This window comes from Gadus chalcogrammus, chromosome 16 (genome assembly GCF_026213295.1).
Source record: "Gadus chalcogrammus isolate NIFS_2021 chromosome 16, NIFS_Gcha_1.0, whole genome shotgun sequence".
Taxonomy (NCBI): domain Eukaryota; kingdom Metazoa; phylum Chordata; class Actinopteri; order Gadiformes; family Gadidae; genus Gadus; species Gadus chalcogrammus.
The window spans coordinates 32966690-33038778 of record NC_079427.1 but is presented as its reverse complement, the minus strand read 5'-3'; positions in this window follow the sequence as shown (position 1 = coordinate 33038778).

Below are 72089 nucleotides of genomic sequence, written 5' to 3'. Positions count from 1 at the left end.
AAATAAAAGGACCTGCAGGAAAATATAAATACAGTACTCAAAAATTGAGTTAACACGTTTCTGATTGCTCTTCAGCTTCAGACGCCGTAAGAGGGGTCTCCGGTCCCTGACCAATCAGCATTCATTAGCAGAATGCTAGCGTGTATGGCCAACAACGGCCCAAACTGTAAGAAATCGAAAGGACATAAGTACTCACTCATTTGACTTTTGAACCATAATCTATATTGAACTTGCGGAATCTACAATAAAATTTGCGATATTTCAACGACAAGCAGGTGAAAGAGGCATAATTAGCCGTTTAGCCCCATAGACTCCCATTCAATCTGGACTCGCCCGCGATCACCCCCAGTGGATGTCTCATGGAACTACAACCAAAATCGGTACAATGGGGCGTATAGGGAGTGCCCAGGCTCTTCGTAGACGGGCTCTGGTAACAGTTTAATAGCACAAACGCAGGAAGCACGTGAGCTGCTAGTTTAGCGAAAGCAACCTGACGTCGTTGAAACATGCGAGCGAGCCGATCAAATCCTAATAACTATAAAACTAAATGTTATTAGAAACACGTTTAACGGTGAATCGGTCCTAAAATATTGCATTTCCCATTCAGATAATAAAGATTAATAAAGATCATACACATTCACTGACTGAAGATTATGTAAGGAAATGTACATTTCTCGCTAGAAAAGTCATTAGAAACGCGTTTAATGGTGTATCTGTCCTAAAATATTGCATTTCCCATTCAGATAATAAAGATTAATAAAGATCATACACATTCACTGACTGAAGATTATGTAAGGAAAATGTACATTTCTCGCTAGAAATGTCATTAGAAACGCGTTTAATGGTGTATCTGTCCTAAATTATTGCATTTCCCATTCAGATAATAAAGATTAATATAAGCTACGCCGTGTTCCGGAGCCGCGGGGGATTCTGGGAATTGGGGTTCTCAGTTGACAAATGGGGCTTTTGTTAACTTGTTTTGTTGTTAGGATTAAGTGGGGTTAATGGGTTCGGGATGTTATGTGGTTGTGTGTTGTTCTATTAACATTGTTCGTGTGTTCATTATTGTCGACACCGTCACCGAGAGTGACGTGACCATCGTTTCGTGCAGCTGTTCCGTGTTGAAGTCTCGTTCAATAAAAACCAACTCTCGTTGTCGAGCGTTCAATAAAAACCAACTCTCGTTGTCGAGCGTGCCCCCCCCCCCTACAAACGTGTCTCCCCCCCCCTCAACAAACGTGTCCCCCCCCCCCCCCCCCCCCCCCCCCCCCCCCCCCCCCCCCCCCTTCAACTAACGTGTCGTCCCCCCCCCCCTTCATGGGTCTGATTCGCCGATTTCCCATGCTGATATCCCCGAAGATTCTCGGGCATCTTCGACAATTTGGCTATAGATTGTCTCATTACACGCTAAATAATATAATTATAGCCTTGTAGTGACCGTAACATAATTCACCTACAGTATTTCGTTATGTGTTGTTCTTTCAATGTGTTGTTGTTTACTGCATGTCATTTACGTTCTTGGTGGTTCAGGGATCGCGGTCCCTAAGGATTACGTGCGTCTCATGACGTCACAGACCATGCTGGATTTGTTTACCTTCAGCACGCTTTGTTTTCCGGTTTTCTTTTTTACAAAATAAACGAGTCACACGGCTGTGTGCTCAACGTGCGAAGTTGTGTTCTTAACTTATTGCAATTTCCACAGCCTAATTATATCTATAGGTTTTGGCATAAACATAACTAGGGTGCACTGTACTATCTGCGCACACCCTTTCTGAAGCCTCTCTCTCGCTCTCTCTCTCTCTCTGTCCCTCCCGCTCTCTCTTTCTCCCTCTCTCGTACCGTTTGTGGAGCACGTTAATTGTCTTAGAACACTCCCATTCAGAATGCATTGGTTTACATTTCGTTTTGTGTAACACGCAAAAAGTCGGACTATCTGCTCGGGAACACGCTTCAATAGATTAACGTTCGTGCGCAGGAGCACGCAATTGCGTGATACCGGGTTGTGGATACATGGAGCAGAACATAGTGGATATGTCCGATGCTTTTTGGACCCGTTTTCTTCATAAAACGTGCCAGACTGATTTTGTATACATTTTATTCCTTAGTAATTAGCTACATGGTTATGCCGTCTTTCAGAACCTTTCATTACCGTCCCGTTAAGAGAGAAAAAATAGTGCATCCTCATTGTACCCAGCACTTCTAAAAATGCACTTCCGAATGCATCTCTGTCCTGTTACGTATTTTAAGAATCTAAGATACCCACACATAGACCCAATGAAGCAGGACCAAACATATAAGCCGTAAATACCATACATAGCCGCAAGGAGGAGCAGGACCTTATGAAAAATCGGCGTGGAGAGGAAAAGGGGCCAGACAGAGCCCGGATGGAATATACTACTCCACCACTGGAAAGCCGGTTGTCTCCTCCAAGGCCCTGCTGTTCCTCCTAAGGAAGGAGCATGGATTGGCAAGGAAAGACCAAGACCCGGGAAAGGATTGAAAGGTACTGGTGGCATCCAGCTCTCAAAGCTGTGTGCGACCAGTATGTCCAGGACTGTCAAACGTGCCAAGCCTTTAACCAAAGGCGGGGATTCAAGATAACCAAAGGACAATTCCCCGTGCCCCAGCTCCCATTTCAAGAAATTTACATTGATTTCACAGATATGGGACAAGAGAACAGAGTTGACGGAAAACGGTTTATGTTAGTAGCCGTCGACAGGTTCATTAGATGGGTAGAAGCAATTCCGGTTAAAAAAGAGGACAGGAAAACAGTCATCAAATGGTTAACACAGGAACTCATTCCCCGCTGGGGATACCCAAAGCTTATCTGCTCAGATAATGGTACCCACTTCGCCAACGCCCACCTTCAGGAGGTGGAAACATACATAGGACTCAAACATAGATTGGCCGGATTAACACTTTCTGAGGCCCGGGGCTAATTACCCGGGTGAAGCCCTTCATATCATGATGTTCTGACGCATGACCTCACACAAACCCACTGACACATCAGCGTACACAGTAGGCCTACCAATCTATGACAGACTATTTAAAGTGAACTGGTAATATGATTTCAATTCAATTAAATTAATTTCAATTCAAGGGTAGCTTTATTATAATTGCAGTAGTGTTGACAAAGCTGACAGAATGATGATGGGGCAAACAAATATGACTGAATTGGGCTACTTGAAAATGTAGGAATAAATTAAGTATGAAATTGGTGATTTGGTGACTTTGGCAACTCATTAAGAAAAAGTATGGCCCTACAAATGGCATTTGCTCTTCAAGTACAGCAAGTTAGGCCCAGACAAATTAAATGAAACTGTTTTTTGGAAAGTTATCTAATTTATAGAAATGCATCCGTTTTTGTATACTCTCAAAAACTTATAAAACAATGGTATGGCCTATTGTAGGCTATTAGAAGGTCCTCATGCACTGAAAATCTCACTTTGTGAGGTTTTTTATACAAAATATGAGTCCCTAGCCTGCCTATGGTCACCCCGGGCTATAAACTTGCGTTTGGTGTAAAACTAGAACTGAGCTGTTCTGCTCGCCTTTGAAAAAACGGAGTGCTCAAGTGCGCTGATTTGGAAATGTCTGTTCTTTCATAACGTCATCAGGAATCCTCAGCTCACTCCCCTTACTCTGCCTGGCCCGCCATGAGACGTTTGGCCCGCCAATGAGACTCGACCGTGCGGGCGCCACATGTGTGTGTGTGAATACACACACTGTAACGCAAGTGTTTCTTGTCGGTTCTTTGACGTGTCTTTGTATTTCCACAACGAGACTGTCGTGGGGGTTATCTGAGCCATGGTTGAGAAGGAATTGGGGGAAAGGAACTTTGGATTGACTCGCTGAAGTACATGAACTGCGACATGCCGCCGGTTGCCGCGAGGCACCATCGCCCGGCAGCGGGCAAGCCGGCAGCAGGCAGCGCGCGGTTCAGTCGACTTCAGGTTGATGTGAAAGTGGAAGAACCAGAGACGTCGCAGAACCCGACAAAGTTGTTTGTGATTCATAATATCGTCTGGAGGCGCACACAATATGTTATATGATATAGATATCTATGTATTATATGATATTATTAGATATAGAGTTCCAGGACTGTAACGCAAGTGGTTTACCTTTCCCTTGTTTATTTGTGTGCTGTACAACCGTTCCTGCGGTGGCTGTAGATGCGCATAACACGTCGGACTCTCGTCTCTGGTTTTTACCAATCAGAGACTCGTATTGGGGGGTTCTCTCAGCCAAGGTTGGCAGAATGAATTGGGGGGAAGGAACTTTGGCTTTGACTCCCTCCAAGAAACATGACCACGACAAGGAGGAGAAAGGGATCTTTGCCGGAGCAGCGCTATGCAACCTCCGCCTCCCGGGTCCGGGGTGGTCCATCAGCGGGGCTCAAGCGGGAGACATTCGCCGCCAACAATCCCTTTCTCCTCCATGTCGTGGTTCATGTTCTTGAGGGAGTCAAAGCCACAGTTATCCAAATAACAAGGAAGTGTACAACACTTGCGTTACAGTCCTGGAGCTCTATATCTAAATATCATATAATACATAGATATCTATATCATATAACATATTGTGTGCGCCTCCAGACGATATTATGAATCACAAACGACTTTGTCGGGTTCTGCGACGTCTCTGGTTCTTCCACTTTCACACCTTTGGCCCTGCATTTTCGCTCGTTTTAAAAAAAATAAAATTATGGATTTTTGTCATTTGACCTTCAGCGACCGGAGGCCCCCCTAGCGGCGAGGCCTGGGGCTACAGCCCGGTCAGCCCATTCGTTAGACACGGCCCGTATATCACCCCCAATCGCAAGGCCTGGTAGAATGAGCAAACCAGACAATCAAAAATCAATTAACAAAAATACTCAGAAGCAACAGACTGGAGAAATCTAGGGACAGCACAGAGGAGGCAGAAACTCGAACCTTAGGACGCATGCAGGTGAATCAGCTGACAGGGAAAGTTAAAGAAAAGACAGCAGGGAAGAAGATGACCTGGGTAACAGCTCTGCCATTGGCATTAATGGCCATAAGATCCTCTCCTTCTAACACCACCCTTCTCAGCCCCCATGAATTAGTCACAGGACGTCCCATGCAAGGACCATACAGCCCACCATCCAAAGGACCCCCATCTGACAGGTTTGATGAAGTAATGCAGGAGTACCTGCAAGCACTAACTCAAGCTTCTTTAAGGTTGTATTCCCAGATCACAGACCAGAAGCCGTCCGATCCAGAGGATCCTTCACCAACGTCGGTGACACCTGGCGAGTGGATCTGGGTGAAAAAACACCATCGAAAGAACCTAGAAGACCGGTGGGAGGGGCCATACAAGGTACTCTTGGCCACACCCTTTTCTGTTTCTGTAGAGGACCGACGCGGGGGCCCAGTGGCCCACCTGAGCCGGTGCCGCAAAGCAGATACTCCTGGCAGATCGTGGACTGAGACCCTGACCGACCTAGCTGCACTCCAAGCCAAGGACAAACACTCCTCATCCCAAGACGATGGACCACAGCGTGCCCTTGGAAAAGTACCTGGTAGGATTCCTTCTGGTAGTCCTGTTCCAAAAAGGAGCGGGAGACAACATCGCCAGGTACCCACCGCTTAAACCAACAACAACAGGTCAGGTCTCGTTAAGGTACTGTCGAGGGATAGAAAGTATCTTTGAGCTGAATTTTTGTGAGATTCTGCCCTGTGGGACCAGGATGGACTGGGTCTACCAGGCAGAAAAGTACATGTGCGTAAGTACCAGACAAGACGGTAGCTACATGAGAAGTTATTCCTGCGAGGCGTGGTCTCAGGCATCGTGGCTTACCCATCCTGGGTACAAGGAGGGCTATTATCCCCTGAGGTCCAGCTACAAGGAAATCCAAAAGGGAATCTCCCTTACCAAGAAGATTATATGGCTATAAGGAAGTCTGGAGCATAATGGTCTAGCAGTCAAGGGAGAGTCAATATTCATAAAGTTAAGGGCAGATTTACTCATTCCCGAAAACAGATCGCATAAGACAGACAAAGGCCTGGTCTTTCTAGTGTTAAGGGCGGATACTTGGGGGGAGGACCTAAATGTAGTTATCCATCTATCAGGAGATGCATGCGGGCCCAATACATTTCCATCTAGAGGGACGTATGATTCCTTAGAAGCGCCACATCTCTCACCCACCCCCGGTAGTGCACCCAAATGAAGGCGACGCACGAAGAATATTGGGAGGTAAAGACGGGTGAGCTTGATCAGAACATGTGGTTAAAATGGATGAACTACACGGCCCGGGCCCAGGGCAAGACCAACTGCATTATCTGTGCTGCCGGTCGCCCCTCCTTGACCACAGCCCCCGCTAGAATCACCCCGCATAATTCACCACAAGGTTTTGTTTGTCTATTGGAATTGTTCGTGGACGGCCACATCCCAGGGTGCTCAATTGCAATAAAATCCAGACTAAATAACATTTATCCTCAGACCCCGATTAGATCTATACCCCCCAGATTTGAAGTTAATTTAACTCCGGACTATCATTGTATCACAGGAAGGGGAACAGGGAGAAAGGTGGGATCATTTCCTCATCACTCTTGTAACACCATTAGAGAGATAAAATTGTTGTCCAATATGACCCGTGCCCGTAGTGATATATGGTGGTTCTGTGGAGGTCAGATCCTCAGGGGAGTTCTCCCCTTTGAATTCTCAGGAACATGCGCAATCATACAATAATAATGCCCATCTACATTTTACCCGATAGCAAGACTGTGATGGATCTTCACATTATCCAGCAGCGGTGGTCTTCCGGATTTGACCCGTCGGAAACGAGAGTATGCACCAGTCCCGGGTCGTTTTGATAAAAACATATACATAGACACAATAGGAGTACCCCGAGGGGTCCCCCAACGAACATAAAGCCCGGAATCAGATAGCGGCAGGATTGAATCAATTCTATTTGGTGGTTATACTATTAATAAAATGTTGACTGGATAAATTACATATACTATAATCAACAACGGTTTGTTAATTTTACAGAAGAGGCAGTCAAAGGACTGTCCGAACAATTGGATGCCACCTCCAGGATGACCTATCAGAATAGGCTAGCTTTAGATATGTTATTAGCAGACGAGGAGGGGTGTGCGGGATGATAGGGACAACCATGTTGTACATTTATCCCCAATAACACAGCACCAGATGGGTCCGTGGCCAGGGCATTGGCTGGACTGCGATCCCTCAAATTGGAGTTGGCCGAGAACTCCGGTATTGGTGACCCAATAGCTGGATGGATGGAGAACCTGTTTGGTAGGTGGAGAAGCATGATCCAGTCAGTACTCATCGCGGGAATAATGGCAGTAGCCGTGTTAGTTGTTGTCGGCTGCTGTTGTATTCCCTGCGCACGAGGGCTACTGAATTGGCTGATCACCACAGCAGTGGGCGCTACAGAAGTGCCAGGTGACATTCATGCTTACGTAGGAATCAGCTATAATCAGTTGAACTTGAATGAGATACCACCTGAGGAACCCGAACCTATCCAGTTACAATATATAGAATAAAATGCCACCATTTGTAGCACCTGTGTCTAAGATAATCAATATCCTGGATTTACTTGATAATAATTATTGACCACCAGACGAGTTGTGTTTGGTTATTATAGTATTGTTTGGTTCGCGAGTGCAACCCGTTATTTCTGAATCGCTGCCATTGCTAATCTGTACTGTTGATCTCTTTGCAGACGGTTGTTTGTACAGGCCACCTGTTGCTGACCGACGACGACGGAGAACCTGTTTTGGAGGCTCCCATAGATGTAGGAGTACCTCTCTGAGATGAGCCCTTGAAAAGGAGGTGACTAGGTCTTGGGTTCATGAATTACAGGCCCGACGGCGACAGAAAAAACAATGACTACGATAATAACATCGCCCAAAACCACCCACATGCACCAGCGCACCAATACACGAAGATCACCTGAACCCTCCAAATCCATGCTAGCCTATCAATCATTTTGAAATTTTTAAATTGTATTATGGCCACCAATTTTTACTTTACTTTTGCACATGTTGAAAATTGTATGGCCTTGTAGCACATGACCAAAAGTATTAGCTCAGGATTTCTATGGATAGTTTTGTTCGTGTGCTGTTTGGCCATGTGATTGTATGATAACAAGATTTATGTTCATTGTTGTATTGTTAAATAATGACCTGTATTTCCAATGAGACCCACAATGTGAATACCGTTTTCATAATACCCCACAATGTGAGTATATGGGAGCGCGTAGTGGTTTTTTCTATTTGAGAGTCGTTCCCGACACGGTTGATGGTGTTGATGATTTTGATCCTACTTTTGACTATGTTTTCGGTGTGGTAAACTGGTGTTTATGATTTAAAATATTATTGTATGGTCATCTGAGATGACCACGGAGGGATGTTACGTATTTAAGAATCTAAGATACCCACACATAGACCCAATGAAGCAGGACCAACATATAAGCCGTAAATACCATACATAGCCACAAGGGGAGCAAGACCTTACTGAAGGCTGTAATAAATACTTTAGCCACAGAAGGCAGCACCACAGACCAGACGAGAAAGCCGAGGGTTATCTCACATCGGCTCCCCCCCACTACTCCGGACCGCGCTGTTCAGACCATAACAGCCCTACAGATCGAGCATTGTCTTCAGAATCTTCGTCGGCAGCTATAGACATAGAGGGGTTTATGTTGTTTGATCAGCTAGGAGACGCTCAGCACGTGCTTAGAATACATCTCTCAATCTCTCTTTGCTTCAGAGTATCAGGTTACCATACCGAAAATACTTTATACAATAAAGTCTCTTTTAAAGCTAATTCCTTTGGATTCAACCTTTTTTCCTTGAAGAACTACGCAACAGTCCCCAGCACATTTCAAACCAAACTGACGCCCATGTATAGAACTTTGATATTTAGACTACATGCTTGTCATACAGTTGTGGTTAATATTCGCCAACTTGATTGTGTGTAGCCTACCTATCTTTTGTATCAACATTAGAAACAATTACGGAAATAATTGTTTGTTTGGAAAAAACGTCACACAAATTTTTAATGTCACTGCCGAATTTAGCAGCATAGGCACTATTTGCAATACAATATAGTTGCTGCAAACGGTTGATACGTTTATGGAATAAAGATAATTCAAACAATATATTTGGTAAGAAATTTGCTTTGTCTGCACCATTCTCTAGGATATGGATAATTCAATAAATTATTTTTCTGGTGGTTAGAGTTTTTTTGCCACCGGTTCGAGCCCTGCCAGATGCGTCTTGTTTCCTCAGTTCTAATGATATATTTTGAATGTTTGAAGTCTGTCGATCTCTTAACAGTACCTAGGCTGTATATCTGTTGTCACTGCAGTGGATGCATGTTTGTTGATACTTTTTATTTTAAATTGTAGGCTATCACTGAATTCTCTTCTCTGAAACTTGCTGCACAATATTATTATCACGTATGTAAAAGTAGCAGGGTTGTTAAAGAAAATATTTGTGAGCGATTAAATGTCCATTGATGTTCCACACCCTAACATTTTGAGGCGGTACTGCACTAAGTCAGAATGCTAATTGCATAAAAAAGACAACGAAGCCTGAAATCGGTCATGTAACCACGAATATCCAGGAAGCATGTGGCATAATATGGACCTACAACAACCCAAGAGCCGTTGTCAATAATTTGCATTTTTACCATGTGGGTAATAAGGACTCAGCCAGACTATGTTGTTGGGAAACAGTCAGGAAACCTTACCTTGCTAGTAATATGGAGTTGAATAACCTACTCCATACTATAAGCTCAGTATGTAAGTGAAATGGTCTTGGGGAACACCTATTAACCGTTGAGTCCCTAAAAGGTAGGTTGCTAATGTTACGTACTTTAAGTACATAAGCTGCTCCCACATAGCCATTAGGAAGCAGGATGGAACACACAAGCTGCATTACCCTCAACATAGCACTAGGAAGCAGGATCAGAACACTTAAGCTGCACATAACTACTCCAGACCAAGATGTGCAGCACCTTTAGACAGGGGCGGAGCCATTACGTCACCCGGCCACGCCCACTTCACATAGGCCACGCCCACTTGACGGGGAAAAGCGCGTGTTTGAGTTGGAGAAGACAGAGACTATAGGTACCCGCCGGATGAGAACAGGGCTTAAGCCCGGGGCTTGAGGTCACGATATTGTCCCCTCACACGCGTTAGATACAATTCCCTCCCTTAAGCTTCATAGTTACCATACCGAAACATGCCTACTTTAACAAATAAAGTGAGTTAAAAGCGACCAAGGATTGGACCACTTTCTTCAAGAAATAACGCAACACTAAGGAAGTTAGCAACTATGATTTTTGAAAAACGAACCCCTGAGCAGCAGCTAACGCACATTACCACCACCGCCACCACGACCCAAAAGAGACAAAAAGAGAGCAATTCTTCTGAGCTCAATGCGCGTTTGGCTTATTAGCTTAGCTTGCGCTCGCCCGGGTGTCGCCTGGGTGTGACCAGTGGTGTAATCTATTTTATTGTAGTGGGTATACTGTGTTGATTCCCTCCCAGCCTTGTACACACACGTCCCGCCGGTATGTGTACATGTGTGGCGCTTATGGGGTGTCGCACCACACACACTAAGGCAGGGGTCTACAACCTGCTGCATGGATTTAAGAGTGCAACGATTATCAACAATAATGGAAAGCTGAATAGGCTTGGCAGTTTTAATAACAGTATGAACAAATAGAAAACAATCAGAACACACAGTATATAGCAGCAATCAACAAGGTCAAAATCTACTCCAAATAATTGTATGTACTGTTTACAACCATGGCTAACCAATGCATGAGAAGGAAATGAAAGGAGACTAATGTTTCACTCTTTCAATTGCTCTAATTTTAGCTCTAGCTGTTGTTATCTCACATACCATACAGTAATTGAATTGTGTAAAAGTCTGAAATTACTCCACCTTAAAAATGACCATGAATTAGCTATACTCTCATTTGCATAGTAATTCAATTTCTTTCCCATAACTCCTAACCAAGGATGCCTGTTTTTCAATTCCCTAGCCTTTCACTCAGTCCACAAGGCTGGTCAGGGGTTCTCATCCTAAAGTAACAAGGAGATATACAGTGAGATTAAAACATTGTCTTATGTTGATTACTCGTTATGTGGTATACACATTAATATGGGAGGACTGGACACACACACACACACACACACACACACACACACACACACACACACACACACACACACACACACACACACACACACACACACACACACACACACACACACTTTTCGTTTGTGTCTTTGCTAGACTCCATAGCTCTGGTAGTGGCATCTGCTGCTGCAGGGTCAACCGAAGCAGCAGCAATAGTTTTTGCGCCAGGCTTAAAACTAACTAAAACACTGAAATAGTGTAGTTTGCTTTTCATTTTGTAATATTGTAATTGTAACTTTCAATCTGTGTGGGTGGCCCACCACAGCGCGAGAGGGAGGGGCTTTCCCAGCCAACTAACAGAGATGTAGGGGCAGCAATGAATGATGAATGCAGGAGATAACTTCCCCAGCTAAAATTATTTTATTGCAGTAATACTCAACTGGTATTCGCGAAGTAAAAACACTGAATTGAAAGTTCTGTCTCAAAACGATTAATACGTATCCGTGCACATTTTTAATCGGGTACACGGAAATCCTGGACTGTTCCTAGTGAGTATACGGTGTATACCTGCGTATCACGTATCACAGAGACCCCAGAGCCCCAGCCAGCCTGTGTAACCAGTTGTGGTAAATCAAGGCTTTTTTGGAAGCTCCAGTAGCAGTCAGTAATGAGGAAACACACAGTGGCCTAAATCACACGCCGTCACGCATGCAGCACGCCCTCCTATCAGGGGGACGCCCGGCACACTGGAGGGAGAAGATGAAGATGACAAGGAGGAAGGACAGAATAAATTGCCGGCAAAAAATAGCAGTCGGAAGAGTTTAAAAATAGCCTCGGAGGAAAACAATATATATGTCTCATGCCAGGAGGGATACCAAACTGCACAATAATATTCACTTGCTTGATTCAGGAATTTATTCTTATACTGTTGAAGCTTTACTGTGATTTGAATGTCTACATTTTGTCTGTATTAGGGGTTGCACAGGCCCTCATACATTAAGCCTGCAGACCCTTCCCTGGCCAGCTCAGTCCTATGAGATCGACAGAGAGGATGAGTGATGTCTGACATTCCTGCAAATTGTTTGCCAAAAATCTTCTGCTGGTTCATGTCAACATTCGAATGATGAATATGTTTGCAAATATTTATGCAAATGAAGAAATACATCCTTAGTGACGCTTCCGTCCATATGTTAACAATGACAGAGGACACAATGGTTGAATGCAGTGGTCTTGCAGTGTTTGAAGATGGAATGCATATTTAATCTTCAAGTTGATAAATATTGATATGCATCACCACACGAAGCAGTATTGCCCCAACACCCCCCACTAACATCTCAGATGCATGTGCTCTGGAATAACGACTTCTGTGCAGTGTCAGCGCAGACTACAAGAATGCATATGTACGTGTATAGATGATGAAATTGAGATTGCATTATAACCTAACATCCTCTGAGCTGAATACCCATTTCTGTAATAATAATGAGATCACATTGCATTAAAGCAGCATTCCTCCCAGATGAAATCTTGTATTGACGATTTACATAATGACGAATCCTCCACGTGTCCGATCGGGACATTTTCTGGTTCCGCCATTTCTCTGTCTTGGAATAACGAGACACCTTTGTTTTTCGGGGCCTGCCCGTAATTCCGACACCTCATTGTTCCGACGTCTCAATGGTCCGAAATATTTCCCATTAGATCGACATGCCACTATGCCGACGGTTCAATGTTCCGAAAACGGAACCCATTGGTCCGAAGGTCCGTTTGTCCGACTTTTCAAAAAGGAGGCGCATTAGGCCGACGGTTCAATATGCCGAATAGGCCTACATATAAAGAGTTTTATACCTCTCTCGCGCTCTCGCGCTCTCTCGCTCTCTCGCTCTCTCACTCTCTCTCCAAAATACAACATAGGCCTACATGTCACGTTCACGATGAATATTGGAGAGCAAAGTGACAACGCTTCACTTAATTTCGACACGGGGTTTCAGGCCCATGGACAGCGAGCGTTGTCTAATTCTCAACACGGCAGGAACACACACACACACACACACACACACACACACACACACACACACACACACACACACACACACACACACACACGACATGAGGTATAAGTTTGACTAAATCAATACCAGCGAAATTATTTAGGCTAAAAACCCACTGTAAACACAGTAAACAACACAGGTGTGCACAAGTATTAGTACTTTTATAACGTGCGCCTCATAAATTCACCTCTTGTGACCGTTCAAGCCCACAGCAACAGTCTGGCTTGGTGAAGTGCACTGCTGGAACTTAGCCTACATCGTCTTTTATTTTTGGTTTCATAATCACACATGTGGAATTGCGCCTTGGCCTATTCGGCATATTGAACCGTCGGCCTAATACGCCTCCTTTTTGAAAAGTCGGACAAACGGACCTTCGGACCAATGGGTTCCGTTTTCGGAACATTGAACCGTCGGCATAGTGGCATGTCGATCTAATGGGAAATTTTTCGGACCATTGAGACGTCGGAACAATGAGGCGTCGGAATTACGGCATGGCACCTGTTTTTCAGAGTGCCAGTTCAGAACTGGCAGCGAATACTCAGCATTTTAACTGCATGTCTTCATGTACTGCCTAAAACGCTTCACTTCAGATTATTATATATTTTTTTTAAGTTTCAACTCAATGTGGGTAAAAGTGGAACATTTGAAGTGAACCCTTGATTATGTTTATGGTAAATGGGGGTCTCGAAGGCTATTAGTTTGTGATCATAGATTTTTAATATTGGTTCAGAGTTACGGTTGTGGGTAATAGAGTCTAGCAAAGATCACTGAATCCTTTGACTCAGCCGTTAAAAACAAGATGAAATATTGCCACAGTCTTGTTCAATATTTGAACTCTCAGTTGTGTGATGAGCTCAGCTGACACTTTGTGATTTTCACAGTTCCAGGAAATGGAACAATCGACATGTTTCCTCCTTAATAAGACACTGACAAAACCTGATGAGAAACACTGAGGGAACGAATCACTGCTCCTCTAGAGGCAACGGCCACGGCAGGGATAAATCTGATGTGTCACGGCACAGAGGGACGGCAGCATAGCCGCACTTGTCTCTCAAAGGATGCACTCACACTAGGACATCTGTAGGGATGGGAATTGATAAGAATTTCACGATTCCGATTCCGATTCCGATTCTGCTTATCGATCCGATTCCTTATCGATTCTCTTATCGATTCTCATTGGGTGAGAAAATAAGTATAAATGTGTTTGTTTGCATTACATCTCTTTAATATCTGATCAGAAGTGCTTCTAGTATTAGGAAATTGTACATTTTCAAATCAATTGGTCTAGACGAAAAGATATATGTTTCGCTTTTTAAGCCCAAATGCCATCATTATGTGCCATACAACTAAAAACAAAGACTGAAAACAGCCAAGTAAGAGCTTGTGCCTTTTGGAATTCTAACAGTGCTCATTTGCATTCAACTTGTAACAAAATTAAACTGACATAAACAAAATGAAGCATTGATTAGACAGAGATTTATTAGATGGGCCTACCTAATAAACCGTTGGAACACACAAGACCGGAAACCATAGCAATGCCGGTAAACAAACCCCGAGAAGCCCAATCCCTATGAGAGCTCCCCACGCTACGGCCATCCGGAGGCGACAGAGCTGTTGGCCGTGATATTATATATACAATTATAATATAGTATATAATATATTATATACTATTATATATAGAGCTCCGGGAGTCGCAAACTGCAACAATCACTTTCTCCTCCATTCCGCGGTTCACCCGGACTGCACTGCACTGAGTTTGACGGCTGAACGCGGATTGGCTGTTACGTTACACATGTCACTCAGTTATCACGCTGTTGAACGCTGATTGGCTGTCATCACGACAAAAACTTGTCATCGGTTTTCTCCCGCGAAAAACTCGCCCTTATACGCGTCTCTACGTTCACTTTGTATGGGATCTTGTCGCCCCGTCGCGTTTGGTGTGAACGCACAATGCGATTCTTCCTCGGCGGCGACATGTTTGCTGCGTTCTGAACCAAATCAAAGCAGCGTGTGTGTGACGTCACGACGCATTTGCCGCGACCGGAACCGATAAGCGGAATCGTTAAGCAGGCTTGCTAACGATTCCAAGGAATCGGTTGACTCGGAACCGGTTCTGAACAAGAACCGGTTCTCGATTCCCATCCCTAGACATCTGCCTGTGGCCGTTAGCCGTTTTCACACCTAACCGTGCTCAACAGGCCCCATTGTTCTCTGGCCTGCATTCACACTAGGCCATCTGGTCGTGGCCGTTGGCCGTCGCAACTGTGGCCTGGCCACGGTAGGCTCTTGTACATACGTCATCAAGTCGTAACACGTCATCACCAAGCGTCCGCTGCATGGAACATAATAAAGTCTGCCGCGAGTCAGAGTTTTAACAACAATGGACACCACAGAGAACACAGTTCGCACTTTGACAGACACTCGACTTCTCTATGGGACCAACGTGAACCAACAGTTGAACCGCTTGACGCCATGTTTACCGTTTAATGGGAAAGAAGGGTCGTCGCCTTTATTATGTCCATGGTCGTCGCATGGACTATACGTCATCCAGCTCAGGTTGCGTAACCGTGCGTGTGCACGTGTCGGCTCATTAGCATCTGTACCGTGGCGGCCCGTACCGTAGCAGCACACCTCTCCCAAGTGGCAAAGTTGGCCTGGCCTGCGGCCAGACTGGCCACACTCAAACTGGCAGATTTGAGCACGGTTAGGTGTGAAAACGGCCACGGCCAGATGGCTTAGTGTGAGTGCACCCAGTGTACCTGTACCACTGATGATAATCACACCTTGGCATTATTGAGGCCGCCTTTCGATTGGCTCTGGCTATGAATAAGCCCCCCCCCCCCTTCTATCTACAGGAAAAGAACAGCTGCATAACTCACCATCAATATTCATCATCATAAAATGTATTTGCGAGTAAAACTCGCGGCAAACCATTTCTTCTACCTTTCCCATCCATTTGCATGATTTCCCTCGATTTTCATGTGGTGGTAAGCAGAAGTTTGACTGCATGGGATTACACCAAACAACATCTTTACCTACGCTAGTGACATGGCAGCATCTTATAACCATTTACTCCGGGGGCATGATTGGGGCACAACGTGTTAGTGTGTCATAACAGCTAAAATATATGATGATAAGGAAAGAACAAAAAATAAACAGTGTAGTTTGTATTTAGCGAGACGTTTAATGCGTCCACTTTCCAGTCAATACTCATGGTAAACCCTTAACTTGGAAAACAAGGGAAGCTCTCCTCCACATGGAGGTCCATAAGCTCCTGCTGCAGCCGGCTGACTCCGGGCCAAGGGCTGATGGCGCTGAGTCGGCACCGTGGCTCCACGTACCCGCAGACCCGGCTGACCTTCTCTCTAATGGAAACCCCTGTGGGTCCAATTCCTGGCTCCAGCGTACTTTAGCAAGGTAAGTAACTTTTACCCTGCACTACTGCTAATATATGCTGATTATTACTTGCGTTAAAATGTGGTACTTAATTGCCGCTTGAGCTTGGGTACTCGACGGCTGAATGTTATTATGATTATTTTGATTGTCCTTAACACCTTGCGCCTCCACACAGAGGCGGTGGAGCTTAGTGCCGAGCAGGGGTCAGATGTCAAGCACATTCATCTTCTGGATGGGGCTTATGGGCAAGGGGCTCGCTGAGCCTCTTTACAGATGGCAGCTCCTCATTCCTGTCACAGCTGCTCCAACCCCTGTCCCTTTCTCCCTCAGTTATTTTCAGTTTCAAACACTGAGAATGAGGTTTCCTGTTGGAATTCAGAAAGTTAGGGTATTATTATGATAATAATGATCTTTACCCATACATCCTCTTCCATCCATAAGAATGCAGCTCAAAGTGCTGTACAATGCAGCAAAGAACATTAAAGAGGTATAACTCTGAAAATGATGCAAATGAAGCAGAAACCAAGACGACTAGCATGACACTCAAAAGCAGTTGAATCTGCCAGTAATGTAAATGGTTAATTTTTTTGGACGAATTGGAAGGAGTATTGACAGTTTTACAGTTCATGCAATTCAATATTTAATTATTTAATCCTTGCACTTAAATGTGTGTGAACAATAAAAAAGTGCATAAAATCTCATTTGTACTATTTGGGAATGGGTGACTATGATTGCTGCTTCCTTGTAACCGTGCTCACCTTGAATTACCTTTTGATATGCTGTATACTATTACATTTGGTATGTTACGGATTGTCAGGCAAGGATCAATTGGAGCCATACAGTTTGTTGACCGCTCTCTCACTTTCTCTCCGTGTTTCTTTTGGATAAAGTTGGAATGGACAATAGTTCTGTACTGTTGTTTCTCGTGTCAGAGTGATTTGTTCGACTCTACCGAGTGGTCTTGTGGATTTGTTTAAACTGGATACAGACGAATGGAATCGTAAGAGCTAAGGCATATTTCATTGTAAACCTACACTTCCTGTTCATTTGCTTTGCAACTTTACAAGGAATAGAGACAGAATAACAATGAAACCGTAACAAAAATAGATACCTTATACCTATTTTTAATCTCCAGCAGACGACTGCTTGCTAGGGGACCTGTCCAGGATCTTTAGAATTACGGAACCACCTTTTCAAGTGTTTTCTGTGTGCGTGTGTGTGTGTGTGTGTGTGTGTGTGTGTGTGTGTGTGTGTGTGTGTGTGTGTGTGTGTGTGTGTGTGTGCGCACACGAAAATACGTGACACTGTCACATTATTTAATCTATTGAAACGTGATCAGGGACACGTATTTTCAAAATGTTTGTGTCAGTGTCACGTATTTTCGTGAGACCGGGTTGGTGTGTGTGTGTGTGTGTGTGTGTGTGTGTGTGTGTGTGTGTGTGTGTGTGAGAGAGAGATGCTATATATTTCTTCAAAGCAAATACAGCAATTGCCAATCCTAAACAGGATACAGAAATGTAGCATCTAATAGATGGTTGGAAATTCAGTCGCCAATAAGTCAAAGAGGTGCAGAGTACACTAGCCATATCATAACTTACAAGCAGACAAATGCAAAATAACCAAAAGCAATCTTCTGGTTCAGGTTTACTATGCATTCATGTGTGATTCTGCACACGTCAGAGTGACTGTTCCATTAAAACAACAGATTGTGTGTGTGTGTGTGTGTGTGTGTGTGTGTGTGTGTGTGTGTGTGTGTGTGTGTGTGTGTGTGTGTGTGTGTGTGCGTGTGTGTGTGTGTGTGTGTGTGTGTGTGTGTGTGTATGGGGGGGGGGTCCCCAGGAGAAAGAGGCAGTGCATTAGAACTTGGTAGCATGGAATCTAGGTCATAGTGTGTATATGTGTGTGTGAGTGTATATGTCGGTGTGTTTGCGCGTGTCTGTGTGTCTGCGTATTTGTGTCTGTGTGTGTGTGTGTCTGTCGGTGTATGTCTGCGTATGTGTGTCCGTGTGTGTCTTTGTAGGTGGGGAGAAAGGGAGCAGTAAAAAGGGAAATAAAAACAGTGGAAAGCATTCAACAGAAAAGCCATGGAAGGAAAAATACCTGTAAAGGGTGATCTAAAATTAAAATACAAAGACAATACAAGACAACCTCCAGACTGACGTATTGACCCAGAAGCACCTGGGCCCCAACTTTAAATATCTGGGAGCACCAGTAAAAATCCTCTTTTGGTAGCACAAAAAAAAAACTCTTATTTTTTAAAAAGGGCGCCACTTCAACCATTACTGAATATAGATGCTGTGTATGTAATAATAATAGTAGTAGTATTAAAAGTTGTAAAAATACAATACAACAATATAGAGAGCCATAAGCCTGCTTTAGAGAAATAAAGAACCATACTCTGAAGAGGTCTGCCTATCATTTATATAGCCTATTTTGTTGCACTTGTTATCGGCCACACTGGCCAGGAAATAATAACTAGTGGAAAGCCAGCTTCTGCCTGGAAACAAATCTAAATTAGTGAGAATAACAGAACAGAAACAGCGGCATTTATGCTACTAAAACCGTTCGACATTTTCCGTGCTGCTACTCTGCCAAATTGGATGCTACATAAATGAAGCACAACACTTCAGACAGAGCACCAAATGCCTCTGTGGCCTGAGCTGTCTGCGACACCCCTTCAACTCTCAACATGGTGAATCCTCATAAATGCTCCCACTGCAGCCAGGAATATAATTAGTTATTTTTCCTTTAGTTTATAAGCCATTGCAAATGAATGAAAATCTGTTGACTGATCTGAAAGACTGAAATGATTCCTCGATACAGGGCGTACCTCCAGGCTACAATCTATATTCGTACCCATGGTGACCGGCAATGGTGCAACCTGTTGTTGTAGCAGGGCCAATGCTTCATTGGAGTTTGCAAATTGTGCATTTTACAAAAACGTTTGGTCACACTGCACATTATGTGGCTGCACAGAGGGCCGGCCCTGTACACCTGGGGGCTAAGCAGGATAATTTTGGGGCCCTGCTTTGTGGTGGATAGGATTAATTTTGCCACAGAGAACAAGCAACTGTATGCATTCATAACCCTTTATTTTATTTTTTTTCGTACCTCTTTGAACAAGATTCAAATTATTTGACTACTTATTAAGTATACTCACTGAAACAGTCAAAGTAAAGCTTACACACTTACCACATTTCTACTTTTACTTTTCTTAATGAATTTTGTAAATGTAGAAAATGTTCTGAAGCTTTTCTGTTGTTTGTTGTCCATGCATCACACATTGTTTAATTGCAACGTAGTATAGTAGAGCTATAAGTAGGTGAGTAAAGGTAAATCAGGCAATATGTGTCTTCAGGGATGTTTAATATATTAATATCAATTAACACGGCAACGTTCCGCTCGCTATGGGAACGGGGGGCGCAAAACTCAATCTCACCTAGGACTACCAAAGGGCTAGAACCTGCCCTGGGGGAGAGAGCGGGAGAGAGGCGATGTCGGACAAAGGAATCAAGCTTCGTTTAGCTTTGTCATGTACAGTATCGTCATCATTGCGGTTGCCAGTTTTGGACCAGTCAAACCAGCGCCTGCGCTGAATCAAACATCATGTTCCTTGCTTGTTGCCCTCTCAGCAACATTGAGCATTACATTAAAAACAAGTGTAGGGTTGCCTGGTCAGTCAGAATCAGGTAATTTTAGGTTATCATGATCAGACATCTATACAGTCTATGGGACAGACAGACACATTCTTAATTCCCCCATTGTTTTCTTAAACTAATATGAGCTGTATGTTTATAATGTTTCCTTTCTTGTTAAGCGGATTGTTTTGTGTATTAAAAAAATAAAATGAAAATAAAAATGATGTGTGTGTTGGGGGGGCCCCTGGCAGTCGGGCCCTAGTTTGCATATAGGGAGGGGCGGCTCTGGCTGCACATGTGATCAAACGGTTGAGTCTGCAGGGTTTGCAGGACTGTAAAGAGAGAGAGAGAAGTGTAATAAGTGAGCTTGACTGACACAGAGAGAGGGAGTGACAGAGAGACCACCCTGTTAGTGAATATATTTTAATTAGAGACCTCTATATTTCAAAATATTCCATCCCGGGAGAGACTCTGAAAATGATGTTCATCATTTCAGAGATTCCATTTTATGAGATGAGTTTGCATGGGCCTGCTTGGGGGAACATGCAAACCAAAATGATGGTCAGTTAAAGCAACCATTATCAGCTCCATGTACCAGAACATGACTTTAGAAAGGTATTACGACCATCATTATTTTTTAGCACAACTTCATAAGATTGTAAAAAAAAATCAACATGGGCAGGGGCGTGTTTTTGTTATTATTTAGAATGTTTATTTAGAAGACACAACTATATCAATTGTTGTTCTCTGTGTTTCCTCTCTGCCTCGGGGCAAACCCTAACAAGACCATCAAGGCTGTCAGGCTGGGCCTAATGGAAGACCCTGAAGATTGCTAAGGTTATTCACAATAAACTATCACTTCAAGATCTTCTGCATGGTTTGCACCTTTCGCTTGTTAGAATCCACCAACTGGCCGATTGGAAACGTTTTGTTAAATTTAACGAGACAGCCATGGGGATAATAATCACGAGGACACTCAAAGGTAATTAATAACAGCATGACTTGTTGTCAGCAAGGGGTATTTCAACTAAGGCCCCACTCAAAGGCCACTCCTGCTGATCACAGAGATATTGAACACATTTAACGAGCTGCCTCGTTTCAGGCACAGTCCAAGTAGGCAGATCATCTATTACAAATGACTTCACTTAATATTTAGCATTCGGTTCAGTTATATGACAAATACAGGTCATTAAGGAGCAGAAAGGGGATGGGGAATCTAGATCAAAAAAGTGTACAGATAGACTGCATGCCCAGAACCATTCTGCTGAGAGCCATTGCATTAACCTGCCCACTGGCACTTAATCCTGCAGTGGTTGGAGAGTTCCCTGATCCAAGATGGTTTTTTTTGTTGTGAATATTGTGCTTCATATGATTGCATCCCTGTAAAATGTTTTCTTATGTAATGTATTCATATACAGCACAAGGCCATCTTGAAAGCAGCACAACAGGATGGAATGTGCTCATTAAAACAAACAAAAGCAATGCATTGCATCAATACATGCATATTTTAAGAAGACTGCGTTGTGCTCCTTTGGTACTGTAATCATTTCACAAACCTCACAGGCCAGTGCTGATTATGCTCTCCTCCTAAGGAACAACCCGGTATCACGCGATTTCGTGGTCATGCGCACAAACATTATTAATCTATTGAATCGTGTCCCAGATTACGATTGTCCGACTTTTTTAGTGCTACACAGAACGAAATGTAAACCAATGCATTCTGAATGGGAGCGTTCTCCGACAATTGACGTGCTCCACAAAACGAAACGAGAGAGAGAAAGAGAGAAAGGGAGGGACAGAGAGAGAGAGCGAGAGAGAGAGAAGCTTCAGAAGGGGTGAGCGCAGATAGTACAGTGCACCCTCTAGTTATATATCTGTATATATTATTATCTAGTTATATATATGTCAACATTTCTGATTTGTAAGCAGACCTCCTCAAAAACGTCGTTAATTGTCGGAGAACGCTCCCATTCAGAATGCCTTGGTTTACATTTCGTTCTGTGCAGCACTAAAAAAGTCGGACAATCGTGATCTGGGACACGATGCGCACAGATTAACGTTTGTGCACATGAGCACGAAATCGCGTGATACCGGGTTGCAAGGAAACACATTGAGACACACCATCAGGAGGTTTACAAACCAACGGCTTAGTTTAATCTGGGTTATTATGCAAAGTGTGTACCATTCCCCAGCAGTCCAGTTAGAATGTGTTATTCATTCTAAGTGCATGAGAAGTCCAACCACTTGAATGTTATCAGGGAGGCCTCCTTAATGGACGCAGTAACCAACTCTGGCACGCATCAGCCTCATCAGCAGTTTGAACCATGATCCAAATCCTATGCAGCCATGATACCATCTCATGTAAACACACAGTATCTCTCTCTCTCTATCCCTCTCTCTTACACGCACAAACAAACAAAAACACAAACACACACACACACACATACACACACACACACACATATGCATGCACATAACTTCTTAATAACTATTGTTAGACCCAAGTTATAAATACTCTTGAGAAACGGTATAATATAAAGATAGAATGTAAAATACGTAATATAAATAATGATATGTATATATATTATTGATACATTTTCCATTTATTATGAACTAGAGACAAAAGAGTTAATTATCTCAATGTTGACATCCCACCAGAGACTCTGCAGGGGGAGTTCATCAAAGACACTGAATAATCAGAACAACCCTAATACGGTTAGAGATCTTCACATCGCTCTAGTCTAACCCTTCTAACTGTTCACAAGGAGCCAGATCACCGCTATGGAGGGGAGCGCTGGGCGATCATTACAATTTTCATGTTGTCCAATCGTGGTTATTCTAAATGGCCAATATACCTTCCCATCATCAGGGGGGATGGGGTGAGTGGGAGTTACTTAAACTGCAAGCAATGCAGTTAAAGTAACATGCATTTATAAAATAGTGAAAAAAAAAATATATAGGAATGCCATGGCATCATGTTCCGTTTAACATCATTATCTTATCTTCAACACCACGATCCAAATCCTGGTCCGTCAGATTGCTCATCACAGAGCCGATCAGGCGTGTTGAGAGTGGAGGCTCATTCACGGAGAAGAGACGGCAGACTGGGCCCTGTTTCCCGATAACGATGGATCCACGCTTGATCATTCTCCCGATGGGTCTTGCGATCCATCGTAAATTTCTTTGGAGCGTTTCCCGAAACTCCTCTTAACATGAACGCGTGTTCACTGTACGCACGACGTTCGTAGGATTGTAACTGTCTATACTGACATGGCTGAAATGGACTCCGTAGGAGGGGGAGATGCAGGAATGTCGCAGGAAAATGGGCTTAAAAAGGGTTAAAATATCTCCCATCAAGGCCAGCAGCAGAGTAGTCGACAAAAAGAATAGACTGCAATAATATGAATGCTAAAGATACGCACTGTGCGTAAAAATTGTTCCCCCTCTGTGTCTCTCTCGTAGATCGCACCATCTTTCAAGGTCTTTTTTCATGTGACTGCATAACCTTCTCTCACATGATCAGCAGCTCGCAGATTTCACTTTCTCTCCAGTTAGAACTGCTCATAATGATATCACTGCGTTGTCTCTGTAGAGACAGCTCAGCAACACCTCTATCCAAGAACCTCCCTGGAACCGCGGAGCCGTCGCATTTACATCAGATTCAAAATTAAACCCAATAAACCGCACATGTGTGGAGGGTCCGGGAGGGTAAATCGGTGTGCTAGCTCAAACAGGCAATTTACCTCGGGCAGTGTAAACGCGCGGACCATGCCGCGAAAAAGGCTTGCATACGATGGCACATTTGGCAGTGTAAAAACGCCTTATGATGGTGCTGGTAATCTAAGCGGGAAAGCGCGCGGCGTGCAGGCACGCATTGCAGCAGTTTCCCGCAGCAGTCTACGTTCATTGCAGAAACCACGCTCTCAACTTGGCGATTGTGCACTGTCAGGGATGTTTGTAACTGTCTAGACACGGTCCAATAAATAATGAACTTCATCACAGCCTCACCGAAGCACCTACAGTGCTTCATGGCAAACAATCGCAACAAAAAACGCCTGCAGAAATTCTCAGACACCAGCTTGTCTCAGCATGATTTGTGTCCAGTAGGCTATGTCTTCTGTCATTGATCAATATGAGGACATTTTAACCACGATGGTTGAATTAAAATCAGAGGGTAGACAGCAAGAGCAGCTCGAAAGCGACCTCCCACACAAGAGCAATGGAATCATTCGATTTTATTATATGCCTTGTTGGGTTGCATTGTGACGTGGTGTTTGATTGGTACATTTCGGCTGCGCATGTATTTTTGGAATTTTAAATTGCTGCAATAAATTATGTTGTTGTTGACTTCTAACATGTCTCTGTCTTTGCTGTTTAAATCTAACAGTAGTCTATGATTAAATGATTAATATATATATCGGCGGTCAGGGCCGGCGCTCGGCACAGGCGACCTAGGCTATTGCCTAGGGCGGCAAATGGGTTGGGGGCGCCCCCCCCCCCCCCCCCCCGCTCGGTAGCCCTGTCCAGGGCCTTGGGCACCGAAACGGTCAGAGCCGACCCTGTCGGCGGTAACCACTGTTTTGGGGGTATTGCGAAATTGCGCCAGCTGAACATTCCATGGTAATGGATGGGTTTTAATAAAACCCATCCAATACACGGAATGTCCGCTGGTGATGCCACTGAGGCTGTAGTAGGCTAACAATGCTCTCAGCAACCTACGAGTACCCCTGGAGTCCTCGTTAGTTGCGAGCGTTTTCATAACGTTCGTTACCAACGATGCTTTCAGGAAATGGTGTGAAAACTGTACGATGCTTGTACGACGCACTTCACGAACGACTTAGGCTAACGATGCTTTCGGGAAACGGGGCCCTGGTCTGTTAACGAGCTTCTGACTGCTGATTAGCGGGGCTAATTAGGTGGACATCACGATCTACTCCAAATATCTCTAGCACAGTCGGGCACACATTCTTGATATCATTTTTAGTCTGCTTCTCCAAAATAGTGGTAGGGGAGTAAACAGGTTAGTTGCTAATTACCATTGTGACGATTGTGTCATGGACGGAGTGCACTGTGTTTACAGAGCAAAATCGAATTGTGAGTTAAAAAAATAAATAAAGCTTTTCTTTGTTCTAATAAAGATGCAGGTATGAATTCGCCAACATCCCTTTTCCAAATGTGCTATTCAGTCAACCGGTGTGGAGGGCTGGGGGGTGGAGGGATGGGAGGTGTCGGTGGAGAGCTGGGAGGTAGAGGGCTGGGGGTTGGAGGGCTGGGGGTTTGAGGCCTGGGGGGTTGAGGGCTGTCTGCAGCGGAGCATAGAGGGGGCCTGGCTCTCAGCACCTGGTGAGGACACATGAGTTAGGTGCAGGTGTTGTCAATCAGTAATCACCTGTCTCCTCTGTTAAAGCGCCGCAGTAACTGGCCCATCAGGGAGGATCACTTTTTTGTGTATTTTGTAAACTGGTAATATTTGCTTTAAATTTACAAACGGTGTGCCTTTGACTGAAATGTTGTATGCATCTGACTGTCTGATCGTTGATACAACTGGAACTCGAATCCCTTTGACTAAAGGATGAGATAGCATACTCATCTTTACAAATTCTAGTAGTTAGTCACTGTTATATAGCTGTACTAAATATACAGTTAAGGAAAACACATTGAGGTCACACTAATCAGCTGTCTGTGTGTAGTTGGGTGTATTTTGTTATCTGCGCATAGCAAACATGCATTCGGTCTGTTTCATGCGAGTGTGGGCTGTTGTTTGCATATCAAAGGATATAGTCGATTTGTTCATCATTTTCTGTTGAAAAGCTATGTACACATAAAATGCGGCTACTATGTCCTAGTAGCCGCATTTTGGGAGGAGTTTGGGAGCCCTAACAGACGTAATGAAGAATTAAAGAGCAGTTATTGATTAGCAGTACACTAAACTGTCAATCTCTCCAAAAGTAGAATAATACAACAGACGACTCCACTTACAAAGTTTCTGAAATTTCTGTTTTGTTACATAAAAAATATTAAATGATCCTCTGGCGTGCACGATGCGTGCACAACCCTTCCATGGGCCCGGTGTGTGTTCAAAGGAGGCAGGGTGGAGTGTGAAGTCGATCGGGCGTCCTGTTGACTAGGAGCAAGTTGGTGGGGCTGAAGGATGTGACCTCGGTGTGACCTTCTGTACCGTGGCCCTGGGCAGGGGAGGATGTTGACGGGTACAGCTCTGCTAACGACAGGAGGAGTGTTTCATCTCCCTCACCGGCCACCCGTCACCTCACACCTCCTCACCTACCTCCACACCTTTGCCCTTTCTCTCCGCTGCTCTCCCTCCTCCCCCTCCTTCCTCTCCTCCAGCTCCCCCTCTCTCCTCTTCCTTTTCTTATCCATTGCCCATTTCCCCTCTCCTGTTCCTCCCCTCTCCTGCACCCTCCCTCCTAACCTTCCTCCCCCTCTTTCCTCTCCTCCCCCTCCTTCCCCTCCCTCCTAACCTTCTCACCTCTCCCTTTCCTCCTTCCTCTCCTCCCCTCTCCCTCCTAACCTTCTCACCTCTCCCTTCTCTCCTTCTCCTGTTCCTCCCCCCTCCTTCCCCTTTCTCCTCTCCCTCCTTGCCTCCCGTGCGTTGGTCTACTTATCCTCTCTTCTTTCTCTCCCTCCTGTCTCTCCCTACCCTACCTCCCTCCACTCTTTTCTGCTCCCTCCACTTCTTCCTCCCCCCCCCTCTTCCTCTCTCATCCTTGACATTCTATTATTTTTTGCTGATCTGTTCTCAACCGAAGTCTCCCTTTCCTCCCTCTCCTCCCTCCCCTCTCCTCTCCTCCCTCTGCCCCCTCTGCTCCCCTCTCCTCTCCTCCCTCTTCCCCCTCTCCTCTCTCTCCTCAATCTCCTTCCTATGCTCCCTCTACTTCCTATGCTCCCTCTACTTCCTCTGCTCCCTCTACTTCCTCTGCTCTCTCTTTCATTATTCCAGATGTGCCCACCCCCGCCCCCCACCCTGCTCACATGGCCTGTGGTGTGAGTCTATAGGACGACTTCCTTAGGACCCTATTTCTCGATCATTTGGGAGTAATGAGGAAAACAATTTCTCCAATTGGTCCAGTATTGAGCAAGAACGCTACAGCTGTAATCATGGAAAAGGGGCTGCGATTTAATCCTTTAGGGCCACAGAGCCCTGTCAATGCACCTCTAAAAGGGCTTTTTCTGGCGACTGACAGGCTCAGATTATATTCTAATATTATGGAAAGGATCCATACACAGGAATCATACTTGTTTCTTTACCTTTCGCATGATCCACTCTGTTTGGTATTGTGTACAACCAAGTCACGCTTCGAAGAGAAGTCTCACTCTGAAATGTTGCTGCTGCGTCGTTGCAGGATATTTCCCTGCAGTCATCACATCATCAACTCACCCAAATAGTCCATGTAACCCTGAGCTACGCTCAGGAGTCCAACACAAAAAACTCTGGTCTCTCCACCTCTTACTAGTTTCCACCCTGCTCTTCCTGCAACAACTCAAATAACAATAACTTCCGCAATCAAGCGAAAGGTGAAGAAACAACTTGTGTTTCTCTGCAGGGATCCTTCTATCATGATAGAATACAATGTGAGTCAGTGGCAGTGGCAGAAACAATCGATCTGAGAGGATGTATGTTGACCGGGGGCAACTCCCTGAGGGATTACAGAGCAGACCCTCATAACGGACTGCAGCTGCAGCATTCCCGCTCAATACTGGACCAAATTCACAAATTGTTGTCTGCATTAGTCCTGTAGACCCATAATGGTCGGGAAATATGGTCCAGGTAGTTAAACAAATCTGCGAACAGCAGCCAGTACTTTCACTCGAGTCTGTGTGTATCCATGTGTTTATGTCTGACGGGATGTGCGTGTGTATAGATGGGTGTTACGTGCCGGCAGCGGTAAAGTGCCTGATATGCGTTCCTACCCCCTGGTCTTCTTTCTCTCCCTCTCCTGTTTACGGCGGCAGTAGCTCAGGAGGTAGAGCGGGTTGGCTGGTAACCTGAAGGTTGCTGGTTCGATCCCTGGCTCCTCCAAGAGTGTCGAGGTGTCCTTGAGCAAGGCACCTAACCCTAACTGCTCCCGACGAGCTGGCAGTCGCCTTGCATGGTTGACTCCGCTGTCGGTGTGTGAATGTGTGCGTGAATGGTGAATGTGAGGCAATATTGTAAAGCGCTTTGGGTGGCCAATGGTTAGAAAAGCGCTATATAAATGCAGTCCATTTGCATTCATTAACATTTGCTCTTTTATTCCTATAGGATCCTGACGACTTAATTGGAGCTCACCTGTAGAGCCTGATCCTGATGCTGATTGGTTGCCTTGGACCAGGAAATTGGCATAAAACCTTGCCGGTCGGCCGTCGCTGTCCCTTCCTTGTTTTGCTCTTGGCTGTTAGCCATATCTGTATTTGAATAGGGCCTACAGAATATTTTGGGAGAGAGAGAGGAGACGGAGACGGAGGACAAGTTAAGTTGGGGTACCCTGTACATACATGTACAGGGTCCTTATAGTCCCTGTTAGCCCAGCCGACATGCAGGCTGGGGTTTTTCTTGATGGTCGTCTGTTTGAAGAGCCAGGTGCTTCTGCTGTTCTCGATAACGAGGAACAGGCCGCAATTGCTACTTCTCCAGTTAACCTGGGACAATTTGAGAAGCCTCCCAGTACTTTGCCTCATTTTGAGCCGTTCTCCCCAGAGTTCTGTGGATCCAGTGCGGATGCCAGACTGAAGGTTCGCCTAGCCCGACTTCAGCTGGAGACAGAGGAAAAGGAGATGGTGCATAGAGCGGATTATGACCTCCGACTACAGGTTTGTAGGCTAGAGATAGATGCTGAAAAATAAGTCAAGTTAAAGCAGCTTGAAGTGGAAGCAATGAGAATCTCAGCTGTACAGCCACATCCTTCGCAGGCAATTGGCTCCAAAGAAAGCTTTGAAGTCGGCAAAAATATTGCCTTGGTGCCAACGTTTCGGGAATCAGAAGTTGACTCCTACTTCAGTGCATTTGAAAAAATTGCTACCGCACTAGACTGGCATAGGGACTTGTGGCCTATACTACTTCAATGCAAATTAGTAGGTAAAGCACAGGAGGTAGTGTTGTCTCTGTCCTTGGAGGAAAGCTTTTAATATGATGTGCTTAAAGGGTCAATTTTCCGTGCCTATGAGCTTGTGCCAGAGGCCTACCGGCAGAAATTCAAGAACCATAAAAAACATTTGTTGAGTTTGCCCGAGATAAAGGAGTTCTCTTCAACAAATGGTGCGTAGCGAATGATGTCAAGGACAGTTTTGAATCCCTTCGTCAGTTACTGTTACTGGAAGATTTTAAGAGGGGGTTACCAGAGAAAATTGTCATATTCTTAAATGAACAGAAGGCGATTTCTCTGTCCAGAGCAGCTGTCATGGCCGATGAGTTTGCTCTAATGCATAAAAATGTGTTTGTGTCTTCCTATCGCCCAGACAGAGCTTCAGAGTTGCATCCCATGAGACATGGTCCTGGCTACCCGCCTTTTTAAAAGGCTAAGGGACCACCATCGCCTCCACGAGGGGGTCGTGGATATAGGGAATGCTCCTACTGTCATATGAAGGGTCACATTATGGCTGATTGTTTTTCTTTGAAGCGTAGACAACAGGGTCCGCATGGTAGTTTACCAAAGCCAAAAGGCATGGGTCTGGTTAAGAGCGTGTTACTACCATGTATTGAACGGTCACAAAATGAGGACGATGAACCTGATCCCTGTTTCAAACCCTTCATTTCGGTGGGCTTTGTTTCACTAACGGGGGATCCTAAAGATCAGCAGCCAGTTAAGATGCTGAGAGACACGGGAGGCTCTCAGTCTATTATTAGAGAGGGCATCTTGCCTTTATCAACCAGATCATCATGTCGATCAAGAGCTGTTGTTCAAGGCGTTGGGATGGGTTTCATACCTGCCCCTCTGCACAATATTCATGTTCAGTCCTCTATGGTCAGTGGAGTTTTTAAAGTTGCTGTTCATCCTGCTTTGCCCATTAAAGGGGTTGCTTTCATTCTGAGCAATGACCTAGCCGGGGGCAAGGTTATGCTAGTCCCAGAGGTACTAGACAGCCCTGATTTTAAATCTAGATCTGAGAACCCGGCACAATTTCTTCCTGAACTTGTTCCTGCTTGTGTAGTTACAAGAGCTCCGTCAAAGAGATACTGTCTTGCGAAATGTGTGTTCGGGAAAGGTACTGTCCTCTATCTTGGTCAACAGGTTGGTCAAGGAAAAGTGTGTCCTGTCGATGCAAAGGTTGCAGTTATGGCTGTGTTTCCAACCACCAGGAGAGCGCTGCGCCATTTTCTGGGGATGATTGGGTACTATCGCCTGTTCTGCAAAAACTCTTCCTCTGTAGCTGCCCCACTGACTGCTTTGACCAGTCCCTTGAAGCCCTTTGTGTGGTCTAGTGAGTGCCAACAATCTTTTGAGAGCCTTAAAGGTATACTGAGTTGCACTCCTGTTCTCTCTGCCCCAAATTTCTCTTTGCCTTTCAAGCTGGAAGTTGATGCAAGTGCGGTTGGGGCTGTGGCTGCACTTCTACAGGAGGACGACCAGGGCATCGATCACCCTGTGAGTTACTTTTCACGCAAGTTTAATAAACAGCAACTCAGGTATTCTACCATTGAAGAGGAAGCTCTTTCACTAGTGTTTGCCCTACAACATTTTGAGGTATACCTTGGATCAAGCGTTAAGCCTATTAAGGTCTTCACAGATCATAACCCCCTTGTGTTTCTCTCCAGGATGTACAATCACAACCAACGACTTAGGCGTTTGGCCCTGATAGTTCAAGACTTCAACCTTGAAATCAGCCATAAAAAGGGGTCTGAAAATGTGCTGGCTGATGCTTTGTCACATGCTATTTAGTAACATGGTAGTTGGTAGTCAGAGGACATTCCAAACATTGTGTTTGGACTTATATGGGTGGGGGTGTTACGTGCCGGCAGCGGTAAAGTGCCTGTTAGGCATTCCTCCCCCCTGGTCTTCTTTCTCTCCCTCTCCTGTTTATCCTTTTTTCCTATTGGATCCTGACGACTTAATTGGAGCTCAACCTGTGCAGCCTGATCCTGCTGCTGATTGGTTGCCTTGGACCAGGAAATTGGCATAAAACCTTGCCGGTCGGCTGTCGCTGGGCCTTCCTTGTTTTGCTCTTGGCTGTTTGCCATATCTGTATTTGAATGGGGCCTACAGAATATTTTGTGCAAGGTATGTGAGGGGAGACAGAGGACAAGTTAAGTTGGGGTACCCTGTGCATACATGCAGAATTCAACCACTGTTAGAAACACTAGTTAGTTTGGTCGTGCCATGTGATTGTTTTGTAAATTGTATTTTTAGAAAAGCCAGATAGGCCTTTTTGTTGTGTTCCTTTTTGAGAGGTAGAAGAGGGCCAGGCCTTGTTTTGTTCTACTTATTTCTTTGTTTTGGCACGGCCACTATTCTTCCGGTCTCTCCCTCATATTTTGGTAACCTTTTTATGTTGATCATGATTTAAACCTTTGGAATAAACCCCTGTATTTGACACTTCTCCTCTGGACCCTTCAAAGATTTGCCACCGCGGGGACGTAACAATGGGTCACACACACAGACATTTATATATATATATGTGCTTGCCTGTGTGCATTATACATTCGTACGCATTAAGAGTGCATACGTTTCAGTACCAGTTGCCATCTGTGTACGTGCTTGTCTGCATAACTTTCAGTCTTTGTAAAGTCCCGTGCCGTTAGCAGGGCAGAGTTTGAGTCATGAGCCAATGGTTAGCATCCAAACCAGTAATTGGATGATGAATTTACTTGTTTTTCAGTGCTATGTAGCGCGATTGGTTTATCAAATACCACCTGGTACGGCCAGCTTGTATAGGTGACTGCCTTACTTCCCTGCATGGTGGCTCACTAGGCCGGAGGATTTATTATTGCCTGCATGTTTGTTTTTGAATAAACACTGCTTCTCAAGGTAACTTGGTAACCCCTGCTTCCCTCCCACTCACCGTACACATCCCCCAGCACCATTATTTATGCATCCACTATTCTCCCATTAATTGTAATGTATCAAGGTGAATAAGGGTGTTTCAGACAACAAACTACAAACAAGAACCCTGTCGCAGTCATGTTCCCCATTCAGCTTTGTTATTACTATGAATAAATCATATTTTCCACAATACAATGGGAATCAGTCTAATGCCACACAGAGTAATCAAGCACTTGTCAATGAATGTTGTCCATATCTTGCTGTCATTCTCCTACTTCGGCTCGGATACCTCTTTTGCCGAGAACACACACTACTCTTCTACACAGATACAATACATTGACTACAATTACAATTAGGGCATTTATCAGATGCTTTTATCCAATGCGACTTACATCGTTCAATACACACATTGACGGCAGAGTCAACCATGCAAGGCAACAGCCAGCTCATCAGGAGCAGTTAGGGTTATGTGTCTTGCTCACAGACACATTAACACTCTAGGAGTAGCTGTGGATTGAACTAGCAACCTTTCGGTTACAAGACAACTGCCTTACCTCCTGAGCTAAGCCGACCCCACAACAACAGCACACAAAAACAAAACTGGTGACAGCACCATGCTCTTTAATGTGTTTACGGTGCTGTATCATAACAGCAAGAATAAGGAAAACTCACATCTGCCTGTGCAGCGGTTGAGAGGCTGAAAATAGCAGGAGGCCTGAGGGACATGGGGGGGCCCGTAGGTTTTTCTGTTCTTTTTTTTTCACCAGCAGCTTGTTGCCTTTTGGTGAGTACATTAGTCATATCTCTTTGGTCATATCTCCACATGAGTCATCTTTCTATGGTCCTTTGGTGGCATTACATAACAGCCATTAGCCTTGCCTCCCGCCCGGTCCCCGGTGTTAATATCACCATTGTGTCCCACGTTGTTCATGGCAGCCAGCGATGTTCTGCAGCCGACAGGCTGGGGGCCACATCACGCATAATCTCCTGAACAGGTTTTGATCAAAAGCGCTGTTTTCCCAGTGCCCTGTGTCCTTTTTCTAAGAATGGAGCCCCACTGCCCGGAAGGGTTGCTATTCTGACCAAGGAAATCATACCCTCCCCCCCCCCGCTTCTATTTCTCTTAAAAAAAAAAGGACATGGAGAAATCATTTAGAACGTTTTTTAACAACAAGCCCCGTCTAAAGGTCTAGCGTCTTACATATATAGTCTATAAAAAGAAGCTGTGCTCTCTGTTGCCAGATTGGGTGGAAAATCTTACCCAATCTGGTAACAGTGGGTGTGCTTCCTACATTGATCTGCGGCATGCACTTCAATAATTGTCCAAAGTTTAATTGAAACAGTGAGCACGTTCCTGTTGGTCAGCAGATTTCATTGTGACGAATTGGCCTGTGACTCCCATTCAGCTCAAACATCTGTGTGATGGCACAGAGACAGCCCCTGTGTTTGAACGTATTTCACTCTCGTCCACACATACAAATATGCATTCAAAGACCCTTTACACAGATGCTTTGTGAAAATAATAATTATCACAGGCAATGAACTCAAAAATCGAGAATTTATTAAGCTTAAATATGCATAAAAATAAAGTTGAAATATGCCGGAAAGTTTAGCAAACTCTGGTTGAACATAATACTTGTAAATGTGGGTGAATTATCCCACCGTGACTTCAGATTTGTCTCACTCGGCGAAACATCATGAACTGAGGAGAACATTTCCCCTGCTGTTTTAATGAAGGATTTATTATGCAAAACGATTAATCAGAGGTGTGATGTTTTCCTTTTTGGAATGCTCTATTTTCTACGCCTTAAAATCTCCCTGCATGATGTATTGGATTAGTAATCACAGAAGAAGACTTCCAAATTACCAGTTCTCAATTAATTATTGGATAGTATTTCGAAACGCAAAATCTCCCTAACCCTAATAATGGTTCACTTAATAGGTAATGGTTATGTAAGAAGTGGCAGCCGGGATTAAGCCATTAAGGTCACATTATGAATAGCCTTACCTTTTTCTGTGTGTCTACAGTCCAAGGGAAGAAAAATGCATTTAAGATGATGTGACATTTTCTCAGTATATACAGGAAATGTGCAAATTAAAAAGAACAAATGCATTTTGCCATTACTAATATGGGGAAAATCACACACGTACAACTACCATTTAAACGTTGCATTAACTTGACATGTTTACCAAGGCATGAACTAAATCACCTCTATACCCCTTCAGGAACTAATTAAATATAAAACCTTCTGAGCTTCAAAAAAGTTCAAGTTCATCAAACAAGCCTCATCTAAATATGCGTGGTAAGATTGACCTTGTATTTCTTTCTCCATTAGCATAATGATTATGAGGTTTCCACCCAACCAAGGATAAAGATGAATTATAAAGTAATCAAAAAGTACTGTGAGACAATTTCTAGTTTTTCCCTATCTCTGTTCTGCCTCCTGCAGATCTCCGTAGTTCTTGTATTCCTCATCTCTAACCTCCTGGCCTTTTCTCTGCTCTTTCCTTCCTTTTCCATTTTTTCGGCGACATTTAGGGTTTTTAACTCGCCCAACTCCAGAGTGTTCTTTGGACCAAGGAGAACATGAGCACTAAAAAAATCCTTTGCATTATTTATCCATCTGTGCCGAAGTTGTGTCCAAGAGTGCTTTAAAAAGATGGGTGTGGCTGTCAGACAAATAGTATCAAACTACTCTCAAGGTCACCAGGGCATTGCCGTGGTTTAGCAGTGTTTTCAAACAACTGTTGGACCCAACATTTAAAATTGGATTCTGAGTAGAGGCTTTTTTCTCTCCTTTATGGAATAAGAAATCTGGTCCTGCAAAAACATCAAAACATAATTTGTCAAACATTTGAATTGAGAAATCAAAAAAATTACACATCACATCACAAATCTTAATCTTAAATTTCAGATTTGTTTCCTTTTGGTGAACATGGCAGTGCAGAGAAACAGGAAAACAAGAGAGTGAATCACGCTCATGTTGCACTTGATCTCATGCCTGTTCCAAGGCCGTATGAGATGACTACATGGCAGTTGCTGACAGGAAGACTGGCCATTTTAAACATACTTTCTTGGACAGTACTTGGAAGGTACATTGTTTACGGTCAATGAGCACAGTGGATGCAGCTGGCAGAATAAAAAGAAGGATGCAAAATGAATGAACGTATCTATCAAGCCTGACCACCCCTGCAGTCCTGTCGCCCTTCACTCCCTAAATTCATTCCTACAAAAGAGACCTTACTCTGAGAGGCTGGAAGATGCCGCCCATTTATAATTTATTTCCATTTGTCTGTCCAGTGAACCTTTGTTGCTCAGGGACACAAGACTACACACACAGGGTTAGAATGCAGGAACGCACACACACACACACACACACACACACACACACACACACACACACACACACACACACACACAAACACACACATACACAAACACACACACACAGACTTACACACACATTTGTCCACACACACTCAAATCACAAAAACACACAATAAAAACAAGCAGGCAATCACTGCAGCACGTAAATCCCAAATTGAATCTGTCTTTTATTTAGACTCCCTTGGGTTTGTTTGAGCTCCGTAAAAGCAGCAGAGGCAGCAGTTCACACAGAAGTATTTAGTTAGTAAGGTCCCGTCGGGATAACAGCCGCATCTCCATTACCTTCTGGAGGACCTGACGAGATTAACCAGAGATGGAGACATTGCACCAACACGACACAAAAGCACAGGAAAATAGGTGGAGAATAATGTGCCGGGCAGAACGGAGGGAGGGGAAGGGGCAGAGTGAGAAAAACACTCCTTGAGATTGGATCTGCAGTGGAACATATTCTGGTCACTGATTTCATGCCTTTGGAAAAGGCATGAAAGCAGTGACCAGAATATGTCATATCTTGCTGCATTTAGATATTGTGCTAGAACCGCTTTCCCATGATTGTTGTTTTACTAAAGTCTAAATACTTTATCTCACGTTGTTGGCAGAGAATGGCAGCAGTCATACAGGGAACCCGGTTTTCCTCACACTTAACTTGAAGTGTGTGTGTGCTACCTTCCTGTGTGTATACGGTTATCCACAGGGATTTTTATTCAGTTAAATCAGCCCTGCGCTCAATTCTGCAAATGTGCAAATTTGAGCATTAATAGTGTGGGGGTGTGTGTGTTCCTGCAAGCAGGTGGTGTTAGTGCTGTTGCATGCATTGGATTGTGCATACCTGTGCCCTTGTTTGGCTGGTTTCGCATGCATGCGTGCATGTGTGGTTTTGCGTGCCCAGTGTGTGTTTGTTTGCCTGTGTTTGTGTGTGTGTGTGTTTGTGTTAAACAACCTGGTGAGAAGCATCTCCCAGGCTACGTGTTGTTTACCACATGACTGAAGAGAGAGAGAGAAACAGGGAGAGAAAGAGAAAATGGGTTATAGACGGGATGAAAACTCAGATTGGGAAAGAGGACAGATTCACCGAATGGAAAATAAATGCATGACAAAAAGCCAGAGTAGTAGCGAATGAAAGGGCTGCTGTTGTGACCTGCATGACTGCACCCTGGAGATGAAGGATATAGGGCGATGGCGGGATGGAGATTCCACCAATAGCAATATGGGGAGAGGGGTGAAAAGAAGAGAGGTCGATTCAAAGATGATATAGGAAGCATAGTGAGAAGGACAAAAAGCTATGTTGAATGAGTGTGTTATTAACTACACAAGCAGCCATAGGAAACGGAGACAAAGAGGACTGTGAGATGAAGGGAGAGGTTATCAGATGTCAGATGCAATTGGAGAAGAGAAACATTGGGCTTAGATGCATTCCATCAGCCAAACCCATCCAGAGCTTTATCACAAACAAGTGACAAATACTCTGATCTTGTTAGTTCTGCTTATAACTTGTTGTCTGCTCCGAGTTCCGCAAAGACGGAGACTTGTTTTATAAAAACCGAAGAGGCTTGTAAAAGGACATGCTGCCAGATAACGACAGGCGGATCTGTTGTACAATCTGACGAGGAATATGGAGGAAGAGCTGAAAACACTGACAAAAAGGAACCCAGTGGATGTTTTGTATTATAGATCATCCAAATATATATACATTTATACAAACCTCAATCATTCTAAATATACAATACATATATATGATTCAATAAAAATATGTATAATATATATACTGTATATACCTAACAATATAATATATATCAATCAATCTAAATATATATGTATAGATTAGATTAAATTAGATTAGGCTTTATTGATCCTTTTGGGATGACTCCCTAAAGGAAATTGATTGTCCAGTAGTTTACAATATATATATATGATATATATATATAAAAATCTATTTAAATATATATCCTAGAAAGAGGAAAGATGGGGCTATCACTGCAAGCCCTTGATCAGTGCTAATGGGTCCGAGGGAATCAGGGCACTCATTGACTCTGTATGTCATTTACATACCATCACCCGCGGCAACTGGAGTGTAGGTGATGAGAGGGCGAATCAGGGCGAGTGTTTGTGGCTTTTCCTTTGAGGATGAGTGCATTGTAAACACTGCTAGAGCAACCAAATAATCACGCGTTTAACCCCAGCAAGAACTACTAAGCACACACACACGGCACACATGCCCACACATGACTGGAGAACAGGTTGAGCATGAGGTAAGAGTTAACAACGCAGAAGGAAACAGACGCATATAGCAGAAGGTTTTTAAACACATATTCTGTGTTTAAAAAACCCTGAAATCAAACCATTTACATGTAATTCATCTTATTGCATTAAATTATAGTGGCTACAATGCACTGTTATAATCAAGGTTGTCATGCAGAATGCTCACCGGCTCCCATTTCCAGATGTGTTAAAGGACAATTTTGGGAGTATTTATCTGGAGTGTATTTTGCTGTCATTTGGGGTCTTAGGGACTAATGCGGACAAAATTCTTTGACATCGGTCCAGTATTGTGCCAGAACGCTGCAGCCACATTAAGCTAAACTGGTCACAATGTCATCCTTTGGGGCAAATGCATCCTATGAATGTAGATCCTCTAATGATGTTTGTTTTGGAAGTGACAGGCTCAGAATTGTATTATAACTGTCTGACAACATTTTCAAAAAGATCCCTACAGAGGATTACAGCTTTTGCTTTCCCTCTGGCTTGATCCGTTATGTTTGTTATCGTGCATAACCAAGTCTTGATCACGGCGAAGCCTCGATCTGAGAGAGAGAGAGAGAGAGAGAGAGAGAGAGAGAGAGAGAGAGAGAGAGAGAGAGAGAGAGAGAGAGAGAGAGAGAGAGAGAGAGAGGCTGTAAGGGGGTTGAAAAGGATGATGGAAACGCCAGTCAGGGTTTGAGAGAATCACTGTATGGCAAGAGTTTTTGGTTACCCCCCCTTTTACAGTCCCCTAATTACTAGGTATTTAACTGGTAAAAGTGAGGTTGAAAATATTTTTTAACAAAGCCAAGCCACATATATTAAAGGGGTAGTTCGGAATTTTGGACATAGGGCCTGATTCCGAAGTGAGCATTGGTATTCTATATCACTGGAGACAGTTTTCAACACATTTCATTCAGTCCTTCTAGTTGCAGCGTTCGCTCGTGCTAGGCTAGCGCACGTCAACGGGCAATGCTAGCCTGCTATTAAAAACAGTCTTACCCACTCCACAGTACACCCGAGGTAAATCAATTATAACGCCAGACTATAGATTGAAATGTCTGTGTTGATAGAATAATGTTAGAAATAAAACTAACCTTGCATCGCATGAATCATCGAGGGACTACTTTCTCAGCAGAAGCGGAATTCTACTATGCGCTGGTTAGGTTTGTAACCGAATCACGACAGAAGAACGTAAACAGAGAAGCGTGGGACCGAAGCGCAATTGAACGACTAGGCAACATGATGGTTCAGTGTGCTTTTAGAAATTGTAGAAATAAACGGTACAGATGGGCGCCACAAAGTTTCCACCAATTTCCAGTGCGAGATCCAGAAAGGACTCAACTGTGGCTTGTTGCTGCTGGCTTTGACATCAAAACACCGGCTCGTACATGTACGGTTCGTTGGATACAACAAATTCCTCATAATCGTCTTCAAAAGCAGATGCATCGCTAACTCCTCCAAACGTGGCCATATCTTGTTAATTTAATACGCTTGTAGAATTCCTTCGTTCACTGTACTCTGCGTTTGTAGCAATGACAGCGGCAGGTAACCTAGGTATCAGTCCGCCGCTGCCGTAGCCTACGTACAGGAATATAAACACTGCTGCTGAGACCCCGCAATTCCCTCAAAATGCAATGCAATGCAAGGTTGGTTTTATTTCTAACATTATTCTATAAACAGACATTTAGATTTATAGTCTGTCGTTATAATTGATTTACCTCGGGTGTACTGTGGAGTGGGTAAGACTGTTTTTAATAGCAGGCTAGCATTGCCCGTTGACGTGCGCTAGCCTAGCACGAGCGAACTCTGCAACTAGAAGGACTGAATGAAATGTGTTGAAAACTGTCTCCAGTGATATAGAATACCAATGCTCACTTCGGAATCAGGCCCTATGTCCAAAATTCCGAACTACCCCTTTAAGACATAAAGAAACGTTAAATGGCTTAAATTGTCTAAATGAGGTAAACAATATACACCATTTAAGAAAAAGTAAACAGTTGGAAACAAATAAAGTTACCCCTGAATGATAAGCGCAAAGCATTGCTAAAAATGTGGGAAACATTTGGGGAAAAACGCTAAATCTGGCAACACTGCCTGAACGTCCTCCAAAAGTAGCTCAATCTTGCGGTTAAAAACGCCCAAGCTGGCAACACTGCTGAACGTCATCACACTCCGGTATGAAACTAAAACTGTAATTCTGAATAAAGTTTAAATGTTATCGAAATTCCGTATCAATAATACAAAGATAGTGTGTAGATTTGTTAAATGGTTTGAACGAAGGTAAACTGTTGGAATTTGACTGAGATACGACGTCTTAAGTAATTTAAGTGTCAGAATGGGCATACGGCTTTAATGGGACCAACTGTAGAATATGACTGTTTGAAACTAAAACTGTGATTCTGAAGAAAGTTTAAATGATATCGAAATTCTGTTTAAATATTATTGAAGAAACAAGTGTGTCGATTTGTGGTGGATGAACAAAGATAAACTTGTTGAAAATTGATTTAGTTATGTCTTAAACTGTTTAAGTACCAGAGAACGGCTCTGCCATCCTCCAATTGACTCCCATGTTAAAAAAAAGATAATATTTTAAAGTAGAATTTCTTAAAAAGTATAAAATATTTAAAAAATAAGAAGCAAGCAATTCCAATATTTAAGTATTCGAATGGAGTCTCTCGGTGAAAAATTGAGGAAGGAGATAGGTCCCAAAGTTTGTAGAGAATAAGAAAAGAAAGAAAGAAAAAAAGAAAGAAAGAAAGAAAGAAAGAAAGAAAGAAAGAAAGAAAGAAAGAAAGAAAGAAAGAAAGAAAGAAAGAACTAGAAATTGCATTTCCTGCAGAAAACGCGTGTGAATGCTGACGGCGGAATGAAAAGCACCAAGCATTGCTGATAATGGAGAAATGTAAAATCAATTGAACTGAAGAATCTGAAAGTAGTAGTAGCCGAAGTAGTAGTAGAGGTTGCTGAAGTAGTAGTAGTAGCTGAAGTAGTAGGTAGTAGCTGAAGTAGTATTAGGAGTAGTAGTAGTAGTAATGTTAGTAGTAGTGGTAGGAGAAGTAGTAGTAGTAGAAATGTTGAATAGCTTTAATCAAGTGAGATATTAAATCTAATTGGAATAAAGCTGTGTATGTTTGTGTGTGTCTGAAATTGATTTAGTTACGTCTTAAACAGTTGAAGTTCCAGATGTAATGTAAGCTGAATGTATGGTGGAGGAGTTGAAGACCAAAAAACGGCGGAAGAAGAATAATAACTTGCATTTCCTGCAGAAAACGCATGTGAATACTGACGGCTGAATGAGAAGCCCAAAGCATTGCTGATAATGGAGAAATGTAAAATCAATTGAACTGAAGAATCTGAAAGTAGCAGTAGTAGTAGCTGAAGTAGTAGTAGCTGAAGTATAAGTAGTAGTAGCTGAAGTAGTAGTAGTAGCTGAAGTAGTAGTAGTAGTAGCTGAAGTAGTAGTAGTAGCTGAAGAAGTAGGAGTAGCTGAAGAAGTAGTAGTAGCTGAAGAAGTATAGTAGTAGCTAAAGTAGTAGTAGAAGCTGAAGTAGGAGCTGAAGTAGTAGTAGAAGCTGAAGTAGGAGCTGAAGTAGTAGTATTAGCTGAAGTAGGAGGTAGTAGCTGAAGTAGTAGTTGTAGCTGAAGTAGTAATAGTAGCTGAAGTAGTAATAGTAGCTGAAGTAGTTTTAGTAGCTGAAGTAGTAGTATTAGCAGCTGAATTAGTAGTAGAAGCTGAAGTAGTATTAGAAGTAACTGAAGTAGTAGGTAGTAGCTGAAGTAGTAGTAGTAGCTGAAGTAGTAGTAGTAGCTGAAGTAGTAGTAGCTGAAGTAGTACTTGCTGAAGTAGTAGGCTGTGTGTGTGTGTGTGTGTGTCTTAAGAGAATGGCGGAGCCGTTGCGTGTTTGTGTGTGTCTCTTTAAGAGAATGGCGGAGCTATTGTGTGTGTGTGTGTGTGCCTGACCGTCCACAATTTCTGACGTCAACGGAAATCAATGAGAGAAACTGAAAACTATGCCGGTGTTACACCGAATCCTGCAACCCACCGAAAAGTGTGACCCCAGGGGGCGCTGTTGCACATTTTCTGCAACATGCACGTTTGCATTATAACAAAAGACAAATAACACATAAGATCTCCCCCCACCGGTGGGTCTTTCTTTTCTTGATAATAACATTAATTCTAAACAGCGTTTTGCACAGTAGCCTATAATAGGAAATGCTCAATCAGCGTAATTTAACACTGACTTTAGCTTTTTATGGGTAAAGAAGCAACGTTGAAGGACCGTACTAAACGCCCAATCATTGTATGGGTCTGTCAAATGCTAATCAAATCAAAACAAATGTATTTATTAAGCACCTTTAATAAAAAGGTAATTGGTTGGGGGGAGATCTTATGGTTTATTTATGTTTTTTTAATGCCTGTCTACGCTAACCCAAACTCGTGCATTTTGCAAAAAATATGCCCCCTGGGGTCACACTTTTCGGTGGGTCGCAGAATTCGGTGTAGCACCGGTTTGAAACTAAAACTTTGATTCTGAATAAAGTATAAATGCTATCTAAATTTCGTTGGGATATTAGTACCTATTTGTGGGGGGACGTGCGACGTCTGGCCTGCAGGGGGAGTATGGGCAGGTTGGGAGAGCACCGGATTGGCTGGGGGGATTGGACCTGAGTGCGGGCAGGTGTCGGCACTCAGGCCAATCAGGGAGTGTTTGTATTTATGTGCCTGCTTTTGTCTTGTAGTGAGGTGGGGAATCCAGGAAGGATTGGGAGGAGAAAGGAGCCGATCGCCACCAGAGATCGCGCCAAACAGAATTTTATTTACGTTCTGTCTAATTGCCTTTGATTTATACGTTTATGGAAAGCAATAAAATAACTTCCTTGGGGAAAAAGCAAAACCTGTGTCCAGCGCTCCATTGACCCGTTACACTATTGAAGATACAAATGTGTAGATTTTCTATCTTCAATAGGTGGTTTGAATGATGGTAAAAGGTAGAAATTTGACCGAGTTACGATCTCCGACGTAATTGAAGTGTCAGAATGGGCAGGTTTCAATGGGACCAGCTGTAGAATATGACGGTTTGAAACTAAAACTGTGATTCTGAAGAAAGTTTAAATGCAAATCGAAATTCCGTTTAGATATTTTTGAAGATAAAAGTGTGTAGATTTTTTAAATGGTTTGAATGGAGGCAAACGGTTGAAAATCCTCTGTCCTCCCATTGACTCCCATGTTAAAAAAAAATGGAAAAAGCTGAATAGTTAAAGTTCAGAGAATTGAAAAATGCTGAATAATAGCCATCTTGTCGTTAAAGAGTTTAACTTTTTAATAGTTGGTTTCTGTAGCTGAAAGTATGGCGGAGGAGTTGAAGACCAAAAAACGGCGGAAGAAGTATAAGAATAATAAAGATTTCAATAACTAGAGTGTGCATGCTGCAGCATTCACACTAATAATAACGATTTTAATATCTAGAGTGTGAATGCTACATCATTCACACTAATAAAGATTTCAATATCTAGAGTGTGAATGCTAAAGCATTCATGCTAACTTGCAATTGAAATCCCTGTAGGTATTGCGGGGTGAATGTTGACGCTGAAATGCTCTGCTACACTGCAGAAGTTGAACGTAGAAGTATCATTACACTGAATCTAGGAAATCTGCTTAACATTTTGAATGTAGGATGAAGTCTGTAGAATGAAGTATGAAAGAGTTGAATGGATTCGAAGTCACGCTGCTAACGTCTGCTGACGCTGAAATGCTCCGCTACACTGCTGAAGCTGAACGTTGAATGATTACACTGAATGAGTTGAATGGTTTTGAAGTCAGTGCTAACGTCTGCAGACGCTTAAATGCTCCGCTACGCTGCTGAAGCTGAACATTGAAGAATCATTACACGGAATTTAGGAAATCTGCTGAACATTTTGAAGGAAGAATGAAGTCTGTAGGATGAAGTATGAATGAGTTGAATAGAGTTCCAAACATCAAAAATGTGTGTGTGTGTGTGTGTGTGTGTGTGTGTTTAGGTGTGTGTCTGTGTATGTGTGTCTTTAAGAGAATGGCGGAGCCATTGTGTGTGTGTGTGTGTGTGTGTGTGTGTGTGTGTGTGTGTGTGTGTGTGTGTGTGTGTGTGTGTGTGTGTTTAGGTGTGTGTCTGTGTATGTGTGTCTTTAAGAGAATGGCGGAGCCATTGTGTGTGTGTGTGTGTGTGTGTGTGTGTGTGTGTGTGTGTGTGTGTGTGTGTGTGTGTGTGTGTGTGTGTGTGTGTGTGTGTATGCCTGAACGTCCTCACGTTCTGGCGTCAACAGAATTCAATGAAACCAACTGAAAACGATTCCGGTATGAAACTAAAACTCTGATTCTGAAAAAAGTATAAAAGCTATCGACATTTCAAACCACCTTCGTTCGAAATGGCTCGAACCAAGGTAAACGGTTGAAAAATGACCTGGTTACGATCAGAGGTGTCAAGTAACTAAGTACAAATACTTTGTTACCTTACTTAAGTAGAAATTTTGGGTATCTATACTTTACTGGAGAAATTATTTTAAAGCCTACTTTTTACTTCTACTTTTCACGCACTTATCTGTACTTTCTACTCCTTACTTTTTAAAAATGGCCTCGTTACTCCTATTTAATTTCGGCGGCGTTCCAAAAAACCTATCCAGATAATTCGCGCCATCGGATAGAGTGAATTTGATTGGTTGGATGAGAATAGAAACATATACCATTCTGACACCCTACTGGTTTATACGCGATCCATGGCACCTGCGCATGACCAGAGCCCGTCTACTAGTGATGCGCGAGAGGGCGTTTTTTTAACACCCGCCCCAACCCGACCCAAGACATTTTCCAAACCGCCCCGCCCGACCCGTGGGGAATTCTGAAGCGGCCCGCCCGACCCTCCCAATTTGACCCGCAAAAAAATAAAAATAATAATAACAAATAAAATAAAAAGCCTGGGGCTGAGGCTTATGCCTAATTTAACACGTAACTAAATGAGAAGGATTTGCGCTAAATTCGCATTATTGTGAAACTTCAACGGCAGGTCTACATCAAACAACAACAACAACGACAGCTTTACGCAATTATTTATTGAAGAACTGTTAAAAAATGCGTGGTTGCGGGTTTTGACTTTTTTGACCTGCCCCACCCGAACACGCGATACTTAGAGAAAACTGCTACCCAACCCACCCGGCCCGCGGGTGCCCGCGGGTAATTTGGTACCCCCGCGCATCACTACCGTCTACATTCTCTGACATGACATAAATCGCGCCACATTCCAGCTACGAAATAGCAGACGATGAGCGAAATGTCCCAACCAAGCACCAGTGAGGAGGTTGGTAGCCAAGAAGACCAGCCAACCCTTCTACATCCCTGGCCGTACCTGGAAGAATTTTTTGAAATGGTTGGATGCAAAAACAACTCAGTTCTTACTCGTTACATCTTCAATTCCTGCAGCTAAGCTTGGAACATACTAGCTGCACTATGTTCCAATAAAGGCTTTTGATAACATGCCTCTGTTTGACTTTTTGCACCATTCCAATACTTACAGGGAACTAGTCATCATATCTTCCGCTCCATGAAACACATGTTAATGCTCAGTAGTACACATATTCTTTAATGTATTTGCATTGTACTAATATGCATTCATTTTCAATCAGTATAAATGTGTCTGAAACAGGTGCATCCCAATATTTTCAACATTAACATTATAGTCATTAGATGGCCTTTAGAAAAATGTTTTTTGGGGAGAAGTGGCTGTGTGTGTCACTAATTCACAGATGGGATAAATGCAGAGACCAAATTCCTTGTATGTGTGAGCATATTTGGCAAAAAAAGCTGATTGTAATTCTATAGGCCCCTGTGGCACGGCCTACGCTTTTGTCCTTAATGGCATTTTTTTCCCCTTGCATTACTTTTACTTTAATACTTTAAGTAGTTTTGAAACCAGTACTTTTATACTTTTAATTAAGAAAAAAGCTTGAGTTGATACTTCAACTTCTACAGAAGTATTTTTAAACGCTAGTATCTATACTTCTACTTGAGTAATGAATGTGAATACTTTTGACACCTCTGGTTACGATTTGTTGAATTGTCAGAGGTTGACCAGATGTCTTCAATGATACCAACTGAAGAATATGACAGTTTGAAACTAAAGCTGTGATTCAGAAAAAAGTATAAATGCTATGAACGATGGTAAACGGTTGAAATTTGACAGAGTTACGATGTCCTAAGTAATTGAGGTGTCAGAATGGGCAGATGGTTTCAATGGGACCAACTGTAGAAAATGACGGTTTAAAACTAAAACTGTGAATCTGAAAAAAGTATAAATGGTATCGAAATTCTGTTGAAATATTATTGAAGATACAAATTGAAATTTGACCAATTTATGATGATGAGTTTTTGGAAGTGTTGAAGAGGTTGAAGGTGTATTGTATCGTCGGCCAAGAAGGACAGAGTCAGGTCTTAAGGTAATTCCGCGTCTCATACACCGCACGACAGCAGAACCTCTATTTGAACAATGTCACACAACACACAGCCCACCGCACACCCCACCAACGGACATCCGACTCTTGGTTATTTGCATACCCGCGCATTTGCCATTACCTCATAGATCAGCAAGATGGCGACTTTGAGTACTGCTACCACTGTTTTCCTGTGAGTTCAGCTAGCCCCAAATTCAGTTAAGTCTTTTCTTATGAATCCCTTCGAAAGAAGAACATTTGCAGAAAAATTGCAAGTTAAAGAACTCGGAGCAGAAATGCCAGAAGTGAACATAACCCAACAAGCAAGAGAAAAGGATAGAGCCTACAAGAGAAGCTTTTCCAGAGTTTGGTTCAGGCTTGGCTAACTAAATGTGGGTATGCCAATGCTATTTTTTGCTTTCCTTGTATGCTTTTTAAAACAAGTGCGTGTGATAGTTCGTGGACACAGACAGGGTTGACAGACCTGAAACATCTGTCAGAACGGATAAAAAAAACACAAGCGAGCAAGAGTGCATATGAACAACTGTGTGAAGCTAGCCATGCTAGAGGTAAGCAACTTCTATTTATTCCACTAGCACTAGCCTATATGTATTTCCCTTGAGATGGACACTGGTTGCAGACCCTCACAACCTCCCCCCACCCCTTTCAAGTGTACTGTATATAGTTCTCTGCAAACCTATGTCGGGACCAGGCCTACATTGTGCATTTTGTATATAGTCCTCTGCAAACCTATTCGGTATACACACTGTATATAGTTCTCTACAAACATGGTGGCATCAGGACTTCAGTGTGCATATTGTATATAGTCCTCTGTAAACCTTCTCAGTGTACATACTGTATGTAATTCTCTGCAAACCTATGGTTGCTTCAGGCCTTCAGTGATCATATTGTATAAAGTCCTTTGCAAACCTATTCAGTGTACATATAGTATACAGTCCTCTGCAAACCTATGGTGGCATCATGCCTTAAGTGTAACCACACACAAAAGTTTGCACATTTACATGAATTTTGTGGTATTCCTATTTCATTGTATTTGTCTAAATGCATACTAATGCAGACTGTAGATATATTTATGAGTGATATGGTATGAGTTTACCAACACAAGGGCTTGGCCGTAACACACTCAGCCATTATCTCTATCTCTCTCTCTCTCACTCACACACAGAGAGAGAGAATGTTACCTTGTGTGTAATTCAAAGTTATTGTTGATGTATCTGCACTCTTAATGTTGCTGATTTCTACAAGACAAAAAATGTACTTAAAACTTAGTTCCCTGGCCCAATTCGTCTTTGTAAGTAAATGTTCTTTTTTTGCCTTTACTATTTTATCAGAATGCACCAGAATGCTTTGTTTGTTTGTGAAAATCACAAAAAAATCTTGTGGGGGAGGATGCCCCCAGACCCCCATACAGGGGTTTGGAATGCAAATGTTCAGCCCCCCCTCAAATAAATTCCACCAGCCGCCACTGGTAGGCCTTCACCTCCGGTCCACGTGCCGACACCTCCGGCCAACTGGGGCACTGCCCCGCCTCCAGACAGTCCGTCACCCGCGTCAGGGTATCGTCGGCCCACTGCTGCAGCTTCAACTGACGCGCCGACAGCGGGAGCCACCCCTCTGCCTCGCTGATGGTCTGGGCAGCCTTGGAGGTCTGGAGAGCCGCCACCATAGGAGACTTGTTGGCCCGCTCCTCCTGGCGCAGGCAGTAGCGGCACTCCAGGACTGCACAGGGCCGTCGGGAGAGTGCGTTGGTGTTGCTGTGGAGCCGCCCCGCCCAATGCTGGATCTCGAAGTCATACTCTTGTAAAACCTCCAGCCATCGAGCCACCTGGCCCTCAGGGTTCTTAAAACTGAGGAGCCAAGTGAGGGACGCATGGTCGGTGCGGATCAGGAAGTGCTTGCCATGCAGGTATAGCCTGAAATGCCGCCCGGCCAGAACCACAACCAACAACTCCTGCCGGGTCACGCAGTAAATGCGCTCCGCCCGACTGAGAGTGCGGCTGAAGTAGGCAACGGCACGTTCCTCTTCCCCCACCCCCTGGGTAAGGACCGCACCGACCCCCACATTACTGGCATCGGTATCAATGACGAAAGGGGGACCAGCGTCGGGGTAAGCCAGGACCGGAGCCTCGGTGAGGACCACCTTGATTCGGGCGAAGGCCGTGCCGCAGGCGTCGTCTCAGACATACGGCCGGCCCGCCTCGGTTAGGCGGTGGAGGGGGGTGGCGTGCCCCAAGAACAACGTTTCCCTGGCCAACAGGGAACATTTGGCAGGGTTGGGCCGCAACCCGGCCCGGCGGATGGCCTCAAGAACCTCCCGCAGGTTCGCCAGTGCCCCGCCGAAATCGCGGGCGTGCACCAACAAGTCATCCAGGTACACAACACAACGACTCCGGGGGACGCCCGCAGCACCCTCTCCATCATCCGCTCGAACGTCGCCGGTGCGTTGCATAACCCGAACGGCATTACCCGAAAACTGCCACAACCCCTGCCCGATGGTGAACGCAGTCTAATGTCTGGCCTCGGGCGCCAACTCCACTTGCCAGTAACTGCTACGCAGGTCCAGGGAGCTGAACCAGCTAGAACCCCCGATGTAGTCCAGGGCGTCGTCGATCCGTGGCAGCAGGGAGTCCTTCCGCGTGACCTCGTTGAGGCGCCGGAAGTCCACGCAGAACCTCCAGCTACCATCCTTCTTCCTCACCAGGACAGCCGGAGCTGCCCATGGACTGGACGAGGGCTCAATTACCCCCCCGGCAGCCATCTCGCGGACCTTGTCCTGCGCCGCCTGGCGTTTGGCCAGTGCTAATCGGTGGGGCCGCAGGCGGATGGGCCGAGCAGAGCCGGTGTCGATGGCATGCTGCACTAGCCCTGTCCGCCTGTAATCCTCATCCCGAGCCGCGAAAATGTCCCCATTCTCCTCGAGTAACAGCCTCAGCTGCTGACTCTGCTGCATGAGTCCCGGATGTCGGCGAGCCAAAACTCATGCATCACCTCCCGGTCACCCACCCGGCCGTCAATCCTGCAGTGGTGGTAAAGACCCCTGGGGCGGCCCGGGCCGCCAACCAGAGCGCACCGACCGTGGAGAGGGGTAGGAGCGGTGGTCCCCTCACTGGGCCACTCCGCCGTAGTTTTCCGCCGGTCGAGATGGTTCTCCGCACCGGAAACAACGCCGGTCGGCTCTGGTCTCACGTCGTTTGGTGGACTCTGTTTGGGGGGCTGGGACGAAGTCCAGGCCTGGAAACTCTCCTCCCCGTCCTCGTACCACTCGTAGTCCGCCCGCCGGACGTGAGGTTGGGAGGCACCGGATGGCTGCAGGATGGGCTGATTGGACAGCTCCCGCTCCGCCTGTTCTGCCACGTTGGGAGCCACGTCGAGGGTCGGGGGCATGGTGAGATGGACGTGCTGCCCCAGCCGCGGCGGGGCCACTCCCATCAGGAAGGCGTGCAGGACTAGCTCATCCCTAGCCACCGCAGGGATGCCTGGGTAACCCCGCTGGGCGTATAGCTGCAGGTCTGCCGCGTAAGCCCCCAACCGTTCCCCCTCCTGGCGGCAGCATCTAGTAAGCAGCTCCCAGCTGTGGCTGCCGACGGCACGCTGCCTGAAACGCCGCTCCAAGGCCCGGGTCAGGGCCCCGAGGTCCTGTTGGTCCACTGGGGCAAGGTCCAGAAGAACCAGCACCGCCGTTCCCTCCAAACAACAGTATGCCTCGCCACAGTATGTTGAAGGAGTCGCGAACGTAAAAACTGTGGAATATTAATAATTATTATAAAAACTAAAATTGCAATCCCTCAAGATATTGCGGTGTGAATGCTGACACTGAAATGCTCCGCTACACTGCTGAAGCTGAACGTTGGAGAATCATTACACTGAATCTAGGAAATATGCTGAACATTTTGAAGGTAAAATTAAGAATGTAGGATGAAGTATGAATAAGTTGAAGGGTTTTGAAGTCTCACCACTAACCTCAGCGCTAACGTTGCCGCTAACATCAACGCTGACGCTAACGTCAGCGCTTATGCAAACGTCATCGCTAACGCTAAAGTCAACGCTAATGCTCACGTCAGTGCTAACGCTAATGTCAACTCAAATGTCAGCGCTAAAATCAGAGCTAATGGTAACGTCAATGCTAACTTCAGAGCTAACGCTAACATCAATGCTAAAATCAGCGCTAATGCTAAATTCAGCGCTAATGCTAAAGTAAGCGCTAATGGTAACGTCAATGCTAACTTCAGCGCTAATGATACCTTCAGCGCAAATGCTAACATTAACCCTAACGTCAGCGCTAATGGTAACATCAATGCTAGCTTCAGCGCTAATGTTAACGTCAGCGCTAACGCTAATGTCAATGCTAACGTCAGCGCTAACGTCAACACTAATGTCAATGCTAACGTCACCGCTAACGTCCATTGTTGTAGTCCACTATTTGTAGTCCATGACCAATACTACACTCAGGGGCGGACTGGCCATCGGGAGGTTCGGGAGATTTCCCGAACGGCCGGACGATTTCAGGCCGAGCCGGCCGGCCGTAATTCTTTTAGATTTTTTTTATTTTATTTTTTTTTTATTCTTTTTTTTTTTTTGTAAAAGATGTAAAAAAAAATGAAAAAGTTAAGTAAGCCCTGATTTGGGGTGGCCTGCTGCCGGATATTTACTTACAGCGCGAAACGGAGCTCTTGCCTGACGGTGAAACGGGGCCGATGTATTACTGTCAATTTAGAGGGGGACAGTAATACATTTGTCTGTCATTTCTGATTGGCTCAGCCTGACACACGGCCGGGTCACTTACCCTGTACTTCTCGTTGATCTCACTGAAGTTACACAGAAATACGAAAATGTCAAAAAGGAAAAAAGGTGGTGGAGAGGCAAAATAATTGGGTGGCGCTCAGAAGTTGAGGTTGAAAAGGAAAAAAATGTTAGAGCAAGACGCAGCCAAATTTGCTAAATGAACCGACCTTTTCCGTGGAAAAGCCAAGGTTGACGGCGACGCCCCAGTCAGCGAGACCAATGGTGAGGCGGGAACAGGACACAGCAGCATAGCTATGACAGGTGCACTAGCGAGCATGTTTGGCAATATAATAATGACTTAAACTAATTATGGAAGTACCAGAGACGTCGGAGAACAATTCATAATATTGTAATGCCCACGGAAGAGGCAGTGAATGAAGTATTGATTAGAGAGCGATTTATTAGATACCACCGCTAATAAACCATTGGAACACTTCAACACCGGTAACCACAGCAACTCACGACAAACCCCGGCCCGCCCCCATCTCCCAAACCCTGTGTATGTGTATGACAATTTTTTTCCACTAAAATAATTGTATCTTGCACTATTTAGATCATTTTCAGCCTTGATTTACCTTTCTAGGCACATGCAATTTCTAATATTTTTTGTACATGGACAAGATTGCTTATAAAATATTTCCCAGTGATCTTCATAATATTCTAAACACATGCACATCCCAACATTGACATGCCGTTGCAATGCACATATCCACGGATAAGGACTAGTTTTTATTATTTTAAACCGTGGCAAAATTCTACGCGCGCTATTCCCGCGGTCTCATAAAAGGCCTCTCCATCCCAAAGTCCCGGGCCAAATTTTTGGGCCAGTCCATCCCTGACTACACTACCCCAGTGTTTCCGCTAGAAAAAAATTGCTGCCGGTCATGTGACCTGGAAGGTTTCATTTGAAGGTTTATTTATTTTTTTACTCCTTTCGATATTTTGCAGCTGTTAAGCGTGCCGCTGCTGACTTAAAGTCAAATGTATCGAGAGTGTCTCTGCTGCTTGCAATGCGCATAGCGCCTGATTCCAACCGGGGACGTACGCGCGCGGAATGGCTGCGAACTCTGCCCTGCGTCAATCCCCACCGGGCGCGTAACGGCAGCGTAGCGCTGCCTTGCGAGACAGCCGTATTCACGCGATATCACGAGATCACGCGATAATCCTAAACCTATACTCACCTTCCACTCCCAAAACTACTGCAATTAAATGACATTGTCCTTATAAAAAGGACGCTTTATTTCATAAATAATTTTATGTTGCTCCAATTCGACAATCAGTCTCTCGTCGTCCATGTTGCCACCCCTCTGAGACCCTTTGATTGATTGACTGCTGACCTAGCCACTAGTCATGACGTCATGTTGATGTGAAGTTGTGATAGGATATCAGCTGAGTATACAAAATAGTTTTATTTTGAAAATTGACCGGATGCTCTATGGATTTTACTTTTTCACTTCCTGCCCGGCTCGATCTGCTCTGTTGAAATTGACACGGTTCAGCAACGGCTCGCGTCAAAAATAGAAGTGCTTCGGAATGATAGCCCCCGGTGGAAATCAGGCGTAAGCCTCGTGACTCTTCCTTCCCCAAGGCGGCTTGGCCGAGCAGTCTTTATAAGAGCGTAGACCGTGCAATGTTTAACATGAATTGGCTAAACAAATGACCATTGTAGCATATTTAAACTCAATTCAAATTGTGCAGAGAATTATTTCCATTGGTCATTCTGACCGGAGACATTTAGGCCCCGTTTACACGAAGGGAAAACGCAGATATTTCCACGCGGTTTGGCCTCTCATTTACACGAAAACGCTGTTTTTGTCACAGAAAACGATCATTTCTAAAAACTGCGGCCAAAGTGGAGATTTCTGAAAACGCCGGTTATGCGTTGTCGTGTCAACGGGGAGAAACGGGGTTTTAGGTTCTGAAGCGTCACATTATGCGCCAGGAAATGCTTAACGTCATATGAGCGCCCTATGTTTACAGTTTGTTTGTTACAGGAAGACGCTCGTGTTATTCGTTGTTGTTGATTCTGAGGATTCTGATTGGCTTGCATGGCTTTATCCTTCTCCCTACTAGAGTTTAGATTCTCTGCCCGAGCCCGGGCCTTTGATCGACGATTTTTTTATAAATTTTTATCATTGGTTTATTGGCCTAATCTGAGGAGAAATCTAGGCCATAAACAGTAATATTATAGGCCTTTATTACGAGGGTCTTCACAATGCCGTGGAACGCTCCGTTCACTTGCATTGGTAGTAGTCCGGTGACTTGTCAAGCCCAGCGTCTTCCGTTGCTAAGCGACGTCACCGTCTTTGCGGACAAATTATTTCTCTGCTTAGTGCTGACACTAAGAATGCTGGTAACGAATAAATTGTAAAAAGACACACCATGTGAAGTTATTTTTTCGTTTTGGCAAGTAGCCTTGTAATAGGCGGGATAATGTATAAAACGTAGCCGGTCATTGTCGAAAATAAGCCCCTTCAGGGCGAAGCAGACACCTTCGCTGCGTGTCGGTCGGTGTACTGTTCGCCCTGTCGGGGCTTATTTTCCCGATAATGACCGGCGTTCTATGCATTATCCCTTACATACATATATTTAGCAGAGTAGGCCTAGTAACAAATGTGTACAATGTTACATATGTATTAAAAAAAAAAGTTGGGTTGAAATCGGGCTCGGGCTCATAATTACGGTTAATGTGTCGGGTCGGGCCGGGCTCGGACAGAACGTGCACGGGCTCGGGCCGGGCTCGGACAGAACGTGCACGGGCTCGGGCCGGGTCGGGCTTGATTTTCTGGGCCCGATCTAAGCTCTACTACACTGCCGCCCATAGGTTTGGGCTAGTTATAATGGCGCTCGGCGGCGTATTTATGCGTTTTGATGTAAACGACAACTTTTTTGAAAACGATGCTGTGTGCACAATGTTATTTTTGAAAACGGAGGGGGGGGAAATATTTGTTTCTATAAATACCCTGCTACGTATAAACGTTGCCTTAGAATTTTCGGTCCTCCTCATTTTTTTCCGGTCAATGAAACTCTGCAGTACCCTCCACCACACTGACTTTAACCAGACTCTAGAGTGGTGTGTTGGCCACTGATTGCTCAATGAGCAACAGCTGAGGCAAGCGGTAAAAGTGAGATCAACTGAAAATGAATCCGGAATACGATCCTGCAGATTTGCACTTTACAACATCCGCAGAATCAGGCCCTTCCTCAAAAGGGAAGCAGCTCAGCTTCCAGTCCAATCACTGGTCATCTCCCGCCTCGATTACTGCAACTCACTCCTAGCTGGACTTCCTGCCTCTGCGATTAAACCTTTGGAGCGCATCCAGAATGCGGAAGCGAGCCTCGTGTTCAACCTACTAAGTTCTCTTATGTGACCCCCCTCTTCCGGGACCTCCACTGGCTCCCTGTAGTAGCTCGCATCAAATTTGAGACGATGGTACTGGCATACAAGGCAGTCGATGGAACTGCCCCTGCCTACCTCCAAGCATTGGTAAAGCCACACATCCCAGCTCGATCCCTCCGCTCATCTACCTCAGCTGGACGTCTGGTACCGCCATCGCTAAGAGCTAGCAAAGGTCGATCAGCAAAGTCACAACTTTTCTCGGTTTTGGGACCTCAGTGGTGGAACGAGCTCCCTGCCGTTCTCAGGACCGCAGAGTCGCTCACCTACCGAATAAGACTCAAGACTCACCTGTTCAGAGTCCACCTCGACTCTGCATAGCTACTCTCCCCCTTCTGGCCACCATTGTATATTGTATTGTATTGTGTTGAATTGTATCATAGTACTTAACTCTGTAGCAACTGCAGTAGCTGCTATCATTAATGTAACACTGGGAATTGGTTAGCCTAGCGATTGTTGTACTTGCACTTGGTTCTATGAACATCCTTACTGTACCGACAGCGATATATTGTTGCACTTCTTATGACAAATGTACTTATTGTAAGTCGCTTTGGTTAAAAGCGTCTGATAAAAGCCCTAAATGTACATGTAATTGTACAACTAAAACTGTGATTCTGAAAAAAGTTTGAATGATATCGAAATTTCGTTTGGATAGTTTTGAAGATACAAATGTGTAGATCTGTTTAATTCTTTGGTTGAAATTTGCCAAGTTATGATGTCTTAAGTTGTTGGAAGTGTTTAAGAGGATGAAGCATGAATCAGCGTTTTTTGAATATTCCAATGGGAATGAATGGGGGGATTTTGGGTGAATAACCTTGAATATCTCGGGGATTATGAATAATATGAATACAGTAAATAATAGCAACATGGGAGTAACAGAGCTGAACGTTTTAATGTTTGAATGATGTTTCTACGTTGAAGTATGTTGAAGGAGTCGTGTTCTTAAAAAGTGGCGGAATAATACAATATGTAGCATTTCTAAGATGTGAATGCTTACAGCATGCCCACCAAAAATAAATATGTAGCATTTCTAAGATGTGAATGCTTTCAGCATTCGCACCAATGACCAGTGGCGCTTTCTCCCGGAGGCCAAAGGAAGCCAGGCTTCCCTGTTTTTTAGACATCCAGTAAAAACATTTATATTAACAGTTTTGGTTATTCTTTGGTGCTGTGTTGCTGTCACTTCTTCCACATTTTCTCATCTCATTGAGCATTTCAAAATGCTCGAAACAGCGCCCCTCTAAATCTTAAATACTGAATACGCGTAAAACACGCCATTGCACATTGTATGTCCGCGAGGAAGCCAGCCCGAGATGGCATCCCTTGGTGAAAAAAAAAAAGGATTAACCAATCAGGTGAGGCTACTGTCATGACACTGCCCTCTTGGGATTAGTCAGCATGGTGCCAAGGGAAGCCAACGGGCCCTTGGCTTCACAACAATCAAATCAAAGCGTCAACGTAAAAAATAGCGGGAGATTAGCGCGTTTGCATTTTTATCATATTATCGTATAAGCAAGTGCAGTTATGGATGGTCGAGATTTAGAGTATTTAGTAAAATTTAACCAAACTGCCACATGGGCAGCAACTAAAAATTAAATCTGACGACAGGCCAATGCTGAAGCTTCAGCTGTGTGGTGAGAGAAAGAAGAGTGGTTATCGCACTTTTAATGAGGAGAATATGTCCGCACCGAGTGGCTAGCAGGTAGCGCTAAACTTCAGCTATTATTTTGCTGTTAATGTCTTCTTTTTGGCAAAGATTCATGCTCCCTGAACAATCCCTGGGTCTCTCATTGACCTCTTCGCCACCATGAAAGACTGGCCTTCCTCTACAAATAGGATGAGTAAAATACACACCTCCCGGTGCAGCAATACTGTTCCCTGGGCTGTCAGTTTATTATTTTTTGTGTTATTATATTTCTAAATGTGCCCTGATTGCTGGGAATAAGTTGCATTGGTCAATAAAAAGAAGTTGTTGTTTTATCGCGGTTGTTAACGCTGAGATTCAGCACCAGGGACAGCAGGGCTCACCTGAACAGATACGGCTGTGGTTGTTTATAGCCGCTTGTTCTGGGTTGTCTTGTGTTGTCTTTTAAGTAGTGTTGTATAAAGAACATTGTTTAGGAGGACAGTGAGTGAGTGAGTGAGTGAGTGAGTGAGTGAGTGAGTGAGTGAGTGAGTGAGTGAGTGAGATTACAGCCGTGTGTAAATCGTGGTAAAATTACCAGGCGCTGAAATAGCTCTTTATAGCTGAAATAGTTACATTTAATAGATACAAACTGCGACGTACACTTTTCTGTCCCCCACCTTCAAAAAAGCATGTCGATTAAAGGTTTTGTCTCATTTGGCTTCCTCAAAAAAAAAAACACGCCACTGCCAATGACACACTGAAATAATAAAGCAGTATCATGCTTTATGGCTCTACTTCTTCTTCTTTGGCAAATGTACATTGAGGAACACAAGTGATCTAACCTTTTTAACAATATATTAAAATAGAAAAACCTTTACAAAACAAGTTTCTTTCAACACTGCAGAGGACTCCTAAACGGTCCTATTTCTAACAGATGGAACTGATGTTGCGACAACGCAAAGCCTCTTAGCCATGAGCTTGCTATGCTTGGGGTAGTCGTAGCGAGGCTCGACTTTTCCACCAGAATCCGCGTTTTTTGGAAGAAGAGGCTCCTCTTGGTAAGCCTGCACCTCCATGATGGCGTCTGCTGTGGGATTCCTGCTTCCAGTTGTGTAATTTATTTTGCCAACCTTACCTGCTCATGGAAATAGCTCCAAGCAACTGATGCAGCACTGTCTGCACCTTCCCCTTGGATCGGTTGCTGGATGGGTTCGCTGCTGCTCAGAGCGAGTCTTGCTGCTGAAGTTGATATTCTCTGGAAAGCATCGTCTGCAGCTCTGCCATCCGTGAATGCCATCCTTTTAAATCTTGGGTCAAGCGCAGCAGCATCTGCAAGGGTGTGGTTGGCATCCATTCTGCGCCATCGAACTGACATGCTTAAAGTGTTGACCATGTCTTTTGCTGCCTGTGTTGTTGCCCTCCTCTGGACATCTGTCGTGGCTATCTGCAGTCCCCTGGCCAGCAGCATGACCTTGGAGGCAGTCACGTAGCTAGTGAGAAAAATATGAATAATATTATAGTGATACAATTATAAAGTTATACCAAGAATGATTTATTACACATTTATTTATTAGGTATCTATTATGGTTTTAAATATTCTTAAGTATCAGGTCACTATCATGGATGCTATAGAAATCTAACGCTGACCAGCTAAACTACATGCCTTTCTGCACTGAGTTCAACAGTGACCTCTTCAAACAGCTTCAAGATGGTGCACATCTCCTCCATTACAGTCCATTCTTGAAGGGATAAAGGGCTGACAGGTGCATTGGTGATGGCCAGGGTGGAGATGATGTGGTTCTTATTGGTCAAAAAAGTTCCATCTTGTGACACAGTCCTGTTTTGGTCGTAGTTGATCCATCTTCATATGGAGCTGTGTTTCCTTCAGCTTTTTTGCACCCACTGTGCTTCTATGAAAGTATTCAACTGCTGCTTTAACTTTATCTATGATGGGTTGTGGACCTTTGAGGGCATCTCTCACCACAATATGAATTGTATGTGCCAAGCCTGGAAGGTGGGTCCACCCTGTTATCTGAATAGCCTTTGTGATGTTTGCAGCATTGTCAGATAAGTAGCACACCACTTTCTTATCAACCTCCCACTCTGCTGTAACACCGAGAAGCTTGGTTGCCGGGTTGTCTGCTGTGTGCCGCTCACTGAATCCAAAACACTCCGATAGGCAGGAGGTCATTTGGAAATCTTCAATAAAGTTCTATGTTACAGGCGTGAATGAGGTTGTAACCCTTGACGTCCAACAATCAACAATCATTTTGGCCAGCTCTTCATCTATCTTTGCCTGTCTCAAAGGAGTCAAGGCAGGTGCAAATTTAAACTGACTTAGAGATGTCTGTTTTAGTTTTGGTCTTGTTGTAGCAGGAATGGATAGACTAAAGCTAGGTGCCTGGCTGACAGGCAACAATGTGGCCCCAGTTGTGTCAGATGTAGCGCTGGGTGCTGCTGTAGCTGCAGTGATAGTGGCTTGAAAACCTGATGTAAAGGCAGACGCACTAGCGGTTTCATTGATGGAGACTCCATCGTCGCCTTCATCAGTTGGTCCTCTTCCCTCACACTTTGAATGTCGGATGTTTAGTTTTAAGGTGGCGATGCAAATTATTTGTAGAGCCAAACTTAAAAGAAATATTATTTTGGCATGCATTACATTTGGATTTTCCGTTAATTGGTTCCGAGAAGTGCATCCAGATGCTGCTGCGCTTTCTTTGGCTCATAGTTGCAGTACTCTGCCTCTCCACCACGGAAGCACTCGCTTGCAACAAACAAACGCGTGTTCCCGCTTCTGACTGACATGTGAAATTTGTATATCAACATTCCACCACGAGTGCAATCTGCATGCTCTCTGTCTCAGTGGAGTAGGAGGAGGAGCTTGTGTACGCATGCTGTTAGCGTGACAGAAAAAACAAAGAATGAAAATGAACGGCTCACCACTGCGACTCGGTTCCCATCGTTCATATTAAAGGGCCGTTCAATAGATTCCGTTCATTCGTGAATGTCACAACTTTAGCAGGAACGTAGATGTTGTTGCACAGACATCGATAGCAACAACATGTCTTTGAGATTTTTCTCGATACGGTGTCCTAAACTGTCCTCAACATACTACACCCTTAATGTAGTGCAATTGTGTTGTTGAATCCGATTGCGTGGTAAATCAAAACCGAATATACGGTGAATATCAAACCGGCTGCTAACTTGTACCTGCTGAGGCAGCATGGTCCGGTAGAGCTGCTCTTTAGCGTCGCACTAACTGGGCAACACATTCTCACTCCGAGCGCGTCAACTTTTGACGAACGGTCAGTGACTTTGGCTTCAGCCTCTGACGCAAAAGGGTACCCTTGTGCTTCTTTTTTCGACACATGGGGTTTTCAACTCGTTACAATGTAGGCCTACCCTCCACGGCAATATGAAGCTATGAGCACTCATCCCATTGGCTAACGGGGGACCTGATGGCTGCACATAGAGACGCTATGAGCATTCATCCCATTGGCTAACGGAGGACCTTGTGCTTCTTTTTTCAACGCAGGGGGTTTTTCCCTCATTACAATGTAATTTCTCCACGGCAATATATGAAGCTATGACCATTCATCCCATTGGCTAACGATAGACCCGATTGCTGCACATTAACGGCGAAATCTGTGACATTACTCAACACAACTACACCAACGTGTCCTTGTTAATTACACAACATGTATGGGTTAAGGCTATGGACATCAGTTGTCATGTTTTGTGCTTTGATTGAGAGAAACAGTGTTGGGTAGCTGAGGTCGTTGCTATAGAGACCACGTCCGTCCGCTTTTTTTGACAACTGACAGAGCAACCCTTTCTCATCAAAATTACGTTCCCAGAGAACTATTCGGCATTCTCAATTACGTTTGTCTGAAACGTATTTTGTCTGTGATTACGTTTTATTGAACATATCGCAAATATGAATTAGTTCTCAGCCTATTTTTTGCCATTTAATTACCGTGTTACTATGGCAGAATAAAGAATAAATTCATGCATTATGAATTTATCATTCAACTTGAACATGTGTTTTTACATTATGGAGTGGCGGAGGGATGACGTATGTTGGCCAACCCGGAAGTGAGCGTCGCCCTGGGTTCCCTTGACTACAAGCCAACGGGTTTTTCCATTGGATTTTGGATGATTGCAGACATTATGCATTTTTTAAGCACCTCCTCAAAAACTGAAAATATATAAATAAATAAAAATAACGGTGCTCCAAATATCGACATTTAAACCAATGCATTCTGAATGGGAGTGTTTCTCGGATTTTACCATGCTACACAGAACGAAATGCAAACCCATGCAAATAAAGGCTCCATGGTCATAATAATTTAAATATAATTAATCTCCTGAGTGTGTAGGGTATGTATTATATTTTTTTCCAATGGGGCTGCGTTCACGTCACTTGACTGTCATGGTTGCTATGGTGGTTGCTATCGACCGCCCCCTCTAATCCTTAGATTGTCATGGCCACTGTTGTGGTGCTGTGTATTCTGCCCCTGTGTTGGCCACGCCCCCTGTCTGTCTCTGCCTTGCCTGCCTCAACTGCTCACACCTGGCCTGCATCGTCTCATCAACTCCCCTACAAATACACCTGGTTTCCCTGCAGTCATCGCCAGATCGTACTTCGTGTTACCGTGGTAGTTACTCGTTCCTGGCTCCAGTGTATCTCTCTAGTGTTCTCTCTTGTGGAATTCTCGTGCCTAACCTTTGTTTTCTCTCACCTTTAGTTTTTGGATCGTCACCTCCAGCCTGCAGTCTTCACTCCCTCCAGCCCGATACGCCCCACTCCAACCAACCTCCTGCTTCACTCCTAGCTGAACTAAATAAACCTGTTGACCGTCACTCCAACTCCTGTCCAGTCTCTGTGTTCTGCTCTTGGGTCCAGCAGCTAACGCTACCCTAACATACATGGCTCTAAAAACCATGCGGCAAAGGAGCTGCCGTCAATTGTTTTGTTTTTGTCGTAAACTAAGGTCCGATGGTTAAAAAATAGAAAGATATTCCAATGTATCCTTAAAAGGCACGTTGGATGTTTTTATCTTCTGCAGTTTAGACTTCGTCCATCACCTATTTTTTAAAGCAAAACACCAAGCTCATTGATTTAACAAGGCAGGGTTATTTGAAACAATTAATTAAATGTGTGAGAGGTCAGTCCTCCTCCTGAGTTTGCTTCCTATTTATGTCTAGTGTACATCCCTACTGTCGACAAGCACCCCCCCGCCCCTCTCCATATGGATTTGGAGAATTGTTGCCACGTCCCATTGGTGGTGGTATCATATATATGAAAGAGGGCATACAATTATACTACAATGATCAATTAGGAGGCCGAACCCTAAAGGAAGTGATGCAATAGGTGACTGGGGTGTCTTATATATCAAAGGTGGTCTCAATGGACGCATTCGCATCAAACTGTGGCTCCAGCCCTACAGAAAATGACTCAGCAAGTGCTCCATCTCGTTGCACCTCACCCAGCGGCTTGCTTTCAAGATTTCTTCCCAGACCTCGCCCTAGCCATCCAACATGCCTATCTGAGAATCAGGCCTCTCTTTAATAATGACAAAAAGTTATGAGCGAAATACACATTAACTTTTTGTTATCTCATAAGCGGCGTTGTGCCGGCTCCTTTTGACTCCAGACTTCCATAACGTGGCCACAGGCGAGCTGTGTCTGCACACTTTAAACCAAAAATGTACACCTCCATCCCACAAAAAATGGGGACGATAAACTAACCTCCGTCTTATACTCTGTTGTCTGTTATCTACTGTTGGAGGTTACGCCCCTTTTCCGGCCTTTTCGAGATAGCTAGGGATGCTAAAATGTTTACACACATTTCCCCGGCTCCCGAGAACGACATATCTGAGATTTGGAGTTCTAGCCCTTAGAGAAAAAAAGTTTTCCCAAATGGACTGTTATTTGGACAAAGCCCCTCAGAAGTGTTGCCTTCAAGACCTAGTGGTTCAGAATGTGGTGGAAAAACAGTTTTTGAGATAGGAAGGTCCTACCGCCCTGAAATTTGAATACCTTATTCGCACCGAAACATTGGCTTTTTGTCAAGGGAACCAAGGCCGTCGCTCACTTCGGTGTTGGCCAACATACGTCATCCCTCCACCACTCTATAATGTAAAAACACATGTTCAAGTTGAATGATAATGCATGAATTTATTCTTTATTCTGCCATAGTAACAAGGTAAATACATGGCAAAAAGTAGGCTGAGAACGAATTCGCATTTACGATATGTTCAATAAAACGTAATCACGGACAAAATACGTTTTTTAGACAAACGTAATTGAGAATGCCGAATAGTTCTCTGGGAATGTAATTTTGATGAGAAAGGGTTGCTCTGTCAGTTGTCAAAAAAAGCGGACGGACGTGGTCTCTATAGCAACGACCTCAGCTACCCAACACTGACCAAAAAAACGATTGTTTCTCTCAATCAAAGCACAAAACAGGACAACTGATGCCCATAGTCTTAACCCATACATGTTGTGTAATTAACAAAGACACGTTGGTGTAGTTGTGTTGAGGAATGTCACAGATTTCACTGTAAAATCGCCGTTAATGTGCAGCCATCGGGTCTTCCGTTAGCCAATGGGATGAATGCTCATAGCTTCATATATTGCCGTGGAGGGATTACATTGTAATGAGTGGAAAACCCCCTGCGTCGAATAAAGAAGCGCAAGGTCCTCCGTTAGCCAATGGGATGAATGATCATAGCGTCTCTGTGTGCAGCCATCGGCTCTTCCGTTAGCCAATGGGATGAATGCTCATAGCTTCATATATTGCCGTGGAGGGATTACATTGTAATGAGTGGAAAACCCCCTGCGTTGAAAAAAGAAGCGCAAGGTCCTCCGTTAGCCAATGGGATGAATGCTCATAGCGTCTCTATGTGCAGCCATCGGGTCCCCCGTGAAGGGGTTACATTGTAACAAAAATCTAAGCGCTCGGAGTGAGAATGTGTTGGGAAAGTTGTTCCCCCGCCTTGCCAAGTTAGCACGGAGGTATTTGTGCCTCACGGCAACGTCGGTCCCCTCAGAGCGGGTGTTTTCGGTGGCTGGACTGACTGTCACCAGGCTGCGATCGCGTCTGACCCCAGAGCATGTCAACATGCTCATCTTTCTGAACAAAAATCCGTAGACTGGTTGGTTAAGTTATAACATGATTGTTTTTTTGATATTATTATTGTTATTCTTTTGGAAAGAAACTAGGGTTGTGTATATTTTTAGTTATGTTTATGTATGAGCACCGGCTTCGAGCTGCATGCTCCGTTGCTTAGAGCAGAGTAGCGCATAACTGGAAAAGGTAGGGGAGGTTAATTATGGAGTCCGACAGCCGGGAGTTAGGCGCCCGACTCAAATTTACCATTCGAACCATATGAACCCTAGGTGCCCCTAGAAGAACAGCTGAGCCCAGCACAGAGGCAGGAGCTCATGGAGTTTGCCGACCGGAACCAAGATGTAGGAAGCGGGAGTCATTGAGGAGTCAAACAGTGAGTGGTGCAGCCCCATAGTGTTGGTGCCGAAACCCGACGGCACCATACGCTTCTGCAATGACTTTAGGAAGCTAAATTAAATATCTAAATTTGACGCCTGCCCCATGCCCCAAATAGAACTACTAGGGACCGCCCGGTATATCAGCACGTTCAACCTGACAAAGGGTTATTGGCAGGTACCCTTAGCTCCCGAGGGGCGGGAGAAAAGCGCTTTTGCCACTCCTGAAGGGCTATTCCACTACAGGAAGCTACCCTTCGGATTGCACGGGGCCCCGCCCACCTTCCAGAGGTTGATGCACCGGGTACTCTATCCCCACCGGGGTACGCAGCGGCCTATACTGACGATATAGTTGTCCATGGGAGTGAGTGGGACACTAATTTGAAGCAGGTGAGCACAGTATTGCAGGCCTTATGGGAGGCGGGGCTTACGGCTAACCCAAAGAAGTGTCAGCTCGGTCTGCAGGAGGCGGAGAACCTGGGCTACACCATTGGGAGGGGATGTGTGAAACCCCAGATGAAGAAGGTGGATACGATACCTGACTGGCCACGGCCCCTGACCAAGAAACAGGTATGCACGTTTGTGGGGCTTACCAGCTACTACCGGAGGTTTATTCCCCACTAAGCGTCCCTAGCCAGCCCCCTAACAGATCTGACCAGGGATCGGCTGCCTTCCCAAGTCACATGGACCGAGGAGATGGAGAAAGCCTCTCAGGACCTAAAGGGTGTTCAGGACCCGTGTTCAGGACCCGTGCTGGTAACACCGGACTTCGCCAAACCAATGGTGGTGCGGACGGATGCGTCGGAAACAGGGGTGGGGCAGTGTCGTCACAACTACAAGAAGGTGAGGAACCCCCGGTCATTTATGTTAGCCAGAAGTTGTTGCCGAGGGAACAAAATTACGGACTCTGGATTATGGACTCTGGATTACCCTTCTCCCCACCCTGGTGACAATTATTTACTCTGTGAATAAATCACCCGTTTCGACTGCTCTGTGTTGTGTTTATCATTTAACTTTATCATTTTACTCACCTTTACAAACTGGATAGATCAAGAGCAACGTCCAACCTTCTTTATTCTATAATTTTAGGAATTCACTTTAAATCCACCCTATATAAGAAATGTATTGCATATGTTTTCAACCGCAGAGAGGTAGCGGCGGTGGCGTAGTGGATTAGTATTACCCTAACCCTAAAATATAATTGCATAACCTTTAGTGAATAAGTATTTCATATGCATGAGAATTGGGACCTTTTTACGCTTCACATAAATGCACGTCAGCACACAGAAATTCAAGACTGACGCGCTACCTCCATTCTTCCACTCTCCCACGGAGACACAATGTGCAACAGCAAGCATTGTCTACATAGGGTCCAACAAGGACGATCAAATACCGAATACCCTCTGATGAGAACCTGTATCTCTCATAAAGAATATTCTCAGGCTAAGGGATCGGTCCCGAAAGAGCCTCTGTCGGAGAGAACCCTGTACGAAACGGGCGCCGAGGTCCACGGGAACACCCACAAATGGTGACGGCATTGTCAAAGAAGGAACTAGGAAGCTGCGCACGCTGATCTAACCCGATAGATTTAGCTGAAAACCTGCTCCTGACCATGTTTGGTTGAAAGCATAAGTCACCATGGTGATACAGCGACGCTAAAAGAGATCAACTTCCGTGTGACACCTAACCTAGGCTTTGAGCTCAACATACCACGCTAACCCATTAATCGTGGTTCATAGTACAGGCCACATCACTCACAGAGTCTACTTTTTCCATGGATATTTTTGCTGCTCTTGATTGATTTAAGCAGTCCTTTTTGTCCTTTTGTACAGCCAGAAGTCGTTACATGACATTTCACAGTTGTTAAGAGCATTTAATAGTCATCAGAGAAAAGGTACTTTGAACCTGGCTCACTGAGGAAAAATCAGACAATCCTGAACATGTTGATCAAGTTGGGTTTCCCTATGTATTAGAAATACTTCCTCCCACTTCTCACTGGTGTATTTTGTGTCCGACATGTCAGATACATGTCTGTCATTCTGAGGGCAGCCACCAACAGCTCCAGGTCAGTGAAGGAGAGCTCCTCATGGGAAATCAAACCACTTGTCAATGTATGCAATGACAGACCCCTATAGCTTCATGTAGTCCTATTGCTGCATGGACCTTTGTGCCAGCCCTTGTTTTTCTATCAGCTGCTCGATCTGGTATCCAAAAATGCTGTCCTGTTTCTGCACACCCCACATCGTGTTAAAATCACAGATCAATCTCAGCCGATCCAGATGTTTCTTCATCCTCGAAATATCATCTTCAGTGCCACACGACCTGAATGAGAGCAGGCCAGTTTTGCAGGAGGCAATCGACAGCTGGATGAAGAGAGAGCCATCGTGAGGAAACGTCACCCAGAATTTCACACCACTCAATATCCAGAGAGACAACAAAATGCACGCAGTACCTCTCTTCAGGAAGCAGATCCTTGATAAGGAGCTGTAGATCTTTAAAACAATGAACTCAAAATCCACTAACATCTGATCGCAGGCGTGCTTGCAGAGCTGGGCAATTATCTTTGAGAATGTGACTGTTGCTGCTCATTAACTGGTAAACAGAGTGCTGCTTTCCAAAGTTGAGATTGACATTATCTGCTGCATAGGCTGTGATATGTCTCATATACAGTTCATGCTTTTCGTTAGTCGGAGCTTGATCTCCATTTGCAGCTTCATCACTGTCTTCATAAAGGTCTAGTAGGTTGAACTGCATTCTATAGAGAAAGAGAGATATCTCACGCACATTGGAAACATTCTTCTATTTCCCTTGTTTGAGGCCTTGTGGAAACTGAGCAATACTCACGGACAGACCAGAACATGGTAGTATGCCTCAAATGACATGTTTTTGCCAGTCTCAGCAAAACTGTTTTTTGAACATTTGAATGGAAGTAACAGTCTTTTAGTGACCCCGAAGTGCCTCGTAGTATACTTTCTAAAGTCACAACTACGACCCCAAAATATTAATTTGTGGCCTTGAAATACCTATTCTATGGGCAGAAAAATACTTATGCCATGGCCAAGAACAAATTACTCTGTGGCCAGAAAAATACGTTTTTAATAATTTTAGTAAAACTTTCGAGGGCTCGGAGTGATGTTGTCACTTCCATGTCCAGTGTAAGATGCACACATGCCATTGGCAATGGCCAAATGTCAGTGAGCGACATTTGTTTCAATATCCAATTGTTGCAAAAACCAGGTGTGCAGTCCCGCTGGGATATTTCCCCAATGCCCATCTCTCTCGCTCTCCGTGTCCGCTCTTCAATACCTAGGAGCTCTTCCTCCATAAACTCTGGTCAAACAAACACGGGTGACCACTGAAATTAAGTAGTCGAAATCCGGCAGACAAAATAGTCCAACTGTAATAATAGGTCATTTTTCCAAAGTATGAGCTTTACCATCAGGGACACTAATTTGAAGCAGGTGAGCACAGTATTGCAGGCCTTATGGGAGGCGGGGCTTACGGCTAACCGAAAGAAGTGTCAGCTCGGTCTGCAGGAGGCGGAGTACCTGGGCTACACCATTGGGAGGGGATGTGTGAAACCCCAGATGAAGAAGGTGGATACGATACAGGACTGGCCACGGCCCCTGACCAAGAAACAGGTATGCACGTTTGTGGGGCTTACCAGCTACTACCGGAGGTTTATTCCCCAGACAGAAACACATGTGTTTCAGACAGAAACACATGTGTTTCTGTCTTCATTTTCATTAATAGCCGAAGACAAATTTGACTTATCTCCCCTGATAGGATATTGACTGACAGGCCATCTTCCAACATGGCAGGATTAAACAAAAAATCTTCATAACATGTAAACTTATCCTATCTTATCCACTCCTATCTCAAGAAGTAGATAAGAGATCACGTTGCAGGCAATCTAAACACACTATTAAATTGGTTCTAGGTTATTATTAAACAGCATGTATTTAGCAGCGAAGAGATAAAGGGATACAAACCGATTAAAGGGTAATTAAGGTGAGGCAGAATTACTGAAATGAGGGGAAGAACCTGCTATCAGCAGCCTAAAAAGAGCCACCAAATCCCAGCTCATCCCATTCCTGCACTAATCTGTCAACAAAGAAACGATGATGCAGGGAATAATGGGATTAGCCGACTGAAAGCAGTGCGTGCTCATGGACACACACCTAGAGTACGTACACACCATTTGATGAAAGAAGAATGCGCTGAATCTTGGTATCGTACACCATTTCACTTCTACCACCAATAGGCCTAATATTGGAATGCAGATCACCAGAGCCCGATTTAAAATGTAGAAAATGACTCCCGTTTTCTAATGAGAGCTACAGTTTCAATTGGTGCATTGTAGTTATATGGTATACACTTTGAGATTCTTGAATATAAAGTGCATTATAAATTAAATTTACTATTATTATTATTATTATTATTATTATTATTATTATTATACAAAGGTATTTCACTGTGTTCACAGGGCCCCTGTTTTACCGCCATTTGGACGTCGCCATTACAAGCTAATAGAAAATGTCCCTTCTACTATAATCCAAAAGTGGGTAGTGTCCACCTTAAAGTATGATGGACAGATCAGCCGACTAGTTGATACAGTCCACTGGCTAGGCTGGTAGCTTGACCTAGACGGAGCCCCTTTGATAGGATAAGTCAGTGTGTGTGTACTTTCACATTAAGTGGATCACATATTATGGTACGTTTGTATGCATGCTCATAGCTGGCAAGGGATGATGAGAGAGAGGAAACAAACAACACAAAAATACTAACAAACAAGAAATACTGAAGAAAACAAAACCAAAAACACAAAAATTAAAACAGCCTAAAGCAACACATCTGTAAAGGTTATGTCCAGGTCTTTCAAAGAGAAAAGGATGCTTCCATTGTCCCAAACACCCTAAAACGTGTCCACATCCTCCATCTTTGCATAATAGTTATACTCACCGTATTCGGGCTCTAACAAGACACTTGAAAATTGACACACAGTCACATCTCTGGCCTCTATCCATCTTTTCCCTCCTGCTTAAATAAATGGCCATCTTGGCTTGACCAAAAAGGAAATTCAGGAGCTTTCCTTTTATACTTTTTGTTTTCCCGTAGGAAAAACCAAATATGAACATCTGCCTACTAAACTGTTCTTTGAACAAAAACAACATAGACCTCAGGATTTGAAACAAGGGATTCAGCCGTGAACAGTCAACAAAACAGTGAAAAATAGTTTCTCTCAGGTTACAGAAAAGACAACCCTCTTCCTTATATCATCTTACTGGGTGAGCTCCTTCCAATCAGCTGATCGAATACAATAAGAGAGAGAGAGAGAGAGAGAGAGAGAGAGAGAGAGAGAGAGAGAGAGAGAGAGAGAGAGAGAGAGAGAGAGAGAGAGAGAGAGAGAGAGACCATTATTTCTTTCTAAATTAAAGAAAAATTTTGAAGGACGATCCATTTCTACAAGGTTTCTAAACCTAGATCGGACCAATGCACCCTGGGCCATTACCCCCAGCAGGTCTGCCAAAACAACATTTCAACCTTAAAGCCTTAATATGTGATTGGTCTCCAGTAGTATTACTCAAATCCTGGAGCTCCACAATACTGGTATCTAGATTTCTAATAGATTGAGCCGCCTCAATCTATTAGAAATGATGATTCATTTTTCAGGATCATGTAAACCTACCTTCTGAAACTTAGTATATGCTTTACATGGGCTGACTTACAGCCGGAGGAAGGCATATTCATAGTTGACACTATTTGCCCATGACCAGATAGCTCCCTTTCTAAAGCCTCATTACTAATAAACGGTGGCAGATTGGAGAGTATTACTTTCTTTGCAGGATTAAGCAGAGGGAAAAGATCAACATGTGTATTTCTTAAAAGCAATTCCCCGCTCCACCATGGCGTTTACTTTGTCCAGCGTGTCTACAAAAAGAATGGCCGCACTGTTCACCCTGGATGCAGCTTTCAGACTGTCATATCCCACCAGTTCACCCACTGCCAGACAGCATTCCTCTATGGAATACTCCGCTTGGACCGGGACTTTAAGCCTGTGTCGGCGGGGGAGGTTTTTGAAAGCCCCGTTGCCATAACGGCCCGGTAGAGACGCGAAAGACGGTTTATACTTCCACCCCCTCAGTCCCTTGTTCATGTAGTAACACATGGTCGAAGGGTGCCTGTCCCAAAATGGAAAAAAATGTTTTTAACAAGTATACCCTGATCCTGTGATAGGGAAGGAATATAGACACACTTTTAACAAATACGTAGGTGTTCAAGGAAAAGAGGAAGGTGATGGTAAGCGGTGTGGTGGAGGGAGGAGCCGCGTGTCTCTGCTGTTGTTCCTGAGCTCCTCTCTACTCCTCGTCTCTCTGCTCCTCGTCTGTCTCTCCTCGTCTCTCTGCTCCTCGTCTCTCCTCGTCTCTCTGCTCCTCATCTCTCTGCTCCTCCCCCCCCCCGGCGTCTCTCTGCTCCTCGTCTCTCTGCTCCTTGTCTCTCTGCTCCTCATCTCCCCCCGCGTCTCTCTGCTCCTCGTCTCTCCTCGTCTCTCTGCTCCTCGTCTCTCCTCGTCTCTCTTCTCCTTGTCTCTCCTCGTCTCTCTGCTCCTCGTCTCTCTGCTCCTCGTCTCTCCTCGTCTCTCTGTTCCTTGTCTCTCTGTTCCTCGTCTCTCTGCTTCTCGTCTCTCTGCTCCTCATCTCTCACCATCTCTCTGCTCCTCGTCTCTCTGCTCCTCCTCTCTCTGCTCCTCCTCTCTCTCTCCTCGTCTCTCTGCTCCTCCTCTCTCTGCTCCTCATCTCTCTGCTCCTCCTCTCTCTGCTCCTCCTGTCGGCCTGGAGGTCACTTCCCGTCAAACGGCGTGAAAATAATTATGTCCAATTACGTGTATACGTGTGTGTGCATTTGTTTGTGAGTGGTGTGGGTGCTCAAATATGTGTCAGCCACCCTTTAAAGTGGAGCTAAAGAAACCGAGTGAATCAAAGAGCAGGGAGGGGTGATTAAGAGTTGCCGCATTACTCAAACACACGCAGACACACACACACACACACACACACACACACACACACACACACACACACACACTGAACGCACGTTTTCATATTGAAGAGCCTGGCCGATAACATGTGGTTTCAGGCACATCCACACATGTGTTGGTGTTAGAGTCACCAGGCTTCCTCACTCCCAAGTAGAACAGAACCCAGCAGCACACAACAAGGCACAACCTGTTGGAACAGCATGCTCCTCCACAGAGACAAACACAGGCTCACACACATATGTTGGAGACCTATTATGCACACCTTGGCCCACTGACACCTAATTTACCCTGGTGTGCAAATGGGTGGGCATTTATCTTTATGTCCGTCCGTCTGTCAAGCAATTTAAAAACACACATGCCCAGGCACGCAAACACACACGCACGCACACACACACACGCACGTACACAAAGACCATCTTAAGTCTACAAAAGTGAATGAGCTTTTGAACCAAAGGAGTGGTGAGGGGAGAAGAGGGAGAGGAGAGGTGGGAGGGAGGGATGTAAACATGGTCGAGGAGAGAAGAGGTGATGAGAGGAGAGAGTAGGGGAGAGGGTGGGAAGAGGTGAGGAGGAGAGAGCCGAGAGGAGAGGGGAGAGGATAGGTAGTAGGGTAGGATAGAAAGATGAAGAAGAGGGGAGAGCAGAGGGAGGGAGTGGAAGCTGTGGTGAGGAAGCCATCACCACAGCGCTCGCTGACGGGCGGTAAGAGACATGTGCTGGTTAGTGACAGGTCAAGTCCCAAAGCACTTGAGCCCTGCAGAGTGTGCTGCGACCAAATTGAAATCCCCACACGTTGTTCCATCGGTAAGTCCATAGGCCCCTGCGTGTGTCATACAAGTCTCCATCTAGCCTGATAATCATCCTGCAGTTCTGTTCCGTTTCACTTCACAACTCAGCCTGAGGTTTCCTACTGAGGCGTGCAGATAGTCACTCAGAGAGTGGGTGGGGTTGCTTCCACCTGATCACGAAGCGGATAACAACTTAGTTTGAGTTTAAGGCTCAGCAAAATTTTTCAATAGCAGAATCCATAGACGTTTTTTTAGGATACTTTAGAGGCAGTATCCAAACCTTTAACTATGGGAGTGTGTCGTGGAAATATCAATCATAACTATAAATATACAATCACATACAAATTATATTAACCTTGTTTATATAATTATTACATTAGAAGAAACTGTATACATTCTCCCTGTAACTTAAAACAAATCCCTTCCTCTCTTAAAACTGAGAGAGGTTAAGTTAATTCGTATTCAAGTTCCCACTGGAACCAGTAAGTCTGGTTTTGTGACCAGGCCAATCGACTGACTTCTTTGTTGTGTAAACTATTTACAGCCACCATGTCTTGCAAACCTGCAGACATGTCCAATAACCACCCGTTGTATTGCAAATTAACTTGGCCTTAGGTCACTCCCACTCCCTACCCACAATGGAAA